This window comes from Diplotaxodon limnothrissa, linkage group LG12, assembly GCF_057381915.1.
Source record: "Diplotaxodon limnothrissa isolate DT_005_m linkage group LG12, D_limnothrissa_male_GT1.1, whole genome shotgun sequence".
Classification (NCBI taxonomy): Eukaryota; Metazoa; Chordata; class Actinopteri; order Cichliformes; family Cichlidae; genus Diplotaxodon; species Diplotaxodon limnothrissa.
The window spans coordinates 37,920,703-37,992,791 of NC_140607.1; the positions used below are offsets into that span (position 1 = coordinate 37,920,703).

The window sequence follows — 72,089 nt, forward strand, 5'->3', positions numbered from 1 at the left end:
TCCTGTTGTATTTTAAAGTATTTTCTATTTACTGCTGATGCCTTTGACCTCTCACGCTAAACAGACGTGGGGCAGCTGCTGGACCCTGCCTTCCATCAGGCTGGGAGCTCAAAGTGACATAAATTGAAGCAATTTTGAAAAACAAGCAAACATTTTGAGGTTTTTCTTTTATTTGTGCAGAGTACGTCCTGTCAGCATTAAAAGCTTTGAAATAAAAATCTTCTGAAACATTCCTAATCACGTGGGAGTAGGGATGGATATCGTTTAGGTTTTATCGGTGCCGGTGTCATGATCCTGGGTCCTTTTGACCCAGCGTTTTGTATTTTTCTCTTCACGATTTTGGTTCTGCTCTTCCTCTGATTAGTGTTTACCCTGTTCCCCCCGTGTGTTCCTGTATCTAGTCTGCGTTTCTTAGTTTGTGTCCTTTCATGTGTAAGTTCCTGTTTTATTGTGAAGGTCTGCGTCTTATGTGAGTGTTTTCAGTTTGTCTCCCTGGTCTCGTCAGGTTAATCACTCCCAGCTGTGTTTCCCACCTGTGTGTAATCTCCCTGTGTTCTCTGAGTGTATTTAAGTTGTATTTTCTGTCTTAGTAATTGCTGGTTCGTCTGTGTTGTTTCCCCTCGGTCTCCCTGCGTCTCTCCGTATGTAATTCCCCGGACCTCCCTGCATCTTCGTTTCTGGTTTGTTTTGTTAGTTTTACCCAGTTTAGGTTTTCCTGTTTCACCTTCACCCACGCCATTGCTGTTTGTATTTTCTTTTGTTAAATAAATACTCATCTGCACCAGAGCTGCCGCATTTTGGGTCCTATCTCCAATTCCACACGTCTGCCAGCGCGGTCGTGACAGTCGGTGCTTAAAGAATGGAGAACACACACTTTGTCCAAAAACCTCTCATGTTCAGCTGTTTTTTTTGTAAAAAGATAACAATGTTAGCCTTTTCTGCAGCTATGGGGCATATATGGTATCACTCTTGGCTGGAAGCAGTGCTTAAACAATGGAAAAAAACACAAACTTTGTCCAAAAACCTCTCATGTTTAATTGTTTTCCACTTTTTCTTTGGTCATTTTAGCCTTTTTAGCCAGGGTGAAGGGAGTACGCTATGCATCGCCAGGTGTTTCATCGGATTCGAGGTGTTACCTCCTTTAACAGTATCACAGTATCAGCTTAAAGCACTTGTTGCTGCTGAGTTTGCATCTTTTGCTGTGAAGTACAGCCAGACTTTTGACTGCTTCGCCTTGGACATTTTTAATCTGTAGCTCTGCTCTGAAAGAACGCACGTACCTGGACCCGCCTACTATCCTCGGAAACGTAAAATGATTGGCTAGAATCTAAAATGTGTCACAGCTCAGGGGGAAAAAAGCACCGAATTGTGCTCTGCTTTTCGGTCTGGTTACTACCGTTTATGTCAGAACTGGTACCCATCCCTACGTGGGAGTTGAACGGTATTTGATGATCTGCGTCAGTTGAAACCACTGAGGTTACGCTGCTCGTTAACTTTAGTGCAGAAGAACAGCACATTCAGATGTTTCTTATTTCATGACTTTTGCAGTTCTCCCTAATTAGAGAGACTGAGTTTTATAACCGAAAACAGATGAACTTCAGGAGTTTAACGAGTTTTTGAAATAAAGTGTCAGAACAAAGGTGAGCGGCAACACAAACACAACAAACAGCAGAAGGCAAAGAAAAAGCAGAGACGCGATCTTTGTGTTGGAAATCAGTAATGTTTATTTGCCCTGGGCTATGAGATACAACCACAAAGACACTGTGCAAAGAAAGCAAAGATGAAGTCACACTTACGGAGAGTCGGCAAGCACATATTACACAAAAATGATATATCTGCATGTGCACGGTATACTGTCAAGAGTGCATGCTACAAATAACACATAAACAATAAAATGAGGGTTTAGAACTAATTCACAAGGAACACGAACACCTGAAACAAACCGACACGTCTCATTAATCTCATAATACTGTTTTCTTTGTAGTAATTCAGGCCGTCACAACCCGTCAGACTCGGTTTGTTACACTTATTTTTCAGATTTTTATGATTTCATTTTCTATTTTTTTGCAAAACGACTGTAACATGTATTCAGACGCTACATTTAGCGCTACGACAGAATCTGGTTTCATTCCCCGAAGTGAGATGTTTCCCCGTGAACCCGCTGTCTGACACGAGCTTTCTACGTAGAAAATAACTCCAACAAAACGAGAAAATTAATGCGACAACGCTGTGATACAGAAAATGTTAAAAACATCAGAGGAAGAACACATGAACCACGTGCACCTCCCTAATCATGTGCGATTATATTTGTCTTACTAGAAGCGGTTAAAAAAGCGTCGGACATTTCTGGCTGTGTCAAGTTCATCTGTCAGCTACAGACGCACGTTTTTATCTGCCTGTACTTTCACAATCGTGTAATCGCGTTGCTGACCGTCTGCTAAGCCCCGCCCTCCTGTTACCGTTACTGCAACTGTAAAGCTTCGACATGAGGTGAACGCATAGACACACGAGTACAGCTCTGCTCCCGCCAGCTAATCTAAAAAGTTCTTAGTGGGTATTTAAAGAGCGTTTTTATTTTGTTTGGATATTTAAGTTACAGCAGGGACATGGCGTCTCTGTACATGAGGCCTTGGTGATATCACAGTATTATAACATCCCAGGTATTTAGAAATGTCTACAGGATGATTTTAAATACCTTGAAAGAAACAAATGTTCCCTTTTAAAAACAAAAAGCTGATGCAGAGAGTCTATATCTCAATGTGCAGGCAGGCTCTACTCATGAACAAGGTGCTGAGCTCAGTGAGCTGTGAAAATCTGCAACTGCCGATCTTTAACTAAACGTGTGAACAGTTTGATGAAGGTGATGCAGGGACACAGCTGAGCACTTCAGAAGGTAAGAACGCCATTTGTATCTCTGCAAACTGATAACATGGCATCAGGTCTCCAGGGAGAATCAGAGGAAGCAGTTAGTCTTCTAATGTCCAAACAGTCTAAACATATCGTGAAATTTACACTACTCACTCAGTCTAACAGTCACAGTCACTCAGTGTGGCTGTAACTGCTGGGCTAACAGCAAAACTGCTCTGTAAGTTGCTGTTTAGTGGTTATGTGTTGGCTTTCCCTTACAGAGCCCACATGCAACCAAATCATGTTCTTCTAAAAGTACTTTCTTCTTCAAAGTACGGACAGATTGCTTGTTTGCAGCATGCAGTAGAGCATGTTCTGCCCTGCAGCCCCGGGAACCTAACAGTGAATCACTGTTGTAAACTGATGACGGGGCCAAACAGTAAGGGCAGTGACACGAGACTGTTCGGGGAACCCCTCACACCACACAGCTACAAAGACATCTATCAGCAGCTGCTCAGCATTTATCGACTGTTCAAACCAATGAAAACAATTCTGTTAGTTCCAAAGACTCAAAAAGCCCGCTCCTAAGGAGGTTCAAAGACATGCTGGACCAACGGTAACAGCACAACAGAGTACCTACAGACCAAAGGAAACACACGCTAATAATTGGCCCAGTGTTACAGTCTCTGTTTTCATATTTCCACAGTTTCTGTGGGAGGTGAAAGAAAGGAGGCAGCTGTAGCTAATGAAGAGCGAGATGTAGGAGAGCAGGAGGTGGAGGACAGCAGCCGACATGCTGCTGTGGGAGAGAGCAGGAGGAAGCTTTAAGGTGGGGCTGATGGAGCAGAAAGCAGAGAACAGGCCTTGTGTGAACTGTAACGTAATGACAGAACACAAAGAGATTTGATCGTGAGGGTCTGCGTGCCTCAGTGTCAGGCTCAGAGGCTGATTAATATGTACATTTGTTTTGTGATGACTAAAATGCCCTGTCTTAGTACTATGTGATCTATATAATGTCCTGTTACTGTAGGTAAATAAGTAATCAGGTGTGTGTGAATGTTTGATGAAGCGCACAGCTGTTCCTGATGTTGCAGCAGTATGCTGTGCTACTCAGCGAGCCGGCCGCTGCTGCAGGACTGAGACTGAGCTGACATATCACATTCAGAGAGCCCTCCACATCTCCACAGACTGATGTGCAGCCCGAGGGAGATGCTGGATTAAAGTACAGTTAGTGGCCAGAGTTTCAGAGCAGCTGGGAAACTCAGAAGTACCTCAACGTTCACACACTCGTCGCCTCTACCAGGCCAAAGTGGCTGTGGGCTGTCTGCACCACAATGAAATCAACATCTCTCCTTTTGCTACTCGTCAAGAAAAGTTTGCCTCAATGTGAGTCCTGCAGGAGTTCTCCTCCTTTAAGATGCAAGTCCTCCCTGGGGCAGGTGAAAGAACCCTAACCCACGTTGGTCCACGACAAACAGAGAAAGCCTTCATTGGAACCACGAGGACCCCGCCTGACACTTCTGCCCATTTCTAGACTAAACCACGAGATTTAACTGGATTGTTCTACGATGAACAGCAGAAGTGAACTTTGGGTTTCTCCACTGCATTCTTTACAGTTCTGAGAGAAAGTGTCGTAACTGTGGACTCATCTGTGACACACAGACTGTGGTCTACATGCTAACACAGACGTGAGCCCAGCTTTCAACAGTTTGAGGACTTGGACTGGACTGTGGACTTGTCCACATGAGCTACAACACGCGACACAGACTGTTCCAAACGCTGTCCAGCGAATGATTCAGTCTTCCACCACGTGTCCACTCACCCCACAGAACAAGGTGACCTCAGCCTGGGCCAGTTAGCAGGTGTTAGCTTCTTTATGGAGCGCACACGCTGACAGCGTGTTTAATCTACACACTGAGGCAGATAACTATTAAATCTTTTACTTACTTTCATATTTATTTCGTACAAGCTTAAAAAAGCATAGCTGTAATTGGACAGACGCTGCGCGTGGGAGGGGTTAAGCTAACAGTCAGTTTGTCTACATTTGGCACGGCACACGTTAAAAACAATAAATCCAAAACTTAAAAAACTGACTGCCATTTCTCCAAATTAGCTTTGATTTCACTGATTATACATATTTTTGTTTTACTTGACTTTTTAAAAATCAGGATACTGAAGGTTTTTTTTAAAGTGCAAGCAAGCGATTACAAACAAAGCAAAAGCGCAAATAGGATGACCAATGTGTGTTTTTCTTTTTTGTACATTTTGTGTTTTGTTAAAGCACGTAGTTAAAAAATATACTACAAAATTGTCTTAAAAAGAGAAATATAAGCTGATTGGTATTGCTGTATGTTATCGATTGTAAGTAATACATTTCTAAGCTGGTGGGAGATGAGAATACACCCTACAGACACACACAGAAGACACACGGAGCAAAGTTTAAGGAACATGAACCTGAACAACAGTAATGGAAGATATTGTCCTTTGTTTCTAAGTGCTGTAAACAATATCCTCGCGCCCTTGCTTCTCCTTCGTCACTCGTCATCACTTTTGCTCTTGTCTGATTGATCCTGCAGAGACAAAGAGAAGAAGAGTGTTAAGAACGAGGAAGAGGATGCAGCGAAGCAGCAACGAGAGGCAGAGCGGCCTGTCGCAACACAACAACGCTGAAATAAGAAAGCTCTCCGGAGGAAAAAGAGGTAGGACGGGCGGTCTTCACATCTTTTCCTGTTCTGAGGCTAACGAGGAGAGCAGTGAAGGAGTGAGGCGAGTCAGACAAGGCGGTCCTTTGAACAGACTCCGTCAGGGCAGAGCGTGCTCCCACCACGGCCGGCACACAGCTGATGAAATCGCTGCATTCATATTCACGGAGTAACGTGAAGGCTCCGAGCTCAGCCAACATAAGACACTTAAACACTCAGCATCATAAATACAAACACTGATGCAACACCTGGACAAAGGTAAGCTGCTTACTTACGCTGAAAAATACACTAAGACGGTCCTTCTCAAATAGTGCCCCCGCCGGGGAACACGGACCGGCATACAGTGTAATTGCACATCCGCTACAGTAGGTGGCAGCGTTCTTAGGATTTGTACTTTACTTGAGCAGTTAATGTTGCAGATATATTTAAATGTATTTATGGATTTTGTTTAATTTTATTTTTCAGAATCAAATGGTTCAAAAAATGTTTATAGTTTGAAGAAGGATGTTTTTATATTTCAGGCAAATCGATGCACTTTGTCTGTAGTAGTTTAGAGAGTCGCAGTACTAGTACATGTACTTAAATCCTTTCTGTTACAGACTAAACAACATTGTTAGTCTTTGTTTTAAGTTGATCTATATTTCTTTCTTTTATGCTTTCTTTAATGTTAATAAGGATACAATGTTATGCAGAAATGTACTTATAATAACAATTTTATAGACAAATGATACTATTTATAGTGACAGGGGAGAGTGGGCGGGGCGTGAAATGTTTTCTTCTTCCTCAGGGGGGCGTAACAGAAAATGATTGCCGGTTCGAGCCCCGGCTCGGACAGTCTCGGTCGTTGTGTCCTTGGGCAAGACACTTTACCCTACTTGCCTACTGGTGATGGCCAGAGGGGCCGATGGCCAGAGGGGCCGATGGCGCGATATGGCAGCCTCGCCTCTGTCAGTCTGCCCCAGGGCAGCTGTGGCTACAACTGTAGCTGCCTCCCCCAGTGTGTGAATGTGAGAGTGAATGAATAGTGGCATTGTACAGCGCTTTGAGGGCCCTGAAAAGCGCTATATAAATGCAATCCATTATTATTTCATTATTTATGGAAAAAGATAGATGAAAATAAAAAAAAAACTTCTGACCAGGGTAAGTCAATCAGGTTTAGCTGGCAGCAGTGAGGTGCCAGGGCCACCCCTCGGCCTCCCAGTAGATGCACCCATGGTATAAAAGTTGACCTCTGACCTTGAAGTCAAGGTCACTGGGATTCAAACTCATTCAAGATTTTTAGTACGTTCACCTACGGTATCAACTGAAAGTCCTACATCACCTCGTTCTCACAGTATCGCACAATAAATGGAGAATATAAACGTGTGGTTTCTACATGCACCTGTTACACTCTGCTTCACAAACATGCTCCGTAAACCATGTTTAAGAAATATTTAGGACTCATTTACATCCTTCTGAGGGTCCTTTGGGTCTTTAGATGTGCGATTTGGCTTTTAAATGAGCGGCAAACGCCACATCAACACAGATAAAAGACGTGATAGCTGACGAGGAATTAAAGGGTGCTTCACGGAGCTTTGTGACTGTCGGTATATGAGACCAAAGCCAGGGGAAGCTCACTCTATAAGAGTAAACAGTGAATTTGGAAGATGGTCTTCAAAGACTTTGAGTGTGATTGCATCAGACGATTTACAAAGAAGTTAAAATCTTCAAAATCTCATCCCACGAGATCAATGAAACTTTGAAGCTTTTCCCTGTGTGAGTGGCTGAAGCTGCCTGTATGTGCTACGTCTTATTCCTGCTGCTGTACCGAGCTAACACCGAGCTAACTTCAGGAGAAACTTCTATAGTTTGTAACCACAGAACAGCGTTTATGTGGCCTCATCGTGGTTTTATTCCCGCATAGAACAGACAAAGGAGCAGAAAGAAAGGAGAGAGGGGAGGATACAAGGTGTATTTGATAGTGGGCACAGACGTGGTGCCTGCACAGCTTTAACTTCACATTACTGAGTGAAGCGGAGGCTGAACAGCAGAAGGCGGATAATACCGGGAAATATAGCGAACTGAACGTCATTATCTACATAAGCATTTGGTTTCACATAAGTACACTACAAGTTTTTATCCTTTTATTCTACAGAAGATTTAATGCCAGCCAACAGCTGCTGATGGACCTGAACCACCTGTGTCGGCAACATAAGTACAATTATTTTACAACCTACATTATCATCCTGGTCCTCGTCGCTGTCGTCGTCGCTGACCACCGGCTTGGCCTTCCCTCGGCTCTGCCTCTTCTTGCCTTTGTCGTGGCCGCGTGCCTCCCTGCTCAGCTTGATCTTTACCCGCACTGACTTGGCTGAAACACGGGAGAAACGTGAACAGTCTTGCACCGCTTCCCTTCAGCATGTTTGAGAATAAAAGCTACGACATCCTGTTTAACCAAACATATTAGAAACGAAACTATTTGTTGAACGTTTAGCTGACATGGTAGATTTTTATGCTGGAGGCCGTTTCTAATGCAGGGCTGTCAGGGATTTGTGTTGATACTCAATCTCTCAGGTGTCATTACTGCACATCAGCTGTAGTTCGTGGTTTTAAATGCTTTTTAACATTTCACAATAAATGTCCTCCCTTAATAATGACTCACTCCTATGTCTAAAACATCACTTTCGTCTGTCAGCAGGAGTGCACGGGGCTCCCGCTGCGATGAATATAAAACCCAAGCAGCGTTCGCCGGGTTTGCACTGAGAAGAATTTCAATGAGACAACCAAAGGTCTCTGGTGTGTGTGTGTTGGTACGCGTAGCCACAAAGTGCGTCTCACCCTCGGCCTCTGAGTCATCGTCGTCGTCATCCTCCTCCTCCTCACTGTCGTCATCGCTGTCATCGTCCTTGGCGATCTTCTGTCTGGCGCTCTTGAAAACAGACTGAAGAACGATGGAGTCCTCGTATATCTGCGGGGGGGTGTACAGTTCATTTTAGGCTAGCTCAGTGCTAATAACTATAACACCATGTGTTTGCAAACGAGCTCGAGTCCGACAGAACAGGAGCCGATCAAAGCAACGCCGAGCTCCGTCTAGCCAAGATTCTCAGGGGAAAGCCCGTCACCGACCAAACAGCTGGCCCCGCCTACACACAATCATTCTAACCATATATAAATATATAAAGCTATTCTAGAGAAGTCCCGGAGTACCAACAAAGCCCCGGAGATGAGCAGGAAAATGAAGAGAGTTCCACAGCAGGGTTTCTGACCTGGGATCCCTCCAAGTTGAAGGTCTGTGCGTTTTGACAGAGCAGCATCACGTCCTTCTCCAGGTCCCCCACGTTCCTGTATTTATGGTTTCTCACACGTTCCTGTTGAAAGACAAAAACAGAACAGCGGCACTGAGCGATGCCTACATCCACACAGGTCGCACAACCTTAAACTACATCGACATCAAGCTTCACCGTCTGCCCTTCCTTTCAAATCCATCATGACACGAAGCTCCACGGACGGTGAATTTACCGGACTATTCGAGCAACAGAGAAAAGAGCTGATTGTTAAATACCAAAAACTGTTGGAACTAAATTAAAACTAATAGATTACCACAAACAGAAACTTCTTTGATCTTTTAAATACATTTAAGGAGTTTCTCATCTTACTGAGTATTCTCTTCTATTAAAGGACCTGGAGTTATAATTTTCAGCCCTTTCTTTCCCGCTAACCCGTCCCTCCTTTGCACAAATGAATGGATCATCTTAGATCACAAACCTTGATTTTTTTGAAGTCCACGGGTTTTCGGATCAGTTCGTAATATTCTGGGAGTTCCTTCCTGGATGGAAGCTGGACAAACACTTCACTGAGTTGCCTTCCAGAGCTGGAAAAACAAAAACAGCAGTTTGTATGCCGTCAAACTCTACTGCACACTAACACTGCCGGTGCTTTCTATCACAGACCAACAGTCATCACAGCGCTGCAACAAAGAGCGAGCGCAGGAAGCCTCGTGGGACGGATGCTGCGGTCAGACTGCTGTAGTGTTTCTAATAAAACGAGACCAACTGGGTGTAAATGTTACTTTAGGTCTCATTTAAGGACACCATTAATATTTTAAGATCCACATCACTGTGGGAGTTATTGCTTTCTGCTTTCAGGCCCCTCTACTACCGAATACTTCACTCAAAGTATTCGGTAGTATTTTACACCCTGAAATACCCACTTATTTTCCTGCTAGATGATATTTAAGGCAATAATTATGAACTAGATCTGTTGAGTCTTCTGAAGCGATATCCAACACACAGCTGCAGCAGTGAGCCTGCGGTAACGGTGTGCACGAAGACCGACGGCGGCGTCTTTACCTGCAGTTTCTCCAGAGTTTGTGAAAATAGAAAAGAGAGATAAGGAGGATGAGGAGAACCCAGCTTGCTCCTGTCACTAAGATCAACTCATCTGCATTTGTAAGAAAGCACACACGCCATTTTTCTCTCAAATGTCCGATATCATCTGTTAGATTCTGCCAGCACTGACTTCCCTTCTTTTTGTGTACAGAGACTTGGCAGAAACACTAACATTTCAACATGTGGGATTATTTTTAAGGATCTCCTTGTGGCTTCATCAATCATTTTATACCAGGCCAGCTCTTAATCAGAAAGAAAAATACTGAAATCTCAAATCTGCAGTCATTAATTTAGGAGTTCAAGGGGAAGAAATACAAGCAACTAAGAGATGACGCACAGCATCAATCATCGGACAGCGTTTCCACTGTTCTCGCTCAGCTGCCTGAATCCAAAGGGCTCACAATTAACATTTAAACACTTTGGATTAACTTGAGCTGTCCGGTGTGTGACATCAGGAAAATAAATGGATAACTTTATTTCGACAAAGCAGCCAAAAACAGTCACAATAACGCAAGCAGCAGAACAGCTGAGCTTCAAGGCTCCTGAATGTGGCAGCTCGGTGCGTCAGACTGTGCTGCGTGAACTGAAACCACAGGGATGGACGGAGGGTTCAGGACGGGTTTAATATCTTTGATGTATGACGCCTATCAAGCCCAGCAACAAAGACTTTAGGAAACACACTCAACTGCTGACTCCCATCAAAGAGCTGGGGTTGGAGTGGAAATGTGACGGTGAAGCTTCTTGATGGAAAAACTATTGATTTAGAAACCAATTGTTCTATGCGTGACACATCATACTTGGAAACCACAGGTGTTGCCAAACAAGCCGTAACCTGTTTCCTGGATGCTGCTGTTGCCTCCACTGAGGAGATAAGCATTTATTACATTCCAGCAACAGCTTGAACTCCGCCCGCATTTGCTTTAAGCAATGCGGAGTCACACTTTGTTTTATTAGGAAACATCACTGTAACCCAGGGATCCAAAGTCCTGCACTGGAAATTTCAAATTCTGCCCCAGTCAAGTGTGGAGAGAGCAGCGCCAGAGTCGTGATTGAGATGCTCTGGGAAGAACAACCATCAACAGGGAGAGGAAAGAATTCGACTTCTGGAACGGCAGGTAGCAGTTTCCTGGAAAAGCTTCAGCCGAGCAGTGAGCCAGTGCACTTCAGAGCAACGTGAACACAAATGCATATGTTCTGTCATGCATGGGTGGATGTCACAGGGAGATGCATGCTCGTGACTCTGCATGTGGGCAAAAGAGAAAGTATCCAGACACAACAAATCAGACGCACACTTATTTTCTTTGGCTTGTTGGGAAGAACCAATGCGAGGTTCCCGTTTCTCAGACATTACCTCACGTCTGCTCATTTTCACCGTGCCGACCAGCGAGAAGGCTGTACTTTCCAGTGGATAGTCACGCCACTATTTGCTACACTCTCACAAACGGGGCCACCTTTTTGCATGCAAACGTAAATTTTACTGTAACCACGACAAGTTAACCTTCTCAGGTCAGTTCATGTACTGAGGGTGACGCTCCTCAAGCACCGAGCTCCTCGTTAGCTAGATTTTTAACACATGCTGAATCAGCTCTTCCTCCGGTTGGTTTCCCCACCGTCCCTGCTGCCTTTATGAGGGACTTGGTTTGGATATCGATGACCACGGCATGATCTGTTGGCCAATCTATCGATTTAAGTTTGACAGCAGCAGCTCGCTCGCTTGCAAACAAAAGACAACAACAAAAACAAAACCTTAATATGTGTTGATAAAAGAACTTAAAGGAACACTTTCCTCTGCTACAAATCAGGTGTTAGTCCCAGTCACCCCAAGACTGGAGGGTCCTCCTCCTATATTTGCTATGTAAGTAATTTTATTCCTTCCTCGGAGTCTCCACAGGATAAGCCCACTGCTCCACTCCTATAAGCATTTGTACCTTTCAGACAGCCAAATGTAATCTGGCACGCATTCTTGTGTTTCTTTGCAGCTCCGGAGCTAAATGAATTATGCTGCACAGCTCTGAAGAAATAAATATATGCATAAGAAGGTTGTCTAGTGTTTCAGAAGGCCCGCTCTGAATGGAGAGAGTACAACTGTAATTAAAGTTTTAACAGCTTTAATGCTGCTGGTGTGAAATGAAAAATAAGGCAGTGCTTTATTTAAAGTCCTCTCATTTGGTAAGAACCTATTTGGACCTTCCTCTATAACCACAGGGCTTTTAGCTAATGTTCTACTCAACTTTATAACGTGTTTCCATAAGTTATATGCTATGGAAATAACACTGAACACGGAGTTACTAGAGTGTCTAATCAGATCAGCTATTATATACATCATCCAGCCAATTATTAGACTCGTTTCATTCATCCCAAAAGGCCTGTTTGATGTGAATCACCTGTTTGATGTGAATCACCTGTTTGATGCTATTTTTCCTGAATGGTTGTACAATGGAAAGATGAATTGCTGGTATATTAACTGTATGATACGTTATCTCAAACATGCAGCAAGTCTCTGGATGATCTCACCCGTCTCTGTAGTTGATCACTGTATCAATGATGGCGTTCATTTGCTTGGTGAGTTTGGGCGGGTTGGGGGACAGCTTCTCTGCTGGCGGTCGTCCACGTCTCTTCTTGGCCTTCGCGCCTCCGTCCTCTCTGCCGGAGTCCTTGTCCTGACGTCTTTTGCGTTTGCGCTTTTTCAGCCGGATCTCCTCCTCCATCTCCTCCAGGTTTCCATCTTCAATCGCCTAAAACGTGAAAAGAGCCACAGCGGAGCTGAGGTCAAACCTACAGCAAGGATCTCAACAATCAAAAACAATTCTCGTTGCAAAGATTCAGAGATTATCAGTGGTGCATGCTGTTACACTGTAGGACCAACAGTGTTTTCACATTGGGCAGGATGCACTGTGCTCTGAAACCCAGTATCATTAATGACTGTTTAATGATGATCTGTTGTGACCTGAAAAATGTCCGTTTTCCGAGACAACAGGAAGGAAAGCCACACAACTTGTTGTAGGTCGATGAAAAGTGTCAAAATGTTTGATTTGTTAAGTTTCCTCGGAGCAATCTAGGAGAAAAGCTCTTGATGTATTAAAGCACAGAGGTACAGAAAACCACGGCGAGAGGTTTTTGAAGGCCTGAGCTATGTAATCATTTTGGAGCAACATATGCTGCCAGATTGCAGAAACCTTTTTCAGGAAGACCCTGCTTATTTAAGCAAAACCATGCCAAACTGCATCCTTTGTGTCGCACCCCGCTATTCAATACCCATCAGCTGTTGGACCCTTTAATCATACAGCTTCATCTGTAAAATATTTACATACCCAGTGTGTCTTTTGTCCTGCCTCCCTCCCCTCATCCTTCAGCCTGGTTCACTTGGAAGCTTCTTCCTGTTGAAAGGAAGTTCTTCCTTCCCACTGTTGCCAAGTGCTCATAGAGGGCCGTGTGATTTGTTACTCTAGGTTCTTAACCTCACAACATAAAGTGCAGAGAGGCGATTGTTCTTTTGATTCACTGCAATCAATTCAACTGAATTTATATAAAATACAACTGAACTGAATAAAAGGTTTAGCCAAAGACTGCCTTTGGAAACAGGCCTGTTAATGTACACAACGTTCATATTTTGAAATCCACTCAGTACTTGTTGATATTTTATATGACTCAAACCATTTGAGTTGGGGGATGCTTTGCTCCCTGACAAACGATTTCTATGATCATCACACCTCTAGCTTTGTTATATTGCTTAAAGGTTTAAGTCGTTTTCTTTTAATTAACGTTCGTCTGAAACTCAGTTGACAGTGTTTCAATATATTCTCACCTTGGCCTGAAACTTTCTTCTTTCTATTTTCGTTCTCCCACAGAACTGAGCTAAAGTCAATAAAACGGATCTGAGTTTGTCTCTCCAGGGAACATGTCACACTTTATTTGCTGAGTGTGAATCGGTGCCTTTAGCATCAAATCAAGCAAAACTACAGCATGCAGCCATAATGAGACTTAGGTTAAACTGTTACTTGCATATATATATATATATATATATATATATATATATATTAGGGGTGCAACGATATTCGTATCGATATTGAACCGTTCGATACAGTGCTTTCGGTTCGGTATGCATATGTATCGAACAATACAACATTTGTAATTTATTTTATCAATTTTCCTTCTGACGATGCTGTCTGTGTTGAGCGCTCAGTGAATCTGTGTTCGACTACTCCGCCTAGGCTGCACTGTCCAGCGCAGATCCACTGAGCGCTCAACACAGACAGCATAGTCAGAAGGAAGAGCGCAGGGCACCTCCCCCACCCTCATTCAGATCTGGCGTTTGGAATTATTTTGGTTTTCATGTGACGTATGACCCTGAAGGTAAGCGAGTCATGGACTAAAGTAAAACAGTATGTTGGATGTGCCATGCAATGCTCAATTACATTGGTGTGAACTAGTGTGCTAGCGCAGTTAGCTCGTTAACGTGTTGGCCGTCTAGCCCCATGCACGGAGCGATCGGCGATAGCTCGTTAACGGAGATTTGCCGTGTTGTGGCGTTAAGGTCATTTCAACGAGATTAACCTGAAAGCACTAGTGGGAACACAACGAATATGACTGCACATTTACGCCGACATCATCCTAGTGCAAAGACAAAAACAACAAGCATGCTACTAACTTTAGCCGAGTCATTTAGACAGCTGTTAGCACATGATTCTCCTTATGCTGCTGAGAATATAGCCCAGAAGAAGCGGATAGTATAGCTTTTATTTTGGAAAGAGACATTTCTCTGTAATAAACTCTCTTTTCCAAAGATGAGTGATTCCTCAATCAGATACAGGGCTTGCAATATCGCTAGCCCGACGTCCCGGAGCTAGCGATCTTTCCAGTCGGGCTACAAAAATCTCTCTCTTCCCTGCCCGTCGGGCTATTGTACGAAAAATATATGTCAATGCTTTTGCATTCTTTCAGAAATGTAGCTGGGTAATTATGTCATTGGCATCGGTGAGCCACTGTCAATATGTGACATATTGAAATCGCGTTTGAATTTGCGCTTGTTTTTTTGCTTTCACTTTGCAATCGTGCGAACTGTGTATAGAGAGCGACAGCACTGATCTGTGAGTGATGATAATTTGTGCACCAATTCCTCTGACATCGTCTTATCAATCGTTAGCTTACTATGCAAACATGACAAGTGAAATCTCCCGCAGCTTAAACATGTGAGAGGTTGATCGCGCAGAGAATCGCTGAGCTTATGTGAGTGCGTGTGTAAAAGCATTTCAGTTCTGCTGAGCCAAATAAGACAGGTCAGGGTGAAGAAGTGACAGCCAAAGAAAAGCTTACCACAAAACGGAGAAGTTATGACAAATGAGACTATAAGGCAAAAAGAAAGTGCAGCTTTATGGTTTCATGGACAAAAGAATTTCTGTGGCTGCAATATGACGAACTATATAACCAGGGCTGCACATAAGTGGTCCGCAGGTGCGCATTCACTGTCAAAATAAAAAACACGCACAAGGGTTAGGGTTAAATTTAAAAACTGTACTTTTGAGTTAAAATATATATTTATAATTTTAATAAATGACAAATTAAAAATGCATGAACATTTTTTTGTATCGAAAAAATATCGAACCGTGACACCAAAGTATCGAACCGAACCGAACCGTGAATTTTGTGTATCGTTGCACCCCTAATAAATACATATATATATATATACATACATATATATATATACATACATATATATACATACATATATATACATACATACATACATACATACATATATATATATATATATATATATATATATATATATATATACATATATACACATATATATATATATATATATATATATATATATATATACATATATACATATATATATATATATATACACACATATATACATATATATATATATATATACACACATATATACATATATATATACATATATATATACATATATATATATATATATATATATATATATATATATATACACATATACATATATACATATATATATTATTAAAGAGTACTGTCATTAGTGAGGCACTTTTAACTTACCTGTCTGCTTTACAGTATTTCTAAAAATGCTGGCAGTGGCCAGTGCGACTCCTCAGCCTTCTTGTCGACACATCTATGGTATTAATTTGAAATTCTAAGTCACAACCTTGAGGCTGAGGTTACTGAGACTTCAAACTCCTACATCATTTTGTTCTCGAGTTATCGCATTCACAACATTTTCAGAAAACGTGACCTGCGGCGCGGGGTGAATCACATTTATCACCTATGATCGTATAATTAACTGCTGAGGTTCCAGGTGAAGCAGCAGGAAAAAAACACAAAACCCTCTAACTTGGCTGCAGCGTGGAGACTGAGGCTGACATGATAACGAAACACGTTTTTACCCGCAGCCACTGTTTTTCAGTCAGCGTGTCGCTGTAGTCCACGTCCCGACGGCAGCGAGACCCTCGACCAAACATCTTCTCCTCCTCCTCTTCGTAGGTGAGCCGCTCCACTTCGGCGTCGTCTTTGATGATCCAAGAAGGCAGCTCGTCCTCCTCCATTAGGCGAGGCTTACGCTTTGGGTTCCTAGCATCCTCCCTGCGCCGGTCCATGTCCATGCGCTTAGACGGCAAGAACAGGAAACACACATCAGGTTAGAGTGAAACACACAACTCTGAAAGCTTTAGGCTTACTGCACCAGTGGTGGCAACTTCAGTAACCCGAGCGACAGAATACGAGTTGAGTTTCTACTTAAACATATCGTGTATCGCGATACAGATAACAAATATCGCGATATTAGATTGTCTTCATGTCGCCCAGCCCTCGACTGAATGAGAGGCTAATATGGAAAAAACAGCCTTAGTCCTTATTCATAGCTTCACTGCAGCATTTTGGATCAGCTGGAGGCTTTTAGGGAGTTTTTAGAGCTGCCAGGAAGTAATGTTGTGTTATGAGAGTTTGCAGAAGTCAGGAGAAGAAGGTATTTTTACATTTCACTTAGATTACAGTCACCAAAACAGAGCAGCTTTCTTGTGCAGATTAAACTGTGGAATCTATCTGAAGGTCTTTGTCTTGGTGCCCGCTGTAATAACAAGTTTTACAAACAGATGGCTGCTCAGTGGCTCGACTCGCTTCTAGGAAGAGTTAAAAGACCAATGAAAATCGCAGGAGGCCGAGCTTATGTGGTGAGAATCTAAAAAAAAAAAAGAAACATTAGAAATGTGATCTTAGTGATACGCTGAGCCAACACAGAGGACCATGATGAGTAGCAAAGAGTGAAACTGCTATGGGGTGTCCTCTGAATCACTCCAGATTCACACTCCCCGCATCAACTGGTCTTAAATTAATTTATCGTGCAAAAGGCAGCATCTGGCAGGGGACGGGCCTCAGTACAGGTGACATTTAACCACACAAACAGCCTTGACATGAACCTATAATCAATTTGTCTTACAGATGTGAAAGAACCAGCTTCTCTATTTTGGGTGAATTAATATTGTAACACCTGTCATTTCAACAATTTTACATTGAAATGGCAATTTTACTTTCAATCTCGCAATGATGTGTCATTATCTTACCATGAAGAGCTCAAATTCATCCTCATTGCGGGCTATCATCTGGTTCAGAGTTTCATCATCAGGCACCTCATCTTCCTCCTAAAATAGCAAAGGAGGCAGGTGTTAGCAGACAGTGTTCTTCACAAGTGAAACACAATCATCTCACGTTCAGCTCAAATCAAGTATGGTTTACAAATTTTAATCAGCCGCCACAGAAAATAAAACTAAAGCGATTGCTAAACCCTGGAACAGGGCTCTAGACTAACTTTTTGCCACGGTTGCACTGTGCAACTGTGCTGGAATATTAAAAGGATGAATAACTCGTATCAAAGGAATCATCCGAGCCTGCAGTAGTTCTATTAAACCAAAGCATAATTTAACTGAAGACCAAATGTTCAGGGAAGAGTCATGTAAAAAATATAACACCTCATCTTCTTCCCCAAACGATGCTGTCTTGGAGGCAAACAACAACATATGGAAATACGATCCTACCTCGTTCTGCTCCTCGTGCTCCAAGATGGCCTGGAGAAAGACGCGGCGCTCGTGGCCCGACGACTTCTGGTCAAACATGCCGGCCTGGATGACCTTCTGATCAACGTTCAGTTTGTATTTGGCAGCAGCCAAGATTTTCTCTTCGACGCTGTTGACAGTGCAGAGACGAAGCACGCGCACCTCGTTCTGCTGGCCGATGCGGTGAGCCCGGTCCTGAGCCTGAAGGTCCTGCATCAACATAAAGGAGGCTGTTTTACATTAAAGCTGGAAAAAACTCTACTGAACCACTGAGACAACACGAATGACTGTCAGCCCGACAGCCAGGCTAACAGCACCGTCTCTGTTCCAACTGTACCAACTCTCCTGAAAACACCGGAAAAACTCAACAGTAGCACCTGACGCGATACCAAAGCCATCGCCTCCCACGGTCCACTCTGTGAAATTCATCTGGAGTCAAGCTGCGGGCTGCTTCACAACCCGATGCCATTTTAAAAATTAATCAATGATTCTCGCCAAAGTCAAAATGGATTAGTTGTCAACCCTGTCATAAATCAATGTAGTGGGGTATCAATAAGATATGAAGCCAGGCACAGTTCATCTGATTTGCATATCACTGGAAACCTTTGGAGCCAGAAAGCAAAGGGAAATAATTTATTTAATATTTTAGTCACTTAATTATTTGACTTTTTGTAAATTTGAGGTTTAATAAACTCCCGGCTGGCGCTGGACAAGCTAAAGCTGGAAAAAAAGAGCTACGTCCTCACTGGAAGAACCAAACACACCTTGGAAATGAAGATGAACTCTTTGTTCCAGTTACTGTATTATGGCGTCTTTTTCATGTGTTTGCTTCAACATACAGCACTGTGCAAAGGTTTTAGGCAGGTGTGAAAAACGCTGTAAACAAAGAACGCTTTCAGAAATATAAATGATTGTTTATTGGCCCCAAATGTGTTCTGCAGCAGGACAACGAGCCCAAGTATACAGCCAAAGTCATTAAGAACTATCTTCAGCATAAAGAAGATCAAGAAGTACTGGGAGCGATGGTACGGCCCCCACAGAGCATCTGGGGTTACATAAAGAGACAGGATGTGAGGACCATCTGTGGGTGGAACAACCGACCAGCTGAGTTCCTTCAAAACCTGTGTGCACGTGTACGTAGAAGAAGGCAAAGGGCGGTCCCGCCAAAGACTGATGTGATTTAGATTTCACTGCATTTTGTTCATTGATGAAAATAAATGATTAACACTTCCTTTAAAAAAAAGCAGCGTTCTTTGTTTACAGCATTTTTCTCACCTGCCTCAAACTTCTGCACAGGACTGTATGTATGGTTCTTATAATAGAGCTTGTTTCTTCCACCGAGTGCCCGTGAGCTCATTTCCAGATTGTTGCTGTTATTGTTGCTAGGCTACAGAATCATTTTGTTCGTTGTTAGATTGTAAACGATTGGCTGACGGCCAGGGACGCTTTCACTGACGTTCCTGCTTTTGATTGGCTGGTTAGAGGGCAGCAGTGGGTACAGCGGAGAAAGAACCTGATCTCTGTGGGATTTGTATAGAAAACAGGCACAGCCATCTTTTTACAACACAACACAGAAATATAAAATCCAGGTAAACGCACACTTAACAAAACAACCTGAAATATGGTCAAAGGAGCTTGCAAAGAAAAGTGTCTGGACTTCTTTAAGTTGCTTGAAGACGTTTCACCTCTCATCACACCCGAAACTCTGGCTGATTGGGACCCACACCCAGTTTCACACCTTGGCTCAGGCGATTAGAGGATCATCAGGGGTCCTTTTGTCCCTCTGTGGGGGGTTATTCCCACTAGGTTTATATCTGGGACTCTCCACCATTTGACCTTAGAACTGAAGAAGCTTCTCGGATGAGAGGTAAAACGTCTTCAAGCAACTTAAAGAAGTCCAGACGCTTTTCTTTGCAAGCTCCTTTGACTACGATGACCTGGATGACTGAGAACCTTCACAGACATACAACCTGAAATATGATCAACATCATACTGAGCACTTCAAACTCTGTAGTCATGGACCTGGTGAGGGTTCCAGTCACTGTCGAAGATGACCACAGTGTCAGCAGCCTGCAGGTTGAGGCCGAGGCCGCCAGCTCTGGTACTCAGGAGGAAGATGAAGTACTGAGAGCCTTCCTCATTGAATTTCTTCAGCAGTGCTGCTCGGTCCTCGGACTTGGTGGTTCCTGAAACACGAAATCTGTTTTTATTCTTTGAATTTTTATTTTACTATCTCATACAATTAATTATCAAATGAATCCTTAGATGCATTAAAGACATAAAACAAAGTAGGGCTGCTCGATTATGGCAAAAATGATAATCACGATTATTTTCACTGAAATTGAGATCTCGATTATTTGACGATATTTATTTAACAATAACAATGTGTTGAATAATGACTTTAAAGATTGTCAAAAAATAATATAAAATAGTGCAAATACTGATAACAGTGCAAATGTTTGCAATATAAGAAATAAATGAAAAATGTAAACATCTATGTTTAGTGAACTTTGCAGTGTTGCTCTGTGGTGCAGCTACGACACCGTAGCAAAGTTTACACACTGTGTCTACTTGATCCACGTCTGACTCCGTGAACCATAATGTTTCCACACCACTGAAGTTTTTTTACCTCTTTTCAACCAACGGCAGTCACTCTCCTCTCCAAATAACTTCTGCTTAGCTTTCCGAGCTTCCCTCGGGTCCTCTTATTGTTGTGACGCGTGTTCGAAACGCAGAGCGGTGCGCTCGATTTGCCGCACGGAGCAGCGCGAGAGTAAAGCACAAGGGAGGTGCTAATCATCGGCTCAGTCATTTTTAATGATCGTTGAAAGCCCAGATCGTAATCGAGATTAAAATTCGATTAATTGAGCAGCCCTAAAACAAAGTAACCAAATACACACAGCAATGCAGAAACATCAAAAGGAAGTGAGACAATGAATAATAATCCATTTTCTAAAAGCAAAATGAGGCTGAACAGACATTCAAGAGAAACGGAGAGTGTATGAAAGAGATGCACATAACTTCAAAGAGTGTGACACACCACAGGCAAATAACATAACTGCATTAACAGGCCTGTTATGGTTTAGTATAATGAAGGGTCCGATCACCTGAACTGAACTATGTCGCTGTCATCTGTGGTACGGAATTAACTCCTAACAGGGATCCTTTAATATGTTCTGTTTCTGCTGATGTAGGCTAGAAACAAAAGGTTAAAAGACCTACATGGTGTAGGTCTTTTAACCGTTTGCATCATAAGAAACATCATCACTTTGTTTGAAGTCTGCATGAAGTTCTTCCTGTTGGTTTGCTCCAGCGTGTGTAAACTGCTCCTCATCTCAGACCAATCAAACTGTTTCAGAGGCGTCTCTAAAGGGCAAGTCCAGAGACGGGTCCAGAGTAAGGGGCTTACATCTTCATTTAGTTTGCTGTACTGTGCAGACAGTGGAAATGCTGAGCATCAAAATGATGTACTGCTTCAAACTGCAGACTGAAACTGTTAATGATTTGATGAGAACTCTTCACCACAAAACGCCAAGACAAAAATCACATCAGTGATTTACCGCCTTTCACATCCACGTCTGACCAAACGTATCTTATATATGTGGTTTGACCTTATAACAGCTTGTTTAGTTCCAGCTCACTGAGGCCGTTGGTGGCTTATGGGCATAAATGGGAAGTGGAAGGGCTATCCATAGATTCATTCTGGTTATTGCTTTAAATAACAGCCAAGTGTTTCTGCAGGACATCATGAAGTCACTGCAACACAGACCTTTCCTTTTAATGCAAATTAACACTTTCTAAATTTCAAGAATTTCCCTCAAAGTATGCAAGAGTGGTGCTTTCATCAGAGTGAGGAGGACGGACCTCAAACACCGAGACAGATGGACAGCCAAGCAGCATGGAGGCATAAAAAGACGAAGACAGAGTCACTGCAAGCTGGTGTGAAGCAGGACCGGCTGCACTGTGTTCTTTAGCACAGGAGTGTGTAATGTGCTTTTATATCTAACAAAGTAAGACAAAAGTATTGAACTTCTATTTTTTTAATTGGCCCAACTGTGACAGTCTTTCTGTTTGTGATGTTTTTGATGAAACGCTTTTCGTTTCCACTGCTGGGAAAAACAAATCTGCAGTAAGGCTAAAATCAAGACTGATACGCTATCGAGTTAAACGTCCTATTGTGTTTCAGTATGAGTCCCGGGGGAAAAATCAATCAATCAATCAATCAATGACAGCTCCTCAGTGGATTCGGGTCTCTGCTGCCAGACCCAGCGGCTAATAACCCGTCTTTTGTTTGCGATGGCACGTGCGGGGATCTGGCTGTTGTTGAGTTACAACAAATTAAAATAGTCCTAATGGCAGAGGCAGGAAAGTTGTCCTTTAAACACCATATAATGTATTTAAAGGGCTCAATGCCCACAAATATACTGTGACTAATGCGCTGCGTTTCATTTACTGTTGGCCTTTCTAAACATGCTGCCCGTGACCGTTAGTTTGGTTCACATTTAATTCAAAAGCCATTTTTTAAGTTAAGTCAAGTGTTCTTCTAATAATTTCAGTGTTGCTCAAAATCCACGACTCAAAAACACATCACAGTGTAACAGCAAACCTCATGGACATCATCCTGCATCAACCATCAAGAATCGATTTTCATGCTTTGTTGTAAATCGCAGTGACAGCAGGTAACAACAAGACCCCCAAACAGAGGATGGTTTAGCAGGTGGTGGCCACAGATCGCTGCCCTCTCCTTATTCCTTGAATTATTTTTTTCTCTATGCTGCTTTTTGCCTGTTTTTTCCACTGCTGGTAGCGTGAGATAACCGCAGCCCAATTAAGTCCCACAGGCCGTCCAACTGCGCCAAGAGTGGCAAATCGATATGTGCCGTTATAAGAAGGTTTTTTTGGTGCTTCCCAGTACATTCTGAAGAATGTGGAAAAGACACCAGGACATCAACCCAGCAACAGGACTGGTATCTGCTCCTTTGTGTGAACACAAACAGGAAGAGCAAGCTAACAATACAAAGTGACCTCCAGCACGCTACTCATGCACATATCGGACCAAACCGCCAGAAACCAACTTCATGAGGTTGGCATGGGGCTCTAGAGTCCTTTAGTGGGACATGTGCTCACAGACAGCACTGTGTGGATCAACTCATTTGACCTGAGATCATCATGAGAACTGGCAGGTCTGGCAAAGCACCCCATTCTCTCCACAGATGCAAAACTGAGCCTGTGACAGATGTCAAAGAGTCTGGGGACGCCGTGGCGTGACCTTCATCCAGCATGAAGGGCAGTGGGTCAGTGGTGATTTGGGGAGGAAGTTTTTGGAGGGTTATTTAGACCTCCATATGCAGGCACTGGTACCCTGCCAGGGGATGAGCATCAACAACCGGTTCTTGTAGAGAAGCAGTTCCCGGTAAGTTTGATTCCTTGGAGTTGTTAATCTGTTTGCCTATCGATTTCGCTTACTGTGCTACAATCAGCTCAATCTAGTTCGTGTGCAGGAGAAGGAAAATGGTGGCTCACTCTGCACTGTATAGACCTTACTCTCTTATTCCACAAAAGGACAGAAGCATGATATTTAAGTGGAAACTGCATCCAGGACAGAAACAACTGCATCATGCTGCTAACACAACTTCAGCTCTTTGCTAGCACCTGCACAGATAGCATGCTAACGCTAAGCTAGCCAAGACCCCAGAGTGATCTTAAAGCTGAGAGAGTGCTGACTCCAGCTCCCAGCCAGACCCTGAACTTCAACAGGTAACAAACTGATGAGCCGTCAGGCTAAAGCCTGTGTTTCTATCTGTTCATGTTTCTAAAGTAGAATCACCATGACGATCGCTTTGAAGTCTTTCTATAATGGTTTCCATCTTTGGTTTGTGTTCATACCTAAATACGAAGAGAAAAATCGTTCATTGTGTTGGTGTGTATGACAGTAACCTATAGGTCTAGATGGTTAAATGGTAATTATGAGACGATGTTTCATGTCATTTTAAGAAGAAACACAAAAGTAATGTAACAAATTCAGTAATGTACTGCATTACTTTTAAGAAAATGTTCCGTGCAATATGTGCAACAGTTACTTTTTTTAACGATGGCCCCAACACTGATCACATCAAAGAGGGGAAAACCTCAAACATGCACAAACATTTGATCCACAGCATTTAAGTGTTATGTTTTTGATATGCTGCTAGTGATGGTGGTGACTCAAAGCAGAACCAGTGAGAACCCAGTGAGGACTGATAAGGAATAGACTCCAGTGTGGGAAACGAGGACGTGACTCGAGAACCTTTGGGATCTATCAGTGAATCTGAACCCACCAAACAGCACCAGAGTTTACCCAGTGGCTCACTAATGCCCCAGGACACCACATGCCGTCTCATCGGTTGTCCGTCCAGATGTTGTCGAGAGTGCGTCCAGGCATGTGGGAGCAACTTTGATCAGCCTGAGATTTCAGCTTTTAACTCTGACATTTGGTGTGATTTTGAATCAAGTCGATCATTTTGTTCTCAGTAAATTAGACACAAAGAACATCCGTACAGATTTTCAGCTCGAGTATTCGTGCATTGAGTCCCATGTGTGACTTCCACGGTTCCTTTCATTTTCTTGAGCAGTGCAATAATCCAGCAGCTCTAGCACTCACCACAAGATGCTTTACTGTCTCAGGTAAAGATACTACAACATTAATCCCCTCACTGCATATCAACAAAACAAAGACAGGATCTGATTCTGTTTCCATTCAGCTTCTTTCAGGACTTTAAAATATGCTGATTCTGCCTTTGTCCTGATTCACAGGCTCAGCTCAGGACACCTCAAACAGATGTGTGTGTGAGCTCACCATCAAGACGCAAGTACTGAAAGTTGCGGTATCCGAAATAGTCCTCCATGATTGTCATGAGAGTGGTCATCTGGCAGAACAGCAGCACTCTGTGGTTGGTGGCCTGGAGCTTCGGTAGGATGCGATCGAGGAGCTCAAACTTCCCAGATGCTCTATACAGATCAGGCCTGAGTGCAGATAGTAAAAACAAGAAATGGATCATAAACTTTTATTAATAGACTTTTAAAGCCTGCGTGGCATCTAGTGTGACAGCAGTGAATGGTTTCAAATTGGCCAATGAAAGCCTGACTCAGAGTCTGAACAACAGCTGAGGCAGCTCTGGGCTTTTACGTCATCTCTGTGAAAACATGTTCACTAAAGCTTTGAAGAACATTATGAAACATCCACACATTATCTGAGCTTTTTAATCTGTCCTCTGTCTCCTGGAACTTGAAGCTACTTTAATTTTTCTGTTTCTTCAGCGTGATTTGTTTATTAAACAGCTCCAATGGGTAATATGAGAATATACAGCTGGATTTTTTTCATTACCAAGACTGTGTTGTTAAAAACTCTGTCTCTGTCCATGGTTTGATTTCTTCACACGTGTGGATTCAAAAGCAGCTTTAGAAATATATTTACTCAGGAAATTGGTGACATGTTCGATCCTTATTTTCCCTGCTGTATGTCACTGAAACATCCTGCTCTGTTAATGAGCGTGTCACTGACCACAGGAGCTCCATGAAGAGAAATGCACTTCAATGACACACATCAGTTAAACCCAAACACACAGGCGCTGATGTTAATTCTCTCTGAAAAACAGAGGATCTGTTCGCATTTTTAAAAGCTTGCTGCTGCTTACAGCAGGTATGAACAAGGACTTCTCAATAAATGAGTTTCTACAGTGGTTTTTATTATTCATCATGTTTTATGTGCACGATGCATCTTTTATTAAGTAGCTTCTATAATGTTTTATTTTCTCTTTGCCTTGAATCATACTTTTTTTTAAACTAAAAGACTTTTCTGTTTATCGTGAACTATTTTTAGGTCAAGATACCGAAGCGGAGCAAAACTTTAACACCTCACCTAAAGTGAACGTTCCCAGTTCATGCAGCAAATAAGGTGATACTCCACTGGACACCCCCCATTCAGGTATGTTGAGGTGAATCACTGGTGACACCTATGCTATTTAAAACAACGTCAGTAATATGTTTTATAACGAGCGTGACGAAGGCTGCAAATAATAAGGTTTCAATTTACGATGAGAGCTTCTCGAGCTTTAACCTTTTCAGACTTTACGCTCTTCTTTGCACGCCGTGGAACCTTCACTGTCTCCACAAAAATGGGACAAAAGCACGCCTGTTTTACTGGAATGTTTTGTAGTGAAAATCCTGCAAAATTAGCGCTGTGCGATATGACCAACATCTCATATTCCCATATAAGACATTTATCGTCCAGACAACGATATAAATCACAAAAGTTTTACATTTTCTGTAAATTCTGTGAATCTCAGGCAGCTCGACTTGTTTTCAGCTGGGCGTCGTGTACCTGGAGTCGAGCGCTACATAAGTTGAAATGGCCGCAATTTCCTTTGTGAGCATTTATTGCACGCCGTGCTGCAATAAGGTTTGGAGATCCTCGTGCCTGAAGCAGCATTAGGCGGCGAGCTTAACACTTCAAACTTTGACTCTCGCTCCAGCGCGCTGCATACCCCTTCCATGAAATCGGCGCTGTCTTTCACGTCGGGTTCACGTGTCCTGTTCCTGCAACACAGCAGGCTGTTTCTGGCATGTTCCAAAGCAAAGCTGCAATCTGTGATCTAAACGTGGACCCATTCTCACACGAGGGGTTTGAGGTGAACTGCCGCTGTGAATAATTGCTATCTGGTGCCAATTAGTGCCAAGCACAGCAGAGATGCAGCAATTATCTGACAGGTTGGCTTCTTGCATGTGAAACCTCGTCATCCTGAATTAGCAGTTAAATGATTATACACAAACTGACGAGCTCTATCACTGCACTCATGTAAACTGACGTAAACAATATTAATCATTCACTTTCATGTGTGGATTTTTTATCATTAATAAAGATGAAATTAAAAGCAAACGTTCATGGCAGGAAATCCTGAATCTCTGCAGAACTAAATATAGCAGTTAAGTGCTTAACGATGTCTGAGCATCAATATGAGCTTAAATCACTGTTAAATCTTTATTTTACTTATTTACTCAGCCCATGCACGAGCATCTACAGCACTGCCTTAAATCAAATGTGTTTTTCAAAGCACAAAACAGATCGATTGGCCACTGTATTATTATGTTTTCATAACAGTAACAGTGCAACAGTGAAGGACACGAGGTGTTTGATCGTACGACTTACCCACTGATGATGCCGTTCGGATAGCCCAAGTGCTCAGCAAAGGATTCCTGCAATGGAGAACATCAACTAGTCAAAGCAACACAGACAATTAAAATAAGTCCTATAAACGGCAAATATATGACTTCTTGTGAACATGTCACAAGATTTGCAACAACAGGCAGGTTTTAACCAGCTGATCTATCAGTTCTGTTTCTGTGTGGGGCCCTGAGAACATTAACAAACACAAGAACTAAACATCAATGAAAACCTTACTGTTTGATCACATTTACATGACTCTATCAGGACTTCAATCATGAGACTGAAGCAGTTACAGAGAGTCTGTTTGAATGAGCCTTTAAGGTTTTCAGCCTCTTGTGATGTTTCATCTGAGAACCGCCCCAGCATCCAAACAGATGGGCTCAAATGAGCGTCAGCCTCAAAGTCTACCAGCCTGATCAATTTCTGCAAACACCGCAAGCCATATGTTCTATTACTCCCTGCGAGAGCAAAGACGAGACGCTTAATGCTCTCCTGGCATCTGAGGAACTACTTTTACTTTTAAAGGCAATGTCCCAACAACACCATGAATCAGCTCGGCGTGGAACAAATATGGCTGATGTTGCCGTTAACTGCCATCACAAGCCAACACTTAGGAACTTTGGAAACAACCAATTTGTAGCAAATGTAAAAGGACCAGGTGTTTAATGCTGGTGTTTGAGGTACGGTGAATCCTAGACTCCCCTCTAAAGCCACCGTGAAACAGCTCACTTGGAACAGCGGTAAAAACCAGGGGGACACAGATGTGATCAATGATCTGCTTCTCTGAGCTGAAACCTAAATATCACAATCCAGTAAATGTGCAACAGTTTGAAATCAACATAAAATACTCTAGCAAACAATCCCACACTCACTTCAATGTGCTGGAACATGTACGGGTGGTTGCAGATCTTCTTCAGCTGCATGATGGTGTTCATTAAGGTCTTTGCTCCACCTTTGCCCTGCAGAAATGTATGAGAGATAAAATGAGTAAAAAAGACCCAAACAGTCTGGATATGCTGATGCTACTAATCACCTACAAGACCTTATTTTAATTATTAACTATTTTTTAAAAACTTGTGGGAAGTGAAAACAAGGTGTGAACGAAGTTTTGACCGATCCAACATTTGTTTAAGGAACCACGTTCTGATTGATTTGGAGCCGTGTTTGCAGCCTCCTGAGGAGCAGAGCGGTGCCGACTCCGTCAGAACTCTGTGTTTGGTCTTTACCAACTCATGAAGGAAGGATTTCCTCAGCTTCTAAAATAAGTGGGGACAGTCAGCGTGCACTGGGCTGTTAGAGCTTTTTCAGTTAATAAAAGAAGATGAAAATCTGTCACGAAGCTCAATAAAGTCAAAAGGAGATTCAGATTCAGGAGGCATTTCTTGTCCCAGTTGCACCCGACCCCTAACGTACCTCCTGCGGGTGGTGGGCCATCAGGAGAATGGACCCATGTCCCTTTTCGGGCTGTGCCTGGCCGGGCCCCATGGACTAAGGCCCAGCCACCAGACGCTCACCCTCGGACACCCTCCCTGGGCCTGGCTCCAGGGCGGGGCCCCGGTAACCCCATCCCAGGCAGGATGAACTGTTCCCCTGATTGGGCTTCTGAATCGCCCTTTGTCTGGTCTCTCACCCAGGACCAACTTGCCATGGGAGACCCTGCCAGGGGGTAGAAGCCCCCGGACAACAAAGCTCCTGGGATCCCTGGGACACACAAACCCTCCACCACGATAAGGCAGCAATTCTCAGAGGGGCTCTTCCCCCCTTTACATGGTCATATTGATGAGCACAATCGTGACGCATCCATGGACAGCACATTGAAAAACACTACACTTCTTTACAACGTCTTGGACGTAGGTAACACTGACTAGTTTGTTTTGAACGCAGATCATGGGCAGAATATTCCCGCGAGTGCTTTGGTTAAAAGAAATTAAACTAAAGCTGGAAATTAAAATGTAGCTTCAGGAGTCAAATTAAATTTATAATATCCAATTAAATTATGCAAACATAGCAAATGTGCACTCAAAGAAAGTTCAAGGTCCTTCTAATGTCAAACAGCAGGCAAATCACTGCAGACTCTTCCCAAAGGCTTTGTCGACACACACAGACAGAACAAAGCGACACAGCGGAGCCACCGAGGAGCTGATGATCTACCTTCTTGTCTTTCTCTGAGCCGTCAGTGAGGAGGATGCCTTTCTGCATGTGGCGGTACAGAACCTTCTGTATGGCAGACATGTCACACTTTATGACATACTCCACCTGTGAACGACAACATAAATAATTAAATGAAACTCCAGCGGCACAGTGGTGTCTTTTCAATAGTGAGGCTGTTTGAGCCAAATCCACAATCCCCATCAGTCAGCTCAGCACTGACAAAATACTCTAATGAGAATGAAAATAAAGGCGTAAAGAATAATACCAAAGAACGAGCTGTGAGGTTGTGCTTCAGCTTAGAAAGTCATCTCCTTCAAAATCTTTCATTCTTTTTAATAACTATGAATGGTCAGAAGAAGGCTACGGATAATTTCCTGTCATCAGTTAAGGTGTCTGGCTCTGGGTCACAACAGTTAAGCAATGCAACCGTATAAGTTGATAACAATGTGTTTAGGTCACACAGACTACTTTATCTCCTTTTCTTCAATTACTTTCTGAAACCCCTCCGGCACAGTGTGGCCAGGAGCTCGATGCAGTACTTACAAACCTGCAGCTTCAATTACTTTGGAAAGCAGGAATGTTGCATCCAAGGTCAGCAAAGACTATCCCGTTCCTCAAAGTGTAAAAACAGCTGCATGTAACCTTGAAATCAGCTCAATAGGAGCGACTTACACATGCATTACATACAAACAGCAGTGCAGGTTTGGTGCACTGAGAACTCTGCAGCGTCCTAAATCAGCATTCAGTCGTGTTAACCTCACCTTCTCTGGCAGCTGAGACTCCACCTCTTTCTTCAGCCTGCGCAGGAGAAACGGGCGGAGCACTTTGTGCAGACGCCGGATGATCAAGATGGTTTCCTCCTCGTTTAAGTCAACCTGAACACGTCAGAAAGAGTGAGAGACGACGCCTCGCAGCTGTTTGTTTCATGCAGAGTGACGAGATTCCTACCTGCCGACATGCTGCTTTAAGCTAAACCGTCATTTAACCCAGAAGTAAAACTCTTAAGAGAAAGAAGCTCTTTTGCATGTGTTTCCTTGGCCAACTAAGGTTGTTATTATCACGCCATGCAGAACATGGCGTGATAAACGAGAGCTCCTGGAAGAAACCCATGCTGGCACACAAAGAACATGCAAATTCCAGACAGAAGGGTCCGGCCTGTTTCCAACCACTGACTCACTCTGCTGCCATTATTACACATCACTTAAAAACTAATTGATGATAAGAAGCGTGCCTGAATCCACTTTTTCCTTAAGGGTGCCTTTTTAATTAAAAATTGTTATGTTTCGCCACGGTGCTTCTGTTGCACCCAGGGCACCAAATTGTTTTTCATGAACTAAAACAGCTACTACTAATGCAAGAAAGCAAAAATACGCTTTTAAATATTCTTTTCCTAAATCATGCAACGCTTGTACAGCTGGAAATGAACAGAACAGGTTCCCTTTAGTAAAACCAAAACTTATTTTTCAGCTTAGAAATCATCTATAACTTTTAATTATATGCATCTAGAAAAGTAATATGAGACGAGCTGTATGTAATCTAAAGATGAAACGTTGAACTTGGTGGGAGCGGGCACTGCTACGGGGGATTTGAAAGTTTTGCCTACTCCCACATGAAAGGTGTCCACATGTTTGATATGACACGACCCCAAAGGGCTGTGTCCTCTCCTAGCATTGAACCGGGACCTTTGTCCAAACCGCAGTCCCATGACTGCTGAAACTGCAAACTGAGCACAGACAGATATCAGAGACCACTTCCATGCTGGCTACCGCTCGTTCAGCCTACTGCGCTCTGGAAGACGGTACAGAAGCATCGAAAGCAGTCGAAACCGCTTCTAAATGTAGAGACTTCTAAATGAGACTCACTGAACTTTCCAGGGGCAGGAAATAAAATTCCCCGTGGATACTCAGAATTACATCCAGAACACTTCCAGAGTCTTAATGCAGTGGGTATAAAAACATTCTCCCTTATGCATTTAAATAAGCCGTGTTAAATTTTAGATATAAATGACCTCCCTTTGCTTCCTTGCCAGGAGTAATGAAACATGTGACTGCTGCAAAGAAAAGCAGTGAGCTGAGGGGAACAGATGGAAGCAGCTCCATTTAACAGCTTTAAATGGGAAGTATTTCTGTGTTCAGTAAAAATCAGCCCATTGCAGGAAGAAAAGGCTGAAAATACAGTTTTTAAAAGGATTTCAGTTTTTACACAGAAGCTTTGGCATTTTCTGATAATGAATGATAATGTCTGTACTTATCATCACTTTAAAAGTTTTAAGTGGCCTTGATCCAAATGACATGAAGGACTTATTAACCATTTATGTGCCCGAGGTTCCTTCTGATGGTTCCTGCCCTGAGTGAGATCACGACAGCAGCCAAACTGTAAAACTTCTTCAGTCTCTATAATCACAGAGCTTTCAGAAATGATTCGTCTCTTTCTGATATCTCCTTTGTAAATTTATACTACATGACAACACAAAATGCATTATGTATTATTATTTGATCTACGAAGGTTAAAACTAATTATTAACTTGATTTGCAAAACCCAGACTTCAGCATCAGCCAGTGTTAGCTTAAAACTAAAACACTGGTAGTTCTCCTGGCACCTACCCTCTCTCCTGTCATGGCGAAGGGTGCGTTAAACCACTGCTCGAAGGTGCTGCAGCACTTGAAGATGGTGGGCAGCAGGAAGTTGAGCAGGGCCCACAGCTCGGGCAGCTTGTTCTGCAGAGGAGTCCCGGTGAGGAGCAGCCGACGGGGGGCCACGTAGTGCGTGTTCAGCACCTGTGTCAGTTTACAGTGGTGGTTCTTCATGCGGTGACCCTCGTCAACGATCATGTACTTCCAGCGAATCTGTAGGAGACACAAAACAGAACCCGAGTGCAAATTAGCATTTTAAATATTTCAGTTTGTGTCTCAGTCGTCACTGCAGGATTTTGATTTTGCACTTTGACGACCGTCAGGCTGCAGAATAATTCTAAATACAAACAAGCTTCTGACTCCGCCTTTTATTTAGCGTGTTTATGACACACGTTCTCATCTGACCTGATGAAATCTTTGTGCCCCCTGTCATATAATGTGTATTATGAGCACAAAAAAGCTGTAAAATGTCAATAAAACAGAATTCACTGATTGCAGATCTCATATTTTACTCACAACAGAACAGAGAAAACATATTACGTGTTTCAACTGAACAAATGCACAATTTTAGGTGAAACATTGGCTCATTTTGATTTTGATGGCAGCAACATCTGAAAAACAGTCCGAGTGGGAGCAACAAAAGGCCGGAAGCTTTCCTCCAGCTGCTGCGCTCCTCAGCTCCAGATGTTTGATGATGTGGGCTGATGTTAAAATAAGAGAGGATGCTGCACAGTGGCAAACTGTTGTTTTGGAGACATATTGCTGCCATCAGATACAAAATGAACAATTATTTCACTCGGTTTAAACATTTGATGTGTTTTCTGTGTTTTGTTGTGAATAAAATACAGTTTTGTAAGATTTGCACATCCCTGTGTTCTAGTTACATTTCACACAGGAGTCAGGTTTGTTCATCACAAGTAATAAAACTTGGTGTTATTGCAAAACTTTTATGTTAATAAAATACAATTACTGCCAGATGCACATATTTAACCTTTAAAAAGCCTCGAGTGAGAAAAACAAAAATCTGAATTTTAGCTGAAGATGAAAAGTTTGTTCATTAAAAACAACAAAATGTACAAAGTGCAAAAGCGAGTCAGTGAATAATGCACGATGCATGACTTATTCAACTGAAGAGATGAAAAGCAAAGTGAGGAAACATCTCTCAAATTACTGCATGAAACAAACAACAATCACAGTTCTGTCGCTTTTCCAGACTTTTTGCTGATTTGAGCTTCGGCAGCAGCGGTGGATGGAAGCTCACCATAATTTCCTTTTGCTCATTTTGTGGATATTTGTGATGGAGATGCTGCAACAGGGTTCACGTTAGGAAGCAGATTACAGATAGAAGAAAGAGGTTTGATCCTTTTCACCTTAGCCAGTATATGCTTGTCTTTGATGATGTATTCATAGGTGGTCAGCAAGACGTTGAACTTCCCGCTGCGGAGCTGAGGCACCAGCCCACGACGCAAAGCAGGGGTGCCCTAATATGTGGAGAGACAAAGAAGAGACAACGTTCTGTCGTAAAAAGCAGAAAATCTGAACATCTGTGATGTGAAAAAAGAGACTAGACTAAAAAACAGAGATTTGTCTCACCTTGTAAGCAATCTTAACCACAGACGGAGCCCATTTGTCAAGCTCATAGACCCAGTTAGACAAGGTCCTGAAAACAGCATTTAAATGTGGTCAGAATGTTTTTAGCAGTAAAGGCAGAGTCTTCAAAGACGACAGATTCATCAACACTTCATTTACAAAAACAACCAAAGAAACCATGAAAATGCACAAAAGCAGAGACGAGATGAGCTCTTGCTCAGTGGCACACTGGCACAAACTGCTGTGTGCTAAAAAACAGACAGTTTTAGGCTTTACTCCATATTTGCACACTATGCATATTCAAGAGCACATTACACACAGTGGCCTTGAGCAGCGAATTAAGCCTCCGCTCAGCTTCCATCACTTAGAAAGAAAAAGTGCTCTGCTCATTAATCATTAAAAAATAGGCTTGCTTCTAAAAACACAACCATTGTTCACTCTAATCTTCCAACACCTGCAGTTAGAAACCAACATTAAAAGGAATAACAATTAAAAAGCCGAGTGTTTTCCTGCACTCTGCACAAGGAGCACACTTTCATCAGCCTTAAACCACTTTGAATTTTCACCCTTGAACAACAGCACGCTGGTTTCCTGCTGTTTGTAAGTGAAAAACAATGAGGGGAATCACACACTTCATGAAGCTGGATCAGTAATCGGACATATTCCCACATTCTGAAAACAGTTTATTTCGACCACACCCCGTAAAGTCATCAGTTATTCACATTATCAGATATTATTTTGTAATGGACAACAATGCATTATGGGTTGTTTCTAGCCTTAATGTTGCACAGTTATAAAGTGTTCGTGAGGACTGTGTGAGCGGCCCCACACATGAAATAAATACAAGCCTCTCTACTCATCATTAAAACTGCCATCAAATAATTTGGCTCCTTTGACCCTATAATGAGATGCACACACGGCCTTGTACTAAAATTCAGCATCTTTATTCGGGCCAAAAACACACTCAGACATGCTAATTATCCTCCTGTGCTGTTTTAGCAGGTTAAAAAACTAAACTGTGGCAGAGGTGATGTCTTTGGCTCTGCAGCAGGGGAGCGGTGGTGCAGCAGGCGTAATCAGGTCTCTCCCTTTTTAGTGACGCCGGGAGCTGGTGACAAGCTGATTGATTGGACCGAAGACTGTGCTAAACCCAAAAAGTACTGTGAAAGCACAGTAAAGAAAAGAAAGCCATAACCAGAACACCGTGTGGTTTGAGGGGCGTGCAGGGTCACATAAACGTTATTGATGATGTAATGCCTCTGTCCTGCTGCAGTCACTAGAGCAGTAATGTCATATCCAGGTGGTATCTCTCCCACAGGGCAAGCTTCCATTAGCAGTTAGCATGAACTTCACTGCTTTGGCTACATGAGATGTTCTGATTACTCAGAGCAATGATTTATTTCTCCTGCAGTTTAAATGTTGAATGACGAGCTGCACCCGTCCCTAGCGTACTCTCTCAGGTTATTTCAATAACACAATCTGAGTGCCAAGCAGCTGCACTGACGTATCTGAATAAATGCAATTTGATTGGCTGAACTTTTCTCTGCACCTTGCCTCAATTATCACAGGCAAAGCAAACCAGCAGCTCCACAATTCAGAAGAGAAGCGAGACCTGAAAGACGTATGTGTGAGTGTCTGTCCGTGCCTCCATCCGCCTCATACTAACAGGAAGTGGCCTAAGAAGACCAATTTAACTTCAATAACAATAAGCACCTTCGTGCACAATGCATTTTTAATGCAGCTGTGAGCAGCTGGACCCTTTCCACACTGCAAAGTGAAAAATATCTGCAGTAGTATTCTCGTACCCTGTTTAGTATGCACTGTACTTGATATTGTTAGAATAATTACGAAGCATGAATTTGGACTTATCACAGTGAGATGGATGTGAACACCTGACACTTGCGCAAACACCAACTCTCCTGCTTTCCATTACAGCCCGCGTACTGCTCAGGCTATTTCACTGTGAGTCTACAGGGGCGTGTGGAGAGCACAAATCTATTAGAAAGATATAAAAACACACATTTTTTTCTTATTACAGCGCCCCTTAATTCCAGGTGCAGTCATGCTGAAAAGCTGTTTGTGCTTTTTCAAATGGATGCTGAGTCCATGTAACAAGGATGAAGCTGATAAAATATAGCCTATGCCTTTTAAACAGGTTCCTGGCACCGATGGAAATAGCTAAAAGGACAGGAAGGGAGTGAGGGAGCACTCATAAGGACCTTCAGGGTAGTTTACGTGTAGTGCTGCTAATACACGAACAAAAAGAAAGCCTTCACACGAATGATTATCATTTGAAGTTCTTTTCAAAGGTGACTCTAATAATGTTAGATTTTAGGGTGTCATGACATTGCGAGATAAGAGCCACGATTGATACTGGAAGAGAAGTACTAACGAGAGAGGAACGATGATGACAAAGGGACCATTGAGCCTCTTGTGCTCCATCAGGTAGGTGATAAGGGCGATGGTTTGGATGGTTTTGCCGAGCCCCATTTCATCAGCCAAGATGCCGTTGAGATTGTTGTTGTACAAGGACACCATCCACTCGAGCCCCTGAATCTAAAACACAGAGAGGAAAGCATGAGCGTGCTCTGTGTGCACACAAAACACACAAACGATAAAACGGTGAAGACGAAGAAAAAGGAGAAATTCACGTCTAACTAGATGTTAAAAAGACAATGCAATTAATAATGTCCAGAGTTTACAATCATCTATATTCCAACATGAATAATGGAGCTCTCCTTGGCTGCTGTGAATAATAAAAGCAGATATGGAGGCAATCACAGGCACCTGCAACAAGTCAAGTAAATGCATCCTTGCACTACTGTGTTTATCCTATCGTAGGGCAGTCCTAACAATCAGGTGATGAAGCTAAAGCAGCCCATAAAAGCTTCTTGCATGTTGAGGATGGTCTGTGTAGCACTACGGGCCTTCTAATGTCTTCTAACATCCAGCTCTGTACGTTTGTTGGTGCAATCTTTGTTTCTATAGCATCCCACTGTGGAGCAGCACACTTGATTTCTCAAACTGTGGGGCGGGGCCTGCTGTCGGGGCACAGAGCCACTGCGGGTGGGGTGCAGATGGCGACAGGTAAACATACGCCGTGAAATTAAGTTGAATTAAGAAGAAAAAAAGACATTAAAGCGACAAAAGATTACACTGAAACTCATCTTTGATCCTTTTTTTTATTGCTGACTGATTGAATTTTGGATTCTGGGACAAGTGACTTTTTCTGACATGTCAGACTTAATCCAGAAAAATCCAGAAAAGTGCAGAAATTATACATGTGTTAAAGTTTTTAAACATAACTAGACACACATATCCATGATGTCATGCTGTGCCTTTAGCTGTGACAGCCTAAAAGAAAGAACTGCTAAACATATGGAATCTAAAGGCATTTCTTCTGCCTCTGTACTTGTAAACGTGCAAACCTTTAGACCTTTAGAAGAAGTTAAGTTGACATTTTTCACTGTGAGCTTTGCCGGCTAACTTGATGTTACTGCCACCACAGCATTTTATATCCTAAAGCATTGGGAGAAAAATAACTCTGTGGGGAAACAATCAGCGAAGGACGGTCTGAGGAAAGGTCAGGAGGACAGTGGCAACAGAAAAGGTGACCAATAAACTGCACAATACTTCACTACATGCAGCGGCAGAGCTAATTGCAGAGATGAAGGTTGTGAAAAGAAATTCCCAACTGAATGCATAGTCTCTGTGAATTTAGGTTTGCTATATATACACTGACACTGCAGACGTTTGATCCGATTAATGGATGTCCAATTTTCCCCAAGCAGCGCGCCATATCTCATTTTAAATTTGGCACACCATAAATCAGACAAACAGGATGACTGCACCGTGATTGGATAGAAAACAAATGCTAGCTGTACCCAGCTGCCAGTTCCAGATCTCTGCCAATATGTCTCTCACGGTCATGTACGCTGCAGCTGAAGACGAGATGAGATGAGGGTGTCTGCATCGCTACAGGCAGACAGATGTGTTTGTTTACAAAGCTTCTATCTATGACCGAAGATTGTGACAGTCACCAGCTCTTTGCCCACAGACTTGGGAATATTCAGAAAACCTGAAACCGATTTGTTTCCATGTCCAGAGGGCGGCAACGCCCTCAGTAAATATACTAGGACATCATCACAGAGAGCAGAGGCTAATTTACCTGCACTGAAGAACATAAATACATTTAAGGCTCGAGCTGTTATTTTAACTATCACCTAATTTGCTGATTAAGATAAGATAAATCTTTATTAGTCCCACATGTAGGCTTAAGTTAAAGGTTAAGAGAAATAAAGAGGAAGTTTAGTTTTCTGATCAAGGTACTAAGTTTAGTTCGGACCTCTAGGAGGCTGAGAGGCTTTTTTCCCACGAAACGTGATGCTTGTTTACATGAATCAATAATATAAAACGTATCTAACATTTGAGGTGTGGATTCATCGCATTTATCAAATGAAATCGCACTCATTTATAAGAACTTTTTCTTGCCATCTGTGGCCTGTTTTCATGCTGAAGGTAGCGTTTGATGATTATGAAGCTGTTACTGGTGGCACTGAAAGCACAGCAGGAAGTTGGCGCCGGCGCTGCAAGACTCGACAGCTGGACTGTTTCACTCACATTTACAACAAAAATAGATGTGCATGGACTGCAAAATGCATTTAGAATATATGAGAACAGAAAGCATGACAAGACTCTGTTTTCTTGACAAAAACTGATGAAACACACACACACAGACACACACACAGTAATGATGCAGTTCATCAAGTCCAAATACCCAGGGGGAGATAAAGGAACGCCAGCGCGTGTCACTGTAGTCACAATCAAAACCTCTGTGGGTAAAAAGCCAAATGAAGTCATTTATCAAACTACGTGTTAAACACACTGTCATCCACTGACCCTTTGTTTTAGACTAGCACAAAGTTGGAGAATGAAGATCCAATTACAGCTAAAGCTGTTTGTATGCAGACAGTCTGTTACTTCAGCTGTCGTGTAAACTCTGCTTAAAGCTGACAGCAGCGGTGCTCCTCGGTTGCAGTTTGCAACTTATACGAGAACTTTATAGTCTCTAAAATGTTCCTTATACAAAGTTGGTCTTCTCTGCAGATCAGCCAACGTTTGCTCCCATTCATTGTCTATGTAACCAGGAAACTACTGAAAGCACTTAGACTGGACTTTTTTCATCTAAAATGAAAACATATTCAGCACCTGCATACTTCATTGCTACCATGTTGTTATAAATACATTTTGCTGCACTAGTTTTGGTCTCAAACAAGCTGCCATATTGATTTCTGTTTGCAATCAAGTTGCTGACTGCCCATGCAAGCTCAGTGTTTGCATGACTTTGTCTAATGCCTCTCAAATCACACATCAAATGCTCGGGTGGATCCCACGCGTGCTTAAAAATGCCCCATGGATGTGCACCATATCACATTAGACACGGGCTTCCCATGTGAACATGCAGACATACATTTAGACAAAGTTTAGCTCTGCAAATCAGTTCTCGCTGATTTGAAAGGAGCCGGTGTGCTGAAAGAGGGTACAGTCTGACTCAACTTTCACTTGGAAAGAAGTTCCAATTTCAACCACATGCAAGCAGACATTCCTGGTGGATTGCTCTCTAACCTGAAATCCACATTACGTCTGTTTTGCACATAGTTGTTGATGGAAGATAAAATAGCTGCTGAAAGAGTTGATATCTTTGCATGACGCTGCAAATCTCTGTGCAGCGTTCTGCCATCTCATTAGACTTTCAACATCTTACTCTGTTGCTCCAGCTGGACACTTTAGATGTTTTTCACAGACTCGGTAGAACTGAACTGAAACTCAAGTCCTCACAGGGCATTCAAGACAAATTAGACGTGTCTACTGGTGGCAGCACTGGGCCACACTGTTCAGCCAGAATCAGGACAAGCTGTCCAAGAACAGTTAGGAGGCCCTGCTCAGTCACGCCAAAGTTCCAGTGTAGCGCTTACAAATGAGGTCGAACCAGTTAAAGGCAAGAACGACGTTTTAGACCAGCCTAGGATAAAGGACACATCTGACACACTGTTTGGCACAAAGCTGGAAAAAAGCAGAAGCTTCACAACAAGTGTTTCTATATGTTCCCTCGATCTATTCGCAAATGTGACCAATGTAGACTTGCTTGACTCATTTATTAAATTCTTGTCATGTTGTTGGATTTCGTGGACCAAAAAGTTCCCTCAAATATACAACATTAGGGTGAAAAACTCAACAATCCACTGATGCCCTGCGAGGAGCACCTGGCAATGGTGGAAAAAGGAACTCCCTGTTAACAGGAAGAGACCTCTGGTAGATTCAGGCACAGGGAGGAGTAGACAGCTTCTACAAAAGCAGACATGTATACGTGTGTGTGTACCTGGTACTGTTTGAGCATCCCATTGATCAACAGTGACGACTGCTTCTCCACCCTCTCAATGACAGCGTGGGCCACGCCGTAGTAAGACTGGGAGCTGGTTTGGCCAGTAGGAACACTGTACTCATCATCCACATCCTGCTTGGCTGACCTGCATGTGTGTTTGATCATTTGAGACAGAGACAGAGAGCATTTGAAAGTATTCTAACTCAAACTAAACCAGCTTACAAATTTAATTTAATGGCGCCTAACTGAGGCCTGACCCCGGGAGCTCAGACTAATAACTGTCTGAGCTCCTCTGGAAATCCACATCCAATACAAAGACAGCCAGAGGTTTGTTTATTTGTGAGGCTCCTGCAGGGAAAATCAGGTTTGTTAAAAAAACAATCTACACCCTCAACTTCCAGCATATGTGAACTGAACGCTTCTTTCTAGCCGATGCAACACATGGCGAGTAAATGGGAGATAACAGAAGGAAATACAATACTCGATGATGTTCTTGGCAGCACCCTCAGTGGCTCCATCTCCATTGGGATCGATTATCTTCTTCTCCTCTGTCTCTCCTTTGGACGCCTCATCTTCCTCCTTATAAGGTAAAGTTGATAACACATGACTGTGAGCGTGCTTAATAAAATAACAGCAGCACAGGTGGAACAAAGAAGCAACTTTGATGTGGATAATAAAGTGTACAGCGCCCCCTGGTGGATCTTGTGCAATATAAAGTTTATTAATGAGAAAATCCTCTACCTCCTCTTCAAACTCTGAGCCGCTCTCCTCGCTGTCTGACCGCGGGGCCACTTCATACCTGTTTCAAAAGAAGCAACACAAAAAAAAACCTCATTAAAACATCTGTGCCCGTCACAGAAACATAATGACGAGCTTCAGCAGAATTTATCTAACAAGCAACAACTCTCCAGATAGTGAAGAGAGTTTATAAATAAATAAACAGAGCGAGTAAAAGTTTCACACTATAAACATGTTTAACTATGAAAGAGATGCGCTGATTCAGGGATATTGATATTCAGACTATCAATATCATCAGAGTGTGGAAGGAGAATTTCAACGTTTCCTAGTTTTATTAAATATTATTTAAAAATCTAAAACATTTTAGCTAATGTTATTATTTCAGTATTTTTTCTGCCTTGTTAACTGTCTGCCTGTTGCAGCAGCTCATGCTCTTTTGTGTTTTTTAATTTTAACGATTTTTCTGGCTCAGTATAATTTCACTGAAGATGAAACTGCTGCTTTTTGTTTTAAAGTTGTGTAAAGTCAAACTGGATTTTCTTCTCTTGGTGTTCTTGGCAATGACGAATCTTTTCCACCTGATCGTGCTCACGGTTCTGCTGCACAGAGCGACACCTGCAATCCTGGAGGTGCTACGGAGAAAACGACGGGTGCTTTAGTGATAACATGGCCTGTATCCCAATTCAGGGTCTGCAGCCTTAAAGGCCGCATTTCAAGGCCGATTACGTCACAGCGACGCGACGAAGGTTGTCCCAATTCGAAGGCTGCTCGAAATGCGGCCCTCAAATGCGTCCTTCATTTCCCTGAATTTTAAGGATGTGGCAGTGTAGACTTCGTGGCCCAACATATCCCAGAAAGCATAGCGCGGCGGTGGGTGTGGATAATTTTGCCGGAAAAAAAACGGCGGATGAGGGGCGCCCGAAGAGTAAACTTTAAGTAAGTACTGAATATTATGTCACTTATTTATGTGCAAATGTTTAATAACGAAGAACATGAAAACATTCCTGTTGGCCACATGTCGGCAAAGTTATGTGACATTAGTGACGTTTGTACTAACTTGGTTTTAAAGCCTTTACTTTAAAAAATACGCCGTTCAATAGCTGAGCTTAATCTCACAGAGAATGATCAAAGCTCATGTAGAAACAAACAAATGAACAAAAGATTTTCTCCTTCATCTCTGTCAAACACAGCTGTATGACACGTTTCCAGCTGTTAGTATCATGGTTGCTAGGCAACCTGGGCAGCGCGACGGAGGCTAGACCGTCCCATCTCACAAGCCTCGCACTTCCAGCCTTAGCGGTCTTTGAGTGCGCGGCCCCTGTGGACCGTTAAGGCTGCAGACCCTGAATTGGGATACAGCCGTGGACTCTGTGTGCTGTGACCTGTGAGGGAACACAGCGAGTGTAGTTTGATGTGTTTTCATGGACCACAGTGTCAGGTGGAATAGCTACGTATCATATTGCTCCACTGAGAAACCAGCTACATAAAAATGCATGAATTCTATCGAGGATGCCAAGACTGGTATCAACGTCAAAATCCAAGGTGACTTCCTTCTCAAGTTATTAGACACGCCAGGTTTTCAGGAAACTCGACCTCTGACCTCGAGGCCAAGGTCACTAAGATCCAAGCTTATCTGAGATTTGGCATCTGTCTGAAATTCCTATGTTGCTTCATTCTCGAGTCATCGCGTTCACAAACCTTGATGTGCATAGCAATGCTTAATTCTAGACTTGAAAGAATTTTCTTGGAATTGATTTTGGTAAGTTTTGTTCTTGGCGTTACAAAATGCAGTCTGTGTGAGCATTACGAGCCACCGTGGCCGAACACACAAAGACTGCCACCAGCAGAATCTTGGAGTGTCCAACGGTTTCGTTTCAAAGAGATCAGAAGCCGACAACAGTGCTGTGCAACTCACCCGGGGTTCATCTCGAGCCAAGCCTCCAGCTGGCTGGATTTTGGGGCCTCGGTTCCCTGCAAAACTTTCCCGGTCTCAGTCTGAATCACTTTGACAGGCAGCTCACTCATCTGGCTGCTTTCATCCATGGGCTACAGGACAGAGGAAACACAAGAAGCAGCATGCATAAACAAATCTGAACTCATCTTCAAACTTTAGTCTTTTAACTTTTTTTTGAAAAGATATGAGCTGTTAAGTTTTTAAGATGAGCGGCGGACTTTGATATTGATCAAAGTATGATATAGATCTTCAAATCCATTTAGAAACGAGAACCATAAACCACAAAGCTTCACTTTCATCAGCCACCGCTGATGTAACCTGAGCTTCTGCTGCTTTTATGACTGCATATCATGAACGTAAAACACTTTTCATTAGTTCCATAACCCCAATTAAACAAGAGCTATAAAACATAAAATTCTACAGACAATTCAAAAGCTTTTGTTTATTATTTTATAAATTATTTTCACCGGAAAAAATGAGACTAATAAATCCCAACATGAACCAAACTTTCAGACCTCCAAAGTTGCCTTTAGAGGTAAACAACATCAATGAGAGCTTCACCAAACCTGCCATCAAAGTTCAGCCTGAGCTTCTGGAGCACACAGAGGAACATGATTAAAAAGTGTGGAAAGTTACGACTGCAAACAAACAAACAGCACAGACGTCTTTTTGCTTTCGGAGGACTGTTTACAACATGCCTCTGTTGCACAATCGCCCAGGGTGCAGTCTGCCTCTCAATGGATAATTACTGTTTGTTTGTTCGCCTCCTTATTTGGTTCTTTTTTCTGTCAGAGTAGGTTGGATTTTGTAGCAGTCACAATAAAAGACTCAGCAAATGCACGAGAGGGATAATTATCAGCGTTACTAATTTTGAAAGTTAAACACATTCAGAGGACAAAGAGCGAACATCTGTCGACATCGGGGGGACGTGAACCCTGAAAAAGTCTTTGAAACAGAAGTGCTTGATTTTTAACAGCTGATTATTTACACATCCATCAGTACGACTGTCACTCATTCATGTTTGTGTCCACCTGTTGAACATAAGTGCAGGACTCGTGTGATTTTATTGCCACTTTTAGTCTCCACAAAAAATGTCCACTGCTGTCACATCTCAGCACCGACTCTGTCTGCAGTCCTGAGCAGGTAAGCTGCAGAGTGTGAATCGTGCTAACAATGAGGTAGCGTTCAGTAAACTCAAAGTTAGCTGCAGATCAAATTACAAAACACTTTTTACATTTAACATGAACAGTCACTCACCTCTCCATCGGGTCCAATTGCGCTAGTGCCTTCACCATCGCCATCCACCTTCTACATAAATAACACATCAACCAATCAGATGGCATTTTCTTCAAAACACTGACTCATATCAAAGCTGGAAAAACACTGATAATAATAATAATAGGTTAGAGGGAATGGGAAATCTGAGGTGCTCTTTGTGTTCCTGTTGTACACTCACATGACACTTTATTAGGTACACATTGCTAGGACCAGGATGGATCCTTTTTACCGTCTGAACTGCTTAATTCAACAAGGAGCTGGAAACAGTCCTCACAGAGTTTGGTCCATACTGTGTGCGACAGCATCACAGAGCTGCTGCACATCCATGACGCTGGTTACTGTGAAGAACCACTAAATAAAGTGAACTCTTCATGTTCAAGAAACTACTGTAAGGCAGCTCTGTGACATGTTATCCTGCTGGAAGCAGATTCAGAAGACGGGTACACCGTTATCACAAAGGGATGGACGAGGTCAGCCACAATAGCTGGGGTGTTTTTGTTAAACAATATCCTGTTGGTACTTGGAGCCTGACTCGCTGATACACAGCAGGATGTGTTTACTCCAAATTCTGACCCTACAGTCTGAATATCAGAGCAGAAATCAAAAATCATCGGGCCAGGTAACATTTATCCAGCCTGTTGTTGTCGACCCTGTGAGCCTCAGCTTCCTGTTCTTAGCTTACACCAGTGGTCTTGTGCTGCTTTGGAGGTTTGTCGCCCACACAGAGATGCTCTTCTGCATGCCTTGTATGCAGTGAGTGGTTACTTGTCTTACTGTTTCTGTCCTATCAGCCTGAAGCAGTCAGGCCATTCACCTCTGACATCGACAAGGCATTCACCCAGAGAACTGCTGCTCACCGGATATTTTCTCTTTTCCAGACCATTTCAGAAATACCAACCACCACGCCACATTCAACGGCACTTAAATCCCCGTTTGTCCTTGACCCTGAGCTAATTCTCGGTTTGAACGTCAGCAGGTTGTCTTGGCCTACGTGGCCGCACACACCGAGTCGCTGCAACATGAGCATTAATGCACCGTTGAACTGGTGCACTTAACAAAGTGGCCAGTGAGTGTAGTTGTAGTGAAGTCATTTACTCAGGAGCATTTGAGAACACTGAGAGAAGAGCAAACAAACTGCCCTGAACTGAATATGACACTGCAGGCCACATATCCTACACATAAGGATAAACAGCAGCAGCCACTTTATTGTGTTTATGTTTGCTTGAAGCTGAGTGCTGCACAGAGCACGCACTTGACCTTCGTCCTCCTACCTTCTTTCTCTTCCGTCTCCTCTTCTTCTCCTTGGCAGCTTGAGCAGCTTTGTGTTCATACACCAGGGTGGTGAGGTTGGCCACATATTCATCCGTCTGCTGCAGCAAGTAGGCCAGACGCTTGTCTTTCTTTTGATCGATTAGTTTTCGGTACCCTTCCTCGTCTTCTGCCTGGATGAGCCAAAGTGACATCAAATTAAAGACGAGAGCTGCTGTAACGGTAAAGTGTAAATGATCCATTATAATAACAGGACGGAATTACAAATTAACTCCACTGCACTCATATAGTTGCCAGTTTAACCTTTAGGATCTTTAATTATTATTATGATTACAAATGGATCCTTTACAAAACATGCTAACAATAATTTTTAAAAAACTAATAGACAGACTTTTAAATGGCTAAACTGTGTATTTGCACACCAGCGACCTTATCTGTGAACTGTCTCTGTCACAAAGTCCTCCTCTGTCTGTATCATAAGACACTTCTACAGTTTCCCTTCTCTTCAGTCATGCGTGTAATGAGGCCTCAGCAGCACTAACAGCGCTGGCAGCCGAGTGGGGGGCTGAGAAGTGCGAAACAGGAACGCAGAGCCGCAGCACGACACTGTGGACGTTTGTATCGTGTGCTATTATTTAGCTGACAAACTCCAGCTCTGATTTAATGAGTCGGAATATAATCAGACACCAGAGAAGAATGAGAACAGCGGAAAACGAGTGGACAGTCTAATCCTGCTTCTCACTGAGACCATCACCCACATTAAATACTAATTCTGAAAGGTTCAGTTTTGGTCTGCTTTGTGCATTTGGGGGCATTTCTTATACAGATGCAGAGAGCAACATTTAGACAGATGTCTAAGTGTGTCAAGCCAACACTGAGCTCAGTGACAACAACTGGCATCATAAGAACAGCACCAGCAGGCTGGTCCAAGCTCAGCAGGCTGTAGGAAGGCCCAGATCCTTTATTTGCTGGCAGCAAACATGTTTACTGTAAGCTGTGATATGCTTGTAGCCACTATAGTGAATAATCAGCATGTATATCCGTAACTTTTAGTTTGAGCATTTATGAAAACACATGACTTCCAAAAAGATTCATCTTGGTTTGGCGCTCCTCACCATGAGTCTCCTCATCCTCTCCTTCTCGATTCTCTCCGTCTCCTTCTTCTGCTCACGCTCCGTGTTGGTGTGCCAGGTGGCGATGGCTCTGGTGAGCTTCTGCATCTTACCGGACACAGAGCGGTGATACTCTTTGAAGTCCTTGGCATGTTGAAGGATGCTGTTGAGATATTCCTGAAAAACAAGTCACAAGTTTTTGTTTCTGTTCCCGTCACTGCAGACACAACCCTGACGCCACATGAGTTTTCCTTCCTGTCAGCCTGTCACCTGCTTTCACACAGAGGACCTGCTGGATGCTGTCGCACTGTTGACAGTTTTCTGATTGCTTTTGTTGCATTTGTTTTGACTGCAGGAAATGAGACGGTAGCGTTTTGTTTTTTTAACCAAAAATTGTCATGAATACTTTTTATTAGTGGTGCAGCGAATCACGGTTGATCCGTAATCCGAACCGATCCCACTCCACGGTTCGGCACGCACGTGATCCGAAAAAGAAGGAAAAAAAGTATGTGTATGGTGCGCGTGGTCAGTCTGTCAAGCGATAGCTATGGTCAGCGCTAGTGGTCCAAGTGGAGGAGCAGAGGAGTTTGAGGTATTTAAGCAGCCCTTTGCTGCCCAGTCTGACCGGGCTAAAGCTATTACAGAAGCTACTGGGGTGTTTAGCTGCAGACGGGACGCCGTATTCTGTTGTGCAAAACAAGGGGTTTAAACTACGATGAACATGCTTGAGCCACGCTATGATATCCCGTTGCGCGTCCACTTTAGTGACAAGATCGTTCCAGGCATGTATGAGCAGGAAAAGTTTAAAGTTATGGCTGAACTGTCCCAGGCATCTTCTGTTGCCCAACTAAAAATGGGTGGAGCTGCAGGTCAACGGAAAGCTACGTGACCGTGACCGCTCATTATATCACAGCGGAGTGCGATGTAGTGAGCGGTATGTATTATTGTAGGGTCTACCTTACAATATAAAGCGCCTTGAGGCGACTGTTGTTGTGATTTGGTGCTTTATAAATAAAATTGAATTGAATTGAGTGGTAGATACAAAGCCCTGTACTGCCCTATATTGAACCATAATTTATTTTTTAATATTACTATTAGAGATGAATGTTTTTAACAGGCAAAAAATACTTCAAGTAAATGTTCAATTTTTGTCTTTTTTCTTTTTTTGCTGATCTGAAAATTGATCCGATCCGTGACTTAAAAGCGTGATCCGATCCGAACCGTGAGATTTTTGATCCGTTGCACCACTACTTTTAATGATTTCCATGGCACTGCAGTTTTTACAAGAACAACAATAAGATGAATGATATAATAAGTGCTGTGGGTTGTTACATGGACTCTGGTGTGACTCACCTGATGTTTCTGCCTGCGCTTCTTTTCCTGCTCGAGCTTCTGCTGCTTCTCCAGCTTCTCGGTCATGCGTGCCTCCCTCAGCGTCTGCCGCTTGCTGCGCCGGTAAGCCTTCGAGTTGAGGGCCGTCTCCAGGGTCGTGTCTCGTCTCATACAGGCCACGACGTCCTGCCTCAGCTGGGATATTCATCAACGGGTTATCAAACTCTAAAGTGATCTAATCTCACCTGTATCTCTAAAGTACAAATTGAGTATGAGTTGAAAATAGTGCTAAGCTGCAGCTTGAGGCACTATTGTATTATCAAAGGGCTTAAAATGAACAATTTGACTTCTAATTAAACGTTTGCATGATTGAATGAGCTTCCTTTAAAAACAGGGTTGGTCCACTTCATTACAACCCATATGGAAAAGAAATAGTAAAAACATATATGATTTACTCATGAAAGTGGCCACTTTCTCATTACTTTCATATATTGTTTTAGTAAGTATCCAAAACATACAAGTTTCATTATATAATTTTTCAAGGGATCTTATATGTGTTTATATATTTATAGATTTATATACATCTTTTCCATATGGGAAAGCACGACTGCATAAGAGAAATTAAGAATTCTGAAAGTGTCGATAAACCAAAACAACAATAAAAGCCAGCCTAAAGAAAACAAATTAATAATCATATTTTTAGGTGGATGAATGTATTTTGTTGACTGAGAGCAAGAAGTCCAAACTCTGTATGTACATGTACCTTTAACATAAATCAGTGGAAATGGCATCTCCGTTCTAAGAATACCTGAGCAGCAAGCCAGCCCAGAGTGGATTTATCGATAAAAGCGCCGCACACACTCACACGGCAGGTGATCCGATGAACTTCCAGTGATAACAAAAGTGAGCTCTTTCCATTCGACTACGAGCTGCTGCAGTTATGCATTTACATTGATGCAGTCACGTGAAACATGAAACGCTGCAGCTGCTGCGTACCTGACGCTGGAAGTTGAGCAGACGCAGAGCCTTGAGCTCCACTGTGGCTTTAGTCCTGAGGTCCGGAGGCAGCGAGCCTGGCAGACTTTCCAGTTCCTGGATTCGATGCGCAATCCGAGCCTGCAGTCTGAGAGACATTACGGAGACATTTGGTTAAACTGCAGGACACTGGACACACATACAGTGTTTTATTGAGGCATTTGGCCACCACATGCTGTCAGGTATTTACATCACTGGAAATTTGGACGATGGTGATATATCCATTATTATTATTATATCCATTTGCCATGAGACCTGTCAGCTGTTAAGGCCATAGAATGTGATTCATGTTATCACACTATTTAGATGGGATTTGGATGCAGATTGCACTTTTCACAGCAATCTGCAACATCTGAATCTAGCATGGCACTTACTTTTTTGACGTATGCTTTGTTTTGCAGTTACCTTCATTAGAGCCTCCATCAACACATGGTCTCATTGCCTCAGGTGCATACTGAGTGTTTGCTGAATAAGTATCTTTCAGGCTTAAAGTCTAGTTTCCAAGTGCTTCTTTAGCTTCTTTGGTGCATGTTAACACAGATGATGACACTCTGGGTCCAACTAAACCATAAAACCTGCAGGTTTTGTGTAGTCTTACTGAAAGTTTTTTCCCCTATATCTCTGGGTGGTCTGTTGCCCGCAGTACGAGTTCTGGTCCTCTTCACACATCCATGGTGCAGCTACACTGTGAGCTTTACTTATTTAGTAGTATCATCAGGTAGCTTTCTGAGGGGAAACTGCATTAAATCAATAAGATCTAAAGTTGTTTTGATTATTCAACAGCCTCAGGAGTATATTTATTACTACATAACACTGACAATAATGCGGTGCTGTTCCACAACACTGTGAGAGGGACAGTATTTCACAATGTATTCACTGGACAAACAAGGTGGACTGAGGACAAGTCTCTCTCTAATCATGTCTAAACCAATGCAGCTCGGTCAAGACAACATGAAGAAGAGATCATCAAAACAACATCAAATTTATGGAGAGAAAAACAAGCCTTAGGGCCAAAACAAGATTAAGGTCTGTGGAGGCTTCCCGACGTCTCCTTCGGCAATCTTTGTTTTTAGAAAAATACGCAGCCTGCGGGGATAACAGTGAGTTGTGATTGAGCACGCGAGGCACCTTTAAGAAAGGCCATAGGGGCTCCACCACAAAGTGTTTCTCACGTTATCATATTCATACGGGTAAAGCTTGTAACCTTAACCCTCGTCAAACGCTCGCAGACTCTGCTCGCAAGTCTTCGTGTCACAGTCAATGTTTGGATATGTGACTTAAACTCATTTCAAGTGAAAAACATGTAATGTCACATATGCAGAGCAATGCAGTTTGTTATGTGCAGCAGTTTGACCTCGACACATAAATTCATCTTCAAACTTTCATTTACCACTGATTTCATGCAGGCAGTTTCATTCTTTATTGTGATGAGTTGTGTAGATGTGAAGTTTTTGCACTATTGTGAGACCACTGATGAATACGTGAATGTGTCTACCTGTATTCTCTCTCCTGCAGGATTCCCACTGGGTCCAAGCCCTGGGGCTTCTGGATAGGCGTGATGCGGTTCTGCTTGTGCTGTATCGGGAGCATTACGGACCCCTGCTGCCCAGGAGGCTGAGGGGTCCCCGAACTGCCCGGCATGGGCCCAGCTGGCACAGCAGAGGCCTGAGGTGGTGCAGGAGAGGGGCGACCACTAGCAACAGGAGTGAGCTGCTTCTGTGCAATGGTTTGATTTTCAGCACACTGACCTGGAGAGCAAAGACTTCTGGTTATTGCATCCAGTCCCACATAACCAAAATCTCAAATTCCTTCAGTACCAAAAGGTTTTTAAAAATTTAACGTGTCAGTATTGTTTCGTTTTTTTCAGTTTGGTTTTAACCACAACAAGCTGCATGAGTTTTTTTATGCTTAATGAGCTTAAATACCTGGGGGCAACCATTCAAAGCAACTGACAGTGGACAATAGAGGTGAAGAGAAGAGTGAAGCAGGGTGGAGACGAGTGTCAAGGGTGATCGGTGACGGAAGGACAGCGGCAAGAGTGAAAAGGAAGGTTTACAAGATGTGAGTGGCCTGCTATGATGGTTTGGAGACACTAACATAAAAGACAAAGATGGGGGTGGAAGTAATTTAGAAATGAGCACATCAGAGGGACAGCTCAGCTTGGATCTTTGGAGAGGACATGGTCTGAACATCTACAGACGAGAGAGAGGAAATACGCTGCACAAAGAATTATAAAGACACAAGAAAGTTTTCAGGCCAAAGAGAAAGTTTACAGATGTAGTTAGAGAGGATGAGCAGATCATTGGTGTGAGAGAAGACGGTGCAGAGGGTGAGATGGATCCACTGTGATGACCCCAAAGGGACGAACTGGATACGTTAGGTAAAAATACCGTCTGTAAAAATGTCTGCACTGGGAATTATTCAAAAATACCAAATTATCACATGGGAAGTTATGAACACACGCACATCAACCAGGGTTTTCTCAATTCAGTAAATGCACCTGTGTGTTTACAGACAACCTGGCACTTACACACATCTTATGGATTTTTCCCCCTTTGGCTTCAGGAGGTCAATTTTTCCGTTCCTCATACACGGTTAACTGACCAACACAACGCCAGAGCTCATGACAGAGGAAACAGTGTCCTCACCTGGGAGCAATTAGCTGTCAGAAAGATCTCCCTGAGCTTCTGACAGATTCATTTTTCTATTTGTTCAATTTTAAATCGACCACAGTGGAAGTTGAGATTTTCTTGTTCTGTATCTGTTTTTAATTTATGACTGTTTTACTATTCATTCTAAATATTTCATCTTCTTGTCATACTTTCTGTCATATTACTACTGCACCATTATTCTCTTCACCTTTACCTGCTGAACTGAAGTTTTAGTAAATGCTTGGGGATCTCTCTGCTTTAAGCCATTTGACAGAAAGATCTGTTGGGCACTGCATGTTGGATTAGACTGGGCGGAATGAAAAGTGGGACTGACTGTGAAGCCACATGCAGATTCCTGTGTTATCGGTCCAGCCACAGAGCCCATGTTTACCACATACACCTGCCAAACTTACCATCGGCCCAAGGCTTGGGTCCTGTGCTTTGATTGAGTACTTGCATGGCCGGGGCTGGGCAGGGACTCGACTGGGGACCCCCCATAGGTGCCATTGGCATACCTTTCAACACAATAACAGATTTCATAGTTCAACAATTTGTCCGTTACAATTTGAAACTGTAAAGGAAAATTATTTCACGCCTCTTTTCTGTCATTACACCATTAATCACACAAATCTCTGTTCTCTGTCAGACAAAACAGGTTCAATATGAATGTTTCAATCTGGGCTCAGTGACAATTTCAAGCTTTTTACTCAATTTATTGACAGCAACGTAAACCCAAAACTAAACTATGTAATTAGATCAGTTTATATTTTGACTGAGGCATCTTTCTACACTACAGTCTCACATTAAGGTACAACAAAGAACCAAAAACAAAATCATAATTCTTCTTTATCTTTACTTGTTAATGTTCAAAGACTTTCACAACAAAGAAACTCACAAAATATTTGTACCAACATAAATCTGTATCGTACCTGGAGGCCTGTTGTAAGGACTGGCACTTGGTGCCTGTGGCTGCGGCTGTTGTTGTGGTTGCTGCTGCTGCTGTTGCATTGTGGGTAGGCTCCTTTTACCTTGAACAGCCAGCTGAAGGTTTTCCGGTAGCGGCTGCCCACGACCCAGAATCTTGTAGGCCAGAATCTGAGCTCTGAGCTGCTGCAGCTGTACTGGACTAAAAGCAGATGACCCCCTCACCTGCTGGCCCATGTTGGGCATGCCTCCTTGGGGATCCATTGACATCATAGGGCCTGACTGGGAAGGGGGCATATGTGGTGGTGTAGGTCCACCTCCGCCTCCTGACATGGGACTTGAAGCGTGCTCATGGACTCCCATTGGGGATGGGTGGGGAGACATGTACCCTTAAGTGGACAGAAAGGAGGTTTCACACATCAAAGCCTTGAAGAATTGGGTCACAACCTCGGGATCAGAGCAAAAGCCAATGAGTCTTAGAGGTTATTTAATCATTAACACACTAGAAAGAGGAAAATACACAGCTGGGTTGTTTATTTCCTTGCTGCTTCCTCCTTGTTTAATATTAACTCTTATATTTAGAAGATGTCTGAGAAACATTAACACCACAAGTGGATGATGAGGTTAAGTTAATAAACCAGGCTGCTTAGAGAGCTGAAGGACTTGGGTTTCAAACCTTGGCTGTGCTGGTCCATAGGACTCTGTGGAGGTCCCATGCCACTGTGGAGAGACCTCATCCCCACACCTTTCATGTGACCAAAGTGCATTGCCTCTGCCATTGACTTGTCATTCATCCCCTCCATGGGCTGAAAACGCAAAATATGTTTCAGATCTACACAAGTTAACTGCAAAAACACACTGTCCTGCCAGTTTAAGATTGAATTTAGGACACTGATGGTTCTAATCATATCAAAAATAAACATTAATAAGATAAGATAAAATAAGACAGCCTTTATTAGTTCCAAAGTTGGGATTATTACAGCAGCAAAATGAACTGCCTGCCTAAGCAGAAGTAACATCAGTAATTCTACTGTGAAACTGCCAAAATCTTTAAAAATTACCATAACAAAAAAATCTATTCCACCCTCCACTGCATGAACTCAAGAGTATAAAAAGATTATAAAAGTACTGCAAAAATTCACATTTATTATTTATGTCTGTATCAATTTATCAAACAACAGATATGTCGTATTCCCTCATTTAAGCTAATATATATTTATATGATATATAAAAGGATAATTAAAGTATTTCATATCTTCCTAATGTTTCCTCCCTTCCTTGTTTTAGTTTGGTCGGTTTATTAGTGAGCATACTAAAAGGTTTAAAAAACTGAATCCATCAGAGTGATATAAATATCTACTTTAACAGTTTCCTTTAGCACTAATGACATCACGACATAGTTTGTAGTACTGTTTGCACGCTGTACCTTATGCATAGAGTACATGCTGTCCTGAGAGTAATCACTTTGTCCCTGGCCCTGCATGCCGTGAGGTGCATTGGGTGTTCCGGGTCCAGGACTGGGGCCCATCATGCTGTGAACAGAGCTCGGTGAGGGATCTGGTCCAGGGCTGGGGCCCAAGATGGGCCCTGGGGACATACCCGCCCCAGGAGAAGGGCCAGGATGCGACATACCACCTGATGTCTCTGAGGGGCCGGACATCTACTGAATACCTGTGAAGGTAGCAGATAGGGGTGGGCGATATAAACGATATATGATAGAAACTATATCAATTTGGCCAACGATAGAGATTTTGACTATACCGCTCTATTGCGATAGCGCATGTTGATGATGTCATCAAGCTGCGCCTGTTTTGGTCGAAAGCATCGCAGCGGCTACAACCATTATCATCTGCAAATTATGCTGGGCGACAGTCATAGCAACGAGATGAAGCACTTTTGAAATATGGGGAAAGCCAAAAACTGCGCTTCCTCCACTTCCGTAACATTGATTCATTAATGTTGAATTCTCTCGCAGCTGCTCTGTTCCCGTGTTGTTGCAGTATGTTAATAACTAACCTCGTATTGTGGATGAATAATCTCAGTTGTTCTCCTGACTGAAGTTTGGCCCGTGTATAGCATCCTGCTATGTGACTGTATTTGATCCTGACCACCAGAATCCGTCACGTTAACTTTTATCGAGCGGGAAAAAAAGTTGGCGTTCATCCTCCAGCTTCACTGTGCTAATGTTATGCTAACATAGCTGTGTCGCTAGCAATCACGTAGCACAACATTATATACCAGCTAGCCCAACTTCAGTAACCCTGCAAACATCACTGCTGTTTAGTTTCCTGTCTTCATTTATGTTGGAAGTGACAGCAGAGCTGTACGTTTGAATTAGTTTCAGAAATCTCTGTCAGAACATGGTATGAAATGTTTAGGTGGAAACTAGCGAGCTAACTTCCTGCTAACTGTTAACTCCGTTAAATTTAATAAATTCTGTTTTCATGGATGCCTGGATGTTAAACTTAATTGTTACACCCGATAAAACAGCAACGCTGATGATTTTATTAAAGATTAAAGAATTCAGACCGTTTTTAACTCTCAGTGTTCGTTTGACTTTGGGACCTGAAGCAGATGGAGTTTTGGACTCAGATTACTCCGCGGAGCTCCTCACTACGGCAGCCGTAATGCTCTGACAATCCATCAAGCAGTGCGGCTTACCAAAGTTGTACTAAAACATTTTTTAACAGATTTCTGCAGCCGAAATCCGTTCCAGGTCAGTCAGTAAGCACAACCAGAATTCATACATAAGGAACACTCTCGATTTTTGAGAAAATTAAAGGATTTTAAGTCCTTATAGTGTGGAAAATACAGAAGAAAATGTATAACGTATATATCGCGATATATATCGTTACCGCACGTGCTTCAAATTATACCGCGATATGGATTTTAGGCCATATCGCCCAGCCCTAGTACCAGACAGCTAGAGGAGGAAAATAAGAACATGACTGATGTGATTTTAATTCTATGAAAACAAGATGAGGCACATACCATCCGAAAATGGATTTTAATATGTTAGCTGTTGTTTGTGAACAACGTCAATCATGTTTATCAGTGATCAAAGAATGTCGGAAACAGCCACTGAGTTAATTCAATGCCTGTTTAACAGTTAAACCTGATTATGATTCCATATAATAAATAGTATGGGAATAGGACATTGGTGGTGATTAGAGTCTTGGGCATGTCAAACTGATTTAATTTCATTACTCGTATTTTTTGTGTAGTGCCTGGTAATCCTTCTCGACACCTTCGTGGACAGAAAGGCCTCAATCACTTTCACTGAAACAACATTTTTTAATCTCTCTGCATTGCAGTATAAAACCATGCATTCTGTAATGTTAGCATTTCATTTGGAAGAAAAGCAGTGATATTTGACATTTTTACTGTACTTCACCATATTCAACCATTTCCCCATAGTAGACCAATGCATGAAATTCTTGTATTTTTGCCAGTTGTATTATGGAGTCCTGTGACCACCAGGGAGCCCCAGGAGTGATTTGTATGGATGTGTGTGTGAAACAACATCTAATTCATCAATGAGAACATTTATTATGCAAACTGCAACAACACTGAAAACACAACAGAACATATGAAATATGAACAAATATGAACTGAAATACCCAGGCTTTGAATATGTGACGTATGTGTGTCTTTGAGAGAAAGTCCAGTTGATTAATGATTTATGAAAAATTAAAGACAGAAAAATGTATTTCTTTATGAGGATTTTATGGCAGATTGGGTGTGTATTATTCCTTATTTCTTATATCTTAAAATATTGTATTGTTACATAGTCTAGTCTTTTTGTTAATGTTACTGTACTGGAGCAACTGTAACCCACATAATTTCCCTAGGAATTAATAAAGTATGCTGATTATGATTATACATGTGCACTACACAAAAAATAATAATCCATTCAAATCAGACTTGTTGCTGATGTTTGACATGTCCGTATCCCCAATTCTATTCATTATACGGAAAATAATTCGTGTTGTGTGTGTGGGGGGGGGGGGGGGTAAAAACAAAATGCATTGGTTCAAATGTTTAAACCGGGATTTAAAGGGTTAAAATTCTGAAAATCATTTAACGCTTGCTCATTTTGAAAAAGGTTAAAGTTGGTGATTTATGAAAACACGCAGAAAAATTATTGCTGTATTTTATGGCAGATTTTGTGCGTGGACATTTTTGTCCACGAAGGTGTGGAAAGGGGTGCAAAATTTGAGGGCACAAGGGTTAAAGGCAAAGCTCTCCTGCACACAGAATAATAAAACCCGAGGCTGCGTGAAAGGATTCTTTTATATAGAAAGAATTAGCTGACGTGTGTCTGACGTTATGTTCTGCTTACAAGTGTCACTATGAGCCAGAAATTTCCAGGGTCTCAACAGCCATAGCATGATTGACTTATAGAGCTGCATAGTGACTGCAAAACGTATCTGCACCGTTAGAAAACACAGCGATGTCATAAACACCTATAAGAAAAACAAAAAACATGCATAACAATCAGCGCCACGTAGATAAACGCTGTTGGAGGACCAGCTGGCCTGTTTTCCGACCGTCCCTGTACAGTTACAGTAACGTTAGCTCGATCAACTGTAGAGCCCACTCTGATTGGATCATGGCTTCCCCAAAAAACTGGTGGCCATAACGGATATGCAGACAAAATCAAAGTTAAGATGAAAGTCGAGCACCTGACATGACCTAGTTAACATTTAAAGACGCACAATTTAACTTGTGTATCGCGTTTATAGACACGCGGTTTCACAAAAGCCCTAAATTCGGCCGTTTTTTCGCTGCCGCTTTGCTCGATCGTTGGGTAACTTAGCCATCTGCTAACGTCAGCTAGCATAGCCCGTTAGCTGGCTCTGGTTTCCATGTAGCGAACTGCGTCCGTGTTAGAAAGTTTGGACAGTTAGCAGTTCCTAACAGTAGTTACACCTCAGTATTCATCAAAACCGAACCACCGTTAGTCGTTTTACCTTTTCGCTGGATTGAAATTGCAGATAATTAGATGAAATTTTTATAATATTTCTTCAAAATATGACTGCTGTCCATAAGTTCACTCCCCCTCGGTGTTGTTTTGCTGTCATGTTTAAGTTGTTCTTGTGTCGCCATTACTGATTTGTCAATGTCACCGGAAGTCCCACCTACCGTAAACGGTGATAGGCTGAATCGCTGTCACTCTTGCAGTGTTGTTTCTGGGCGTGTGCCCGCTCTGTGACCAGTGCTGTAACTTTGAGAGCAGCACCCTGGACGAATATCCCGCTCATGTAAAAGTTTATTACAAACATGGTTTGTGTTGTAATAACGTATTTGATGCTGTCCATCTGTCAGTGCTCTTCTCCCTTCCTTTAGAAATGAATACTTAAAAACGTATACTTTGCTTTTATAATTGTGTTTAACATCAGAGTAATTAGCAATTAGTTATACAGACTGTACATATATGCACTGCACTGTGTGTATAATATGTATGTATGTAACGTATGTATGCCTTTATATGTTCTTAGTCACTACAGCAGGAAAATACAAGCTCACTTTTTTATTGTTTCAAGTTTTAATTCAAGTTTTATTCATATTTAACATTTAATACACGGAGCTTCAAAAGCATGCAGAAGCAAACTTTATGGACACAAGGCCTGATCCAACGTAGAATCCGTGGGATGGTGAGCTTTGGGCCAGTGGTGGGTCATTCAATTGTCTTTTAAAGGAAACTGTCTGAAAGGATCCTAATAAATGAGTAGTTTTTTCTTACTGTCAGTATTTCACAGTAAAATACCAATAAGAGTCCTTCATTTAATCACCATGTGGATAGTAGCAGATAAAATACTTTAATTGTATAGTGCTACATGAATATATGGTTAGAATTTGACTCGTAGTCTAAAAGTGGTCAGTAAGACTATAAAGGTACTATATGAGTGTGAGTAGATTATAGTTTAAATGTGAAGAAAGGGATGCAGAGGGGTGTCTGTAGAGGGGCACAGCATAAATTCCATTAATAATAATAAATCATATTATAATCTTAAGTAATTCAATTTCAAAGGTCAACACAAATATGCAAATGTTATGCTGAACACTCCATGTCATGGTGAGGCTCCTCTCTGCTGTATCTTCAGTAAGCTTTAAGTGTGATTATGCTTTTTTGCTTTGTATTCTAGCTGCTTGTATTTAATGAAAATATGCTATCAGTCTTAGCCTTGGCTATTCTTCCTCCATAAAACCATAAATACACATCTACATTAATGAAGATATAAACAAGCAACCTCTTTTCATGCAGATATCATTTACATTCATACAACAGAACATAAAAATTCTCCTGAAAGCAAATAACAAATAACACACTTTTAGGGGATCCGTGAGGCGTAGCTAGTATATTAAAAGTGCAAAATATGGAAAAAGCATAAAAGCCAATAAACAGTAAGTTGACATTGTTAAACCTAAACTGAGATTAAACGTCTCAGCATACATCATCTTGTGGCACTTGTACGTATTTCCTGCATCGCTGTGTGTTTGTCTTTCCACAATCAGACAAAACTGCTGCACTGAGTCAGCACAGCTCTCCTCTCCTTGAAGCATCGTCTTCTTTAAAATATATCAATTAAGTGATTAAATCAAATCTAACAACATGCAGATGTTGCACATTTCATCTCATAGAACTCTTTATGTTGTTAGTTACTTTTTGTAGTTTATTAAAAAAAAAACCTTCTGCAGTTCATTTTTATTTACATAGTGTCAAATCACAACAACATTGCCTCTGTGGACTTTACATCCTGAGCTAAAAACTCCACAATATATGAGAGATCATGCCGCTGTCAGCTGTCAGTCACAGTCTGACTACATCTTAGCACAGTGTTTGCGCACTGTTGCTGTGGTAACATTAAAGCAGCTTAAGGAAAGCGCTCCTGCATGCAGTCTGTGGAGTCAACACTAGATGGAGACACTGACCAGCGGATGCCTCAGCGAGCCGGCCTCCTGCTTTGACACAAGCACCTGTGAAGAACCGCACGCCTGGGCTCTAAACAAACACGCCAAATCCAGAGTGATTGAGTACTGCAGCACACGTTTACATTTACCAACTTAGCAAGTCTGACGATAGCAGAGTTTAAAGGCAAGCCATGCAAATAATGCACAGCAAAGCAAAGCTCCATTTGCATCCTATTGATATCAGAAACTGTGTTTTGTTTTCATTATGAAAAGATAAAGCTGTTTTTACTGAACATTGTTTATTTAAACTCAGAGTATTACTCTTTTCTGCATAGTACAGTTCATAATTTGTCAGCATTTACATGAAGTGTATTTTATCCAAATGAATTAAAATAACGATCAATAACGATTACAGCCTATTTCAGCATGGTAATATATTCAAAATATTTCCTTGGGATCACTTCCAGGCTGACTCTTTCTACAAACTGGTGCTGTCAGGCTTTCAGAACCACTCAGGGAAGTAAATTATTTTAACGCCCTGTTGGCTTTTTTTTTTTTTAACACACCCAAAACCTTTTGGCCGTCTTCTGCTGACAGGAAGAAATGTGCATGTGCTTCACATTAGAAAGTTTATATTTCTCATTTTTTACAGTAGATAAAAAATAAGATCCACCAGATCCTACAAATATGCACAAACTCGTCTGTTTTACGGTTATTTTCAAATGTAATCAACAGGATTTGCAATAAAAATCAAATATTTAATGATTATTTTTCAAATTTCAGTCTTTTGAAAAAATAGTTTTATTTGATGTGAACTTTCTGTGCACGAGCAGTGACACTCTGATGACCTTCAAAGGTATTCAAAGGCCTGACCAGCCATCATTTGAATGGCCTGCACCCCACAGATCGATAAACAAAGCTGCTCACGACATTTTGTCCTAACTTCCCCTCCTTAACAATTCTGCCCTTTCTTACGTGTCCTTATAAAGGATGTGCACAGGGTTCCTGAATGTAAATCTTACCCAAATAAACAAACCTAATTAAGTTTGTGGTGAAAGCCACCACCCCCTTCAAATTCACCGAGCCAGGAAAGGGCTTGGCCGCAGTCATTTGTCAGTAAAAGGACTAGTGGTTGTGGCTTCCATTCACCTTGAAACCCTCCGTAAAAGGCTTCAGGGAATCACTGGCATGACAATTTATTCAAAGTCTAAAGGTTTTTAAATAAAGGGTCAAACAAAAGAACATTCAAGTAGAAATGCAAAGAAGGGCTCTTCAATTTTCTCTTCTTTGAAATATCCTATTTTGCTTTATTAGTCTCTTTAAAGGTCGAATGGGACTGAATAAAGAATACCACATGTGAGAGTTTTACTTTTTAAATACCAAATATTTCCAGCAGCAAAACACTTTTAGTCATTTTTGATAGTAAATAATTAGGTTTGAAAGGTGCTTCTGTTTCTGGTACCAATCAGCATAAAATACAGTTTCTGATTATTCTGAAAGATTATTATTGTTATTGTTATCTTTTTATGTTTTAATAAATGAGCTTTGGTTGGTCTTCAGACTGCAGAACTTTAAACTGGCGCCAACAGAAAATCGCATATACTCGAGTTTTGGCTTCTCTTCATTGGTTGCCAGAAAATTTTAGTTTGAATTTTTTGGGCCCTTCATGGTCTCAGCCCCAGTTTATCTCTGACATACTCAAACATCAGGTCTTCAGGTACGAGGCTGCTGCTGCTGGCCACATTTACTCAAGGCTGGAATTCACTCCCACTGTCTTCACGTCGTGCAGACTCCACTGAAACCAGCTGAAGACATTTTTATACATACAGGTTTTTCATTTAATTTAATTTGTTGTTTTATTCTATTGCTTTACATTGTTATATGTTTTATTTTTATCTCTTATTTTATACATTTTACTTACTAGCTGACTTAATAATAGTGGAATAAAATCAGTTCAATAGTTGATTAATTAATGATTAAAACATTTTAATATTAGATGTTTGCCTGGCAACTATATTTTAAATTTATCTTGTAAAAATAAATAGTCAGCAAACCATTTCCAGTGTTGCTCATTCACTCATTTATTTTATTTTCATTTAAATGTGGGCTGCTTTTAATTTGACTCATCTATACAGACAAAGCCTGCACAGCTCTACGAGGCTCATATACACCAGAAATACTTAGAGACGTCTCTTTCGATCAGCAACCCCTGATATAAAATATAAAACTGATTCCCATGGCCTTACAAAGGACGTTATTGGCCTCAGTGAAAATTCCAAATGAAAGGAAAAATAATTTGGATTGCAAATGCGAGCAATTATTTTTTAAATTCCACATAAAACGTCTATACGCAAGATGACAAATGTGCTTAAAATAATATGCAGATAAAAGACGCCGTGTATGGTGGCTCTAATCCAAGCAGATCCCAACCTGAAGACAGCAAAGACGATACGGTGAAACAATAAAGAATTCATATAAACCACAAAATATATGACCTTAAATGTAGAACACACACACACACACACACACACACACACACACACACACACACACACACACACACACACACACACACACACACACACACATATTTTATGAAATATCTTAACAAATAAACAAATAAATAATAGGTTTCAATCAAAGCTATTATTAATGTCTCCAGAATTAGAAAGTAGACAAAGACAAAAGTAAGTTATTAAAGTATTAAAGTTATTAGTACCAATTTCCTGTTGGCCGTCACATCAGCGGCTAACAGAATCAGAGGCTTGTGCACACACTGCGTCTCCACAGGTGCAAGCAAAGCCTGTGTTATAATTAGTTTTACATGAGCCACATTTGGCAGCGAGCTGTTTGCTTTTTCTCTGTGTTATCTGAGAGTCCCATTTGAATAACCAATGCTTACATTGTGGTGTACTTGATTTATTTCTGAGCTGGATGATGGAATGGCTGTTTGAACAGCACAGACAGGCAGCACTGAAATAATAAAGCGGCCATGTTTGTTATGAGTAGATACCAGTAAATGTGCTTGTTTAGTGTGATACAGTTCACATTACATGTGTCACTGCTTGTTCTTTGTATTACAGTACATACAAATTATTATTGATATTAGCAGCTGGAAGTTCTTAAGTTTTCTCTTTTTACTTAAATCCTGTTATTTCCTTTTATCTCTTATTCATTTTTGACTTTTTATTTCTAGTTATAACCACGTTCATTTATTATTTAGAAGACACTGTTAAGCCAGAGGATAACACACTGTGAACTGATTCCCAGACCTTGTTGAGATCTTGTTGACTGCCTGTTCAGTCTGATGTCATTTGCCTTTTTTGGTTTCAAGATTCTTCATTTCTCAAAAGCAAAGAGAAAAAACAAACTGATTCAAATCGAACACAGTGATCAGTGTGGCTGCTCTCCCAGGTGTTACCACTGCAGTGACATATGAAGATGGGCGTAACTACCCATCAGCATCATAATAAGTAATAAGTGTGAGGGGGGTCAGAGGTGATGCTGCACACTCACAGGCACCAACATTTGAAAAGTTCTTTTTTCTTTTTCAGTATGAATTAAAATGTGTGACTGAGCCTAAAAACTCACAGTTCACAGGTCAGGGTTGAGGGTCACTGCCCATAGACTTCTATTGGACTGCAGGTCTCTTTACCTCCTGCTGGGCATTAACAAAAATGCATCTTTGTGGCTCTTCCACGCTGTCCTCACTTTTCAGACGTGGACGCTGCATCCATCTTTTACAGGTTTATTTGACAGTAAAGCAGATTTAGAAGTTACCAATGAGCTAAACATCTAGTTGACATATAAACATTATATACAATGTTTGATATTTAAAAAAAACATAAACATAAAGCACTGATATAACTTTGAATGTATATAATAAACTAAATACCAGCAAAGCTTTGGCTGCGTAGTGAAATAAGGGCCTGTTGACTGCAATGTGTGTTTGAGCAGTTTCAGAGAGAAGTCAGGGACATGCAGCAACTGCACATGCTCAGTAGGCAGACACAAGCGTCATCACATGACAGGAAAAACAGTGTCTCGATCCCTGGATTCTAATTGGCTGGTGCACAAATGAAGAAGTTCTCAGGTGGCATTAAAGAACATCAGCTAATTAGGCGTCGTGTTGTTTTATGTTTAACGTTGAGAGCCCACACGTTCACGGCACATTGGTGGACTTATTATTGTGCATTTGTGACAGGTTGAGTGTGTTTAGGACGTCGGTCATCATTAAGTTATGCTCAGCTGTGTTGCTGTTGTAGTTTTGTCACATTATCATCGCGACAATAACAGAAGTGTCTTCATGTGCTGATCACATTATTTTTCCATGGAACGATGATCTTCTGATTTTGGTGAGTTTGTGTGTTTTTAAGACACAACGGCACAAAATCAACTCTGCAAAGATGTGTTGTATTTTTTCAGCATAATGAAATATTTCTTGAATACAATAAGCTTATATATAATATATAAATGCGTATTTTGCATATAGGAGCAGACATCTCCTTTTGTACAACCTATGCTTATTGGACGTCGCCTACTTTCAGTTGTTCTGATTTAAAGTTGCATCCACAGTTCTCCAATCATCAGGTCGCTCTCATCATCGCAGCCATGTGACCGTGTCAGGTTACGAATATTTGACCTGCATCTGTTTTCCATCCTTCCTCATTGGTTTTAAAATTTCACGTACAGTGGATGTTCACAGACTGCTGGAAAACGCAGGTGTTCAGCGACTGACTCGGATATCAGGGGTGTCCAGCTCGGCCTAATATTATCTGTTGTAAATAATTTTCCTAAACGTGTCCAGCTGCAGGTCTGTGCTTTATCCCCGACCCTCTGACCATGTTTGTTGTTGCTCTCTTCGAGCGGGTCTCATGAAAGGGGAACTTGGAGAGATTTACGTGCAGGTGACCGTGCCCTCCTCCTTCACCGCAACCTCAGCTTCTGCCTGTCGGTGCTCAATTTGTGAGAGCTGCCTTTGAGTGCTCTCAGGGGACCAGCGTCTGGTCCGGAGCAACGGCCCTGAGATCTTTTTCCAAGATGGTGCAGGGGCCATGCAGGAGGCTGAGAAGAGAGGAAACGCTGTCAGAGGAAGCCCCTTTGTAGTTGCCTTTGTTGCAGGTGCTCTGCCATTCATTGTTAAAGCACGCTGTTTAATATTACAGCCTGCCAGACATCTGGTGGCCTGGGCCGGACAAAGCAGCAGCACGATGATAACCCTGCTAATATCTTTGGACAGATTACACACGAGCACAGATGTTGATGTCTAATCAGTCAGTGCACGGGCAACTGTTGAAACGTCAACTTTACTCGGCACTTCTGCATAATCAAATCCTCCAAATGAAACCTGAAAATGCACTCTGAGGACGGACCAGTACTTTCTAATCATGCATCTTCACCCGAGTGTTTTCAATAAAAAACAAACAGCTCTGCATCTGGAAATGCTGCTGTATGAAATAGTATTATTGGCTCATTCTAAAAAATAAAATAAATGAAGGACTATAAGTAACTGGAAAGTTTGAGCCCTGACAGTTTAAACACTTCCTGTCACTCGCACTTCCTGGAAAGATCTGTCCCTACCTGGATTTCAAGGGTGTTACTGCAAAGGAACGTTAGCCTGAAGCCTGTGGAAGATAAAAGCAGATGATCAAGGGTTGAGAACAGCACAATAAACATGGCAGACATAGGTTTAAAACCCAAAATGTTCATTTAAGTGTCCTCACTGACGTAAGGTCTGTAGGACAGCATCTCACTGCTTTTCTTTTTGCACCCAGCTGAAAAAAACAATCATTATCCTGACAATTCACTCTGACCCTAAAAGTATACAGTTGCATAGGAAAACCAGGAAAGCTGTAGGGGAAATGCAGGAATATAATCCACAAAATTTAGTTAAAAAAACATAAATAAAAAACGTTTCCTGTAACGTTTTAAAGTCCAAATAGACCAGAAACAGCTCCTGATCCACGCCTGTTAATGGCACCTGTAATTGAGTTGTGTCCTCTTCTTTCACCACGAGCTGCAATTGGATCAAACGGATCAAACGGGGCAGAATGGTTAGTTTGGCTCATTTTACCCAAATGTGTTTCCAGGTCTTTCAAGTTGTAGCTGAAGCTACAAAGCCAGCATGTGTTTTAAACTTGTCACAGTGAATGAAGTCAGCCCTGAATACCTGCCCACCATCAGCGCACGGCAAGCATCTGCGAGCTGTTAAGACCACTTCATCTTAACCACATGCACAGACGGGCTGAGCGGTGCTGCGGTGTAAAGAAGGGTGCAACATGTCTGTCTGCATTTGTGGAGGAATGTGTCTGTCGGCCGTTCAGGAAGACATATGTGTTTGTTTTGTGGTTCCTCTGAGGAATGACGTGCTCTGTTTGTTTTCACTCACACAGGTTAGTGTGAATATTCTAAATAAAATCCTTTTTTATTCCTAAAATACTAGTACTGCAGAAACCTGCGCTAAATGTATGAAGTCTAAACGATGTCTGATTGTTTGGTTATTCTTTCCACTTCTGTACCATCAAGAATAAGACGTCACACAGCTTAAACACTATTGTAAGGAGCATAGATTCCTCTGATATGATGATCTCGGGCACACAGCTCCGGCTCTGAACATATAAATCACACCTTGTGTTTGCAAGGGGCAGCCAATGAGAAGAACCTTTGTCTAAAGGGAGGAGAAAGGGGCTTAAACAGGCTTGTTGCAGACAGCAAACAAATGTTGGCAGCACAAAGGCAGATAAATGACTGTGTTGAACTTTGGATGAGGCAAAGTTACTCTAGTAAAAACTACATATTAAATTATCAGGTCAGCTGTAAGATTTAAGATCACGGTGTTGTTGTGCTCTTCTTTCTATCTGAAGGCTTTTGATTTGTGATTTCTTTAGATCCGTCCAAACGTCTGCACTGCCTACTTTTGAAGCCTCGTTCTCATCACGGGACTCTTAACCTCCATCCTTTTGTTTAGTTATACTCTTTGGTCCTTGGATTTCTTAACAGACATTATACAAAGTTATTATTACTATTACTGACCTTTTTTCTTTTCTTTAGCAAAGACCAGTCTGTCCCAGTGGGATAGAAAGTTTACAATGAGCGCACAAAGGTGTGACTCAGTGTGTATGTGTTTGTGGAGATCCTGGTTTAGCATTTTTACTTTATTTTAAACATTTTCTCATTTTGTAAATAATTTCTTTGTTATTATTATTATTACGCTTATTACAAGCTTTATTTATTTATGGCATTAACACAGCAACCCCCCCCTCTCCCCCCCCCCCCCCCCCCCCCCATAACTGGTGCTCTTTCCTCTCTGTGGTCTCTCACTTTGTGTTCATGAGGCTGCATAGTTTATATGTTCCTTCCTGTTGAGTCACAGTCTGGTCCTATTGAAGGTGCTTTTTGTCTTTAAAGGGAGTTTTTCCTCCCCACTGTTGCCATGTGCTTTGAACATTAGGGAAATGTTGTATATCACCCTGTGAAAAAGCGTTGCCCCGTTCCTGACTTCCTGGTGTTTTGCATATTTGTCACACTTACACTTGTTACTTGTTTCACATCATCAAACACATTTAATATTAGACAAAAATAACCCAGTAAATACAAAATGCAGCTGTGATGTCAATGACCAAGGCAGAAAAGTTATACAAAGTTTCCTGGTCCTGCACTCAAAACAAGGAAATTGGGTTGTTGTCACATTTACAAAAGTCTAACTTGTAACTTGAACAAAATAATTTCATGTTTCTATGAACGTAATTAAATCATGTAGGATCTGTATGAAATTCAACAACTGAGTTTGTTCTTGTTGAGATGATACAATCTACACTCAACAAAAATATAAACGCAACACCTTTGTTACTGCTCCCATTCCCCATGGGATGGACGTAGAGACCTAAAATTCATTCCAGATACACAATATAACCATCCCTCCCAAACAGTGGTCACAAATCAGTCCAAATGTGTGGTAGTGGGCACATCTGCTATATTGAGATAATCCATCCCACCTCACAGGTGTGCCACATCAGGATGCTGATCTGACATCATGAGTAGTGCACAGGTGTACCTCAGACTGCCCACAACAAAAGGCCACCCTGGAATGTGCAGTCTTTTGCGCTATTGGGGGTCTGGGGACCCAGAACCGGTCAGTATCTGGTGTGACCACCATTTGCCTCATGCAGTGCAACACATCGTCGCATGGAGTCTATCAGATTGTCAATTGTGGCCTGTGGAATGTTGGTCCACTCCACTTCAATGGCTGTGCGAGGTTGTTGGATATTCGTGGGAACTGGTACACGCTGTCGTATACGCCGGTCAAGCACATCCCGAACATGCTCAATGGGTGACATGTCCGGTGAGTATGCTGGCCACGCAAGAACTGGGACATTCTCAGCTGCCATCTGCCCTGAACAATGTGAACCATGATTCATCCGTGAAGCGCACACCTCTCCAACGTGCCAGACGCCATCGAATGTGAGCATTTGCCCACACAAGTCTGTTACGGCGACGAGCTGGAGTCAGGTCAAGACCCCGATGAGGACGACGGGCATGCAGTTGAGCGTCCCTGAGACGGTTTCTGACAGTTTGTGCAGAAATTGTTTGGTTGTGCAAACCAATTGTTCCAGCAGCTGTCTGGGTGGCTGGTCTCAGACGATCTTGGAGGTGAACCTGCTGGATGTGGAGGTCCTGGGCTGGTGTGGTTACACGAGGTCTGCGGTTGTGAGGCCGGTTGGATGTGCTGCCATATTCTCTGAAACGCCTGTGGAGACGGCTTATGGTTGAGAAATGAACATTCAATGCACGGGCGACAGATCTGGTTGACATTCCTGCTGTCAGCATGCCAGTTGCACGCTCCCTCATTGCTTGTGGCATCTGTGGCATTTTGCTGTGAGACAAAACTGCACATTCCAGGGTGGCCTTTTGTTGTGGGCAGTCTGAGGTACACCTGTGCACTACTCATGATGTCAGATCAGCATCCTGATGTGGCACACCTGTGAGGTGGGATGGATTATCTCAATATAGCAGATGTGCCCACTACCACACATTTGGACTGATTTGTGACCACTGTTTGGGAGGGATGGTTATATTGTGTATCTGGAATGAATTTTAGGTCTCTACGTCCATCCCATGGGGAATGGGAGCAGTAACAAAGGTGTTGCCTTTATATTTTTGTTGAGTGTAGTAAGAGTGGTTAGTTTCCTGGACTCGAGAAATTCAAGAAATGTAAACAGGCAGACAACTACACACACACCACCTGTACACTCTCCCTATTTATTGTGGTTTGACCTGCCAAGGACAAAAGCACGCAGAAAATTCTGGGTTCAAATCCCCAGTCTGGTTAGTTTGCTGTGGGATCTCTCTGGTTTCCTCCCGCAGTTATTAGAGTTAGGCTAACTGGTGATTCTAAATTACCCATAATAGTGAATGTGAGTTTGTGTCTATGTGACAGACTGGCAGGCCGACACATAGACACAAACTCAGGGACGTTTGATTGCAGATGTTGGGTTAAGTCAAACACAGATCAGGTTCAGGGGGCGATTGCTTTTTCACACAGAGACACGTTGGTTTGGATTTTCTTCCCCTTAATAAACTCCCTCATTTAGAAACTGCATCTTGTGTTTACCTGTTATATCTTTGTCTAATATTTAAACTTGTTTAATGATCTGAAACATTTCAATGTGACAAACATATAAAAAAATAGCAGATCATCAATTCACATCACTGCGTTTCAGCTAATCACCAAGCCTGCCTTTCACCCACACTTGCGTAGAGAAAGAGTGTCTTTAGTTTGACAGCAGAGAGCTGATGTACAACTGTGTTTGAACAGCCGTACGTCAGCCTGGAGGCTCCGACAAAGAGCTGTGTTCAAAGCTAACACAGTTGATATATTGTGCTACTTTGTGGTGTATTTTCTCATGGATTTTGACCTTTATGTAAACTCTGCTTCCATTGTTAGTCTGTGTCAGTGAAACAGCCACGTTTCTTTTGTTTGCCCACTTCTAGTTTCTTATGTTTCCTCGTGTCTTTTTTCCTTATTTCTCCGCCTCTAATGTACGGTGAATTTCCTCTGATTAGGCGTGCATTTTTTCCACAGTGTTGTAGTATTCAGTGTTTATACAGGTCATCACTTGCTGTAATGCACACCATTCTTATCAGAGTTTGTAAAAAGGAGATGATGTATGTTTTGTCAGCTCTGTGCAGTCTGACAGATTTCAAGACCTTACTCATTACTGAGGTAATGACAGACGTGCTTCTGACAAATGGGATCAGACGCTGCCTTCAGATACATCAGCCTTCATCCATTGACCTGACACTCAGCACTCACTTTGAGAGAACAATACGTGTGATAAGTATTTAGTCGTTTGATTCAAGCCTGTGGTATTTCACCCGGCGCTGTGCACCAAAGCTCTCTGACAGCAACGGCAGCCGCCCTGCGCTGCAATTAATATGTGAGCCCTGTGCTCACAAAGAGCTTGTCAAAGTGCCACACCTCGCTCCTCTCATGCCTTTCACAATACAAATCCCCCCACCGGCCTCCATTTAAAAGGCTTTTTTTGTCCTCCGTGTCAGGACTGATGTGTATGTAACTTTCTAACCCTGGATGGGAATCTTGTGATGACTTGTTCACAAACAGACGGGCCCGTCGTATGTGTCAGCCTCGTGTTTTGTTATGGTATTAAGGGACTCATTGACAGGATAGTCTGAGCAGAGCCAGCGATTGGTTCTTACCCAAACCACCGCTCCTCTGCGGCCTTTCCAAGAAGCGAGCTTGTACTGTACACTTTACTCAACTAGTTTTATTTCCTATTCGGAGTAAATGTTTACTCTGGAGTCGGCAAAAGGGGATGCAATCATCTCCAAAATAAGATGAGTTCAATTTGGAGCATACAGAAAACAGAAAATGAAGCATGGCAAAGCAAAACAGAGGGTGGATGCTCGGCTTTTCAGCGTATTGCTCCTGCGTGCGGTGCATCGTTGACCAAAATATTTTTTCTGTCCACAGCTGCATATACAGAGGACACAGCTAGATGATAGTGGGATGCTGTATGTGTCTACTTTACACATATAAACACGACAACACCTGCATTCATTTTATATTTCACCTTCTTATTGTATCATATCAGATTTCTATTTGTTAATCTCTTCACTTTTTTCCACTTTAGATTCAACCGGATGCTGTTATTCGGTGATTTCACCAATTTTGACATAAATAAAGTATTTCTAATCTTATCTTAGCTCGGTTTCAGGCACAATTTCCCATAATTCCCAGGTGCACAGAGACGCCACACCTGGACACCTGGATACAGAACAGCTTCCCTGGCCTTTCATGACAACCTTGGGGTCATAAAACATTTTACAGACAAAATTTGGCCATGCGAAGCCTGAACCATGGAACAATTGAAACTTTGCATTTGCAATAATGATTTGTATCATCATAATTTGTATCATTTTTGCTACAACCGGATGGAGAGGTCTCAAAAACTCATGTATCAAATATGTGTTACAGGGTTAAATATGATTGGTATACAGAGGCACAATTTCACAGTAAATGTTGCAGCATTTTCTCCCGAGAACCGAGGAAAAAAAGGATGTTTCAGTTTAACTTTTTTTGTCCACTGCAGAGGACACAGTGAACAGGATGAGTCTCAGGAGGTTATGACACACAAAACCGAAATTTTGCAATCAAACAGAAGGAAATGTCTTTGTTTTGACATCAAATATTTGTGCTATATTTGTGAAATTTTACATCAGGTGCACCTTTTCTAGGAAGCAACAGGTGAATTGCCACTGAAATGTGTGACCTTATTGTGCAGATATCAGAAGACCTGCACGAAACCTTCAAAAAAGAGAAAAAGATGATGGTTTCTCTGACATTGGACTTATGCTCATGTTCCCCCTTAAATAAAATTATCTTCAGGTGGTCCAGAGCTGAGCGCCCCACCAGAACCTCAAGAGGATTTACAGGTGACGCTTTCAAGTGTCGCTGCTGAAGTGTGTTGTTTAACCAGAACGAGTGACAGTAGATGTACTTGATACAAACTGCAGACAGCTTTTTAACAGAAGAACCTCCAAACAGCAGCAATGAATGAGCTGACATGCTATTGTCTGCATCAGCGACTGGGCAGCAGGCAATAATCGATTAAACTGTGAATCCTGAACTCTGAAGCCATGTGTCTAAAACCTGACGATGGACCACAAGTGCTGCTTTCAACAGCATAATGATCCCAAGCACATTAGTATATCCACCAAGAAATCAGAAGAAGAGAAGAAAAGGAGGGCAATGCAACGGGTCATTCAAAGTCTGGAGTCAAATTTCACTCAAATACTGTATGAGGGAAAAAACGACCTGAAACAGCTTCATAGTGATGGAAATCAGAAACCAGTTAGCTGCTGTTAGAGGCCGTTAGACTGTGCTGTTAGCTATACTGCAGTAATTTACCACAAAGTAATCAATATTATTTATACAGCGCCAAATCACAACAACAGTTGCCTCAAGACGCTTTATATTGTAAGGTAGACTCACAATAATAGATACAGAGAAAACCCAACAATCATATGACCCCCTATGAGCAGCACTTTGGTGACAGTGGGAAGGAAAAACTCCCTTTTAACAGGAAGAAACCTCCAGCAGAACCAGGCTCAGGGAGGGGCGGGGCCATCTGCTGCGACCAATTGGGAAGAGAGAATCTCTTATCTGACCAGACACCAGCTAGTAACAACTTCATATTAATTACACGCTATTAAGCTCTAATAAAGTATTACTTAAAACTTAATTCATCTTTTATAGAGCTCAGATATTTTTTAGTACTGATTAATGAGCTCATATATAATGTGATTAAAGATAGTGTCATTATACTTTACAGAGTCAGTGTTTCTATATAAGGTATTACATTAATGGATTATGGTGTGATTTAGAAAATCTAAGTAGATGATTATAGAATTATAAGCTGAACTAACTGTTTGTTTTT

The 72,089-nt window shown here is 42.1% G+C and overlaps 1 protein-coding gene across 1 annotated transcript; it reads right to left on the bottom strand.

Moving 5' to 3' along the window:
* Nucleotides 1–1,711: 1,711 nt before the first annotated feature.
* smarca2 (SWI/SNF related BAF chromatin remodeling complex subunit ATPase 2) lies at nt 1,712–57,317 on the bottom strand. The gene is made up of 34 exons (XM_085367581.1): nt 57,192–57,317; nt 53,645–53,889; nt 52,895–53,024; nt 52,224–52,607; nt 51,708–51,809; nt 50,139–50,391; nt 48,605–48,731; nt 47,630–47,803; nt 46,280–46,453; nt 45,167–45,337; nt 43,875–43,925; nt 42,579–42,709; nt 40,667–40,724; nt 40,407–40,504; nt 39,923–40,070; nt 35,936–36,099; nt 33,547–33,613; nt 33,324–33,434; nt 31,924–32,166; nt 30,082–30,195; nt 29,321–29,425; nt 28,042–28,128; nt 27,152–27,198; nt 24,803–24,969; nt 19,990–20,153; nt 17,950–18,177; nt 17,479–17,556; nt 16,306–16,524; nt 12,431–12,651; nt 9,294–9,399; nt 8,795–8,896; nt 8,367–8,496; nt 7,766–7,899; nt 1,712–5,417 (listed from the first exon to the last, which is right to left on the bottom strand). Exons 2-34 carry the CDS (start codon nt 53,876–53,878, stop codon nt 5,382–5,384), a joined length of 4,758 nt encoding a protein of 1,585 aa, XP_085223707.1. The 5' UTR covers nt 53,879–53,889; nt 57,192–57,317; the 3' UTR covers nt 1,712–5,381.
* Nucleotides 57,318–72,089: the final 14,772 nt, after the last annotated feature.

What these genes read in the sequence shown, in the direction of transcription:
- smarca2 (XM_085367581.1), bottom strand. Translation starts at nt 53,878, where the DNA reads ATGTCCGGCCCCTCAGAGACATCAGGTGGTATGTCGCATCCTGGCCCT. An exon ending in ACAAGCATATACTGGCTAAG is followed by an intron (nt 32,167 to 33,323) that starts GTGAAAAGGATC and finishes TGTCTCCTACAG; the next exon opens with ATTCGCTGGAAGTACATGAT. An exon ending in TCGCCATGACAGGAGAGAGG is followed by an intron (nt 30,196 to 31,923) that starts GTAGGTGCCAGG and finishes TGACGTGTTCAG; the next exon opens with GTTGACTTAAACGAGGAGGA.